This window comes from Aythya fuligula, chromosome 25 (assembly GCF_009819795.1).
Source record: "Aythya fuligula isolate bAytFul2 chromosome 25, bAytFul2.pri, whole genome shotgun sequence".
Lineage (NCBI taxonomy): Eukaryota > Metazoa > Chordata > Aves > Anseriformes > Anatidae > Aythya > Aythya fuligula.
Window position 1 is genome coordinate 6434003 of NC_045583.1, and position 63953 is coordinate 6497955.

The following is a 63953-nucleotide window of genomic DNA, read 5'->3' on the forward strand; positions in this document are numbered from 1 at the left end:
GAAGACACTGCAAAGCTCCTGTCAGGAAGTGATCCCGTGCATTTTCAGAGCAGAACAAGCTCAGCAGTGGCTAAATTCTCTCTGGTTCTTGTGTTAATCCCTACTTTCCATTTTCCTTAATAATCTCTGTATTGCTCCATTTATCCTACTCTGCTGACCTCCCGTTACACAGGCTCTCCTATACTTCCTGTCTAGGAAAACCAGGGATTAGGTTTGTGAATTTCTGATCCATGCAGTCAAAGACCAACTGATGTGCTAAAAATCCTGGCTTCACACTCACAATCTCATATGCTCCCTTTTATTTTTCCTTCTTTTCACAGATACCAAGAGTTTGGGGGATGTCCTCGGACACATCCCCACCTGCACCAGGACTCACTCCCAGCCCTGTCTGCAAGATGGGCACCCAGGGGTGGCAATGGGAATAAAGGTGGGACCATCCCCAGGGTGGTCTTCTTATCTCAGATGGACCCAACCACATATGTAGAGAAAATAGGAGGAAAAATGGCTATTTCTAGTAATCACTGCATGGATGGGAAGGTGCACTTTTAGAAGGAAAAAATAGCCAAACATAATGAGTCCATACAGAAAGCCTTCTGCCCTGGGTTATTAGCTCTGCTGGAATACAAATGTTGCAGGACACAGCTCTGCTGAGAGTCAGGCAGTCTGTTGCTGGGGGGGGGGGGGGGGGCTGTGAAGATACCCAGACACCCAGCTTGGTCTCACAGCTGTGCACTCAGACACCTCCTGGTGCACACACCAGCCCTGTCCCCTTCCCAAGGTGACATGCAGAGCCCATAATGACTCCAGTTTTCTGCTCATGTGCCTGTCTGTGACAAGCATGGAGATGTTTTGCAGAGGGCAGAAAAGATCACTGATTTCACCCAGTCTTCCCCCAGCCATCTCTAGCTCCCAAACAGGCTCTTCTAGAATCATACACATTAAAATCAGATGCAAATCTCCCTATCACAGAAATAACCAACTGATACAAGCTTTTGTTCCTTCCTAGGCACAAATGTAATTTGAGGAATGCTCTTCTCTGTGAGAAATGCCTGTTTAACCTCTGTGCTATCTAGAGGTAGTTGAACGCCACGTGTCCATCTGCAGAAGCTGATAGTGAAACACTGAAGGAAGCAGATATGATCTTTCATTTCTTGTCGGTAACCTCACAGCCAGCCTGCTGCCAGCCTGCTCATTTTCTATTGTGCAAGTTACCAGCTGCATCCTTCCAGGTCCTAACAGACCCCTTTAATATCCATTCAGAGCCTGTCAATTCTACCAACATCATTAATGAGAAGATTTGGGACAAAATGTTTTTTGCACCTTGGTTTTTGTTCATTTTTTGAGTCACAGCTGGGAGAAGGCAGCTTGTTTTTCACTTTGTAAAGAAAGCTGCTGGAGAATGGTGAGTCTTTGTTCTTCCTGGGATGCTCAGAGAATAGGCTCTTCCAGCATTCAAGTCCTTAGGAGGCCATTCAGACACAAGGCTGTTAGAAAATGGATTACAAAACCCATTCAGCAAGTCAAGATGAAGCAAAGCTGGCACTGTTGATAGCCAGCCCCACTGCTCTCCAGCTCCCCAAACCTGAGACACCTAGGCACTGGCTTGGAGAGAAAACCTTTCTGCAATGTTCAGCAACACAGCTGGAGAGCCCCAACATGGAGATCCCAGATCAAACCTTAGGTCTGTTCCCAGCATCTATGATATATCTTTTATTGGGTTTCCTGACTGTGGCAAAGCCTCCACCCAAGCCCATTTATCTCTTTCCAGATTAACAAACCATCTTGCCAACCCTCTGGCAAGAGATGGATGATGAAGGGCAGCAGACAAGCAAGCCCACCGCCATGTCCTCAGCAGCAAGTCTGTCACTGGGATGAAGATGGAGTATTGAATTACATAAAGTGGCTGCAGTGGCTGTCCCAAGCTCCTGACAAGGACATCCCAAGGAGAGGCTCTCCCTCCTCCCCATGTCTGGCCATGAGACATGCCCATAACTCCTGGAGAGCCTTCCACAGTGCAGCATGCTTGGCAAGCACCGCATCACCAGCAGTACTTAACATTGCCCCCATCACCATCACAGTAAGGAGGCATCTCTTTACCTTTCAGCAGTCCTGCATGCAATGGGATGATGTCTTCTCCTGTGGGCTGCTGCTGGTAACCCCCACCACAGTAAGAGTGGAGTGTATCTGTTCTTACTCCATACCTAAAAGTCCTCTACCAGACACTGCTGCCCACTGTGTGAGGCCTTGCCCACGGACCTACTGAAATACCATTTTCATTAAAAAAAGTTACAATTAAAAGTGTTAACCCTATTTAGAGATAGGAAATTGAGGCATAAGGTTTCCTCCATCAGCTTCATCTCAGAAATGAGCAGCAGATCTGACCTCAACATCCCTGCCACTGAACCACAGGCACCTCCCAGCCCAGAGAAGCACACACCTACAGCAGCAGCTGTTGGAGTTGAACAGCAGCTCACTTTGGTTGCCTTTGCCCAAGGATGACTGAATCCTCCCCATTTCCATCACTGGGGCTGCAGCAGGATCTATTTCCAATCCAAGAGCCTGGCCAGCATCATCTCCCCAGGTGAGATGTGATGGGGGATGTGTGACACACCAGCACGCCTCTATTTTAAGGTGCTGCTGTGCGACTGTTAGAGAGGTGTTTTTCTTTTTCCAAACCTTCAGCGCTGTAAACATAGCAGCAGGGAGAAGGTGGAGACAGCTGCCTCATCAGAGCACAGCCAGGCGTTCAGCTGCATCTTTGACCCCTTCTGTCCAAGGGAGAACCATCTTCAACTCCTTCCATCATGGAGACCAGCATCTTCAACCCCTCTTATCCTGAGGATCATCATCTTGAATCCCTTTTTATCCCAGAGACCACCATCTTAAGACCCTTCTATCCTGGGGACCACCAACGCAAACCTGCAGGAGCAGATCTCAGTGCCTGGCTCAAAGGTGCCCATGCCTATTCCATCACCTCTGTTTGTCTTTCTGCCACCCCAACTCACACCCAGCCCAGGGCTGAGCTCACTGTGTCCCACCAGCCCTGCCATGAGAAGGTACATTGTGCTGAGTTCCCTCCTGTCAGGCAGTTATTTGTCTGCAAGCATTTGGGAAGGTTATAAATGCAGAAGCAAAAATAGGCAGACAATAACACCACAGTGCTAGAGCTACAGTACATGTTGTTTCAGAAAACTTAAAAATCCTTCAAAACCATACTGGGACTACAGCCCAGTCATGGTTAAGCTGGCTCCGTTAAATATGGTTGTGTTTATTTTTAATATTAATTCTTCTATTAAACTTGCACTGACTGGTGTTTGGGAAGGCAGGAAAGTAAAAAAGGGAACATTGAGCCTTGGAGACAGGCAGGGAGCTCCACTGTTTTCCTTATCCTGATCAAAATAATCCTAAAAACAAGGAAAAGCTTGTCACCCCAGCATCCCACCCTTTCATTTGCAGTGGGATCCACAAACCCTCTGCCAGATCCAGTACAGCTAAGGAGAAAGCCCTATATTTTGTGTCTGATAATGAAGTAAAAGCACATTTATGGGATTAGCTGAGCTAATCTCTGGTAAATGCAGTTTTATTGAACCATGCTGGGAGTCAGAAAACAATCAACCATTAAAAAAAAAAAAAAAAGTGGAGGTGCAGGTATTCAGATCCAGACAGGGAGAGGCTAGGAGAACAGGCAATGATAAACACTAAAATCTAGCAATCAACCCAAAGCTGTGCCTGGAGGAGAGTTTGTGGTAGATGGAAGAAGCTGAGAGAAGACTTCAGGGTCTCTTAGGCCCTGGTTGTGCATTCAGTGCTCAACTATGTGATTCTCATAGAAAAAGAAAATTGGCTCAGAGGGATTCATTTTAGCTTGCACTGGACTTGCAGCCCACTGGAAATATGTTCAGGTGGGGCTGCATTACAGGTGCAAACAATGAGATGCTTCCCCAGATCTTCATGGCACACTTCAATGGGGACCACCAGCAGTGCTCAGTACCCCTGTGGCAGAACTACAGCTAGTGAGCAGGAAGGCAGGTACCTGGCCCACAGACCAGGCACCAAGGATGGCCCTGGCTCCTTACAACACCCTGATCTCTGCTGCACCCCAACCTGTGCTCGTCCCTAAGGAAAGCTGCAGCAAGAGATGCTCCTTCCCCTGCAGCAAGGGATGCTCCTTCCCCTGAAGTGAAGCAAGGGTAACACTGTCCAGTGCAACCATGGCTAGACCATGAACGCAAATCTCCGCTGCAAGCACTGCTGGATGCATTTCAAACCCCAGACAGTGCTTTTGTTTCAAGCCTTCAGGAACCTATTCTCTTGCTTTAACATGACTTGACATTATCTTTCCCAGGTACATCGTCTGTCTGCTCCTCTCTCTTTCTGGTTCCTTGAGCACTGCTAAGCTGTCCACCTAAATCCTCCGCTGCAGCAGGGGCTGCCCAGCTGTTTGGAGAGGGCAGCGATGTACAGGGGCACATGGGGCCTATAGGAAGAAGACCTATGAGATGATGCTTTCTTCCCTTTAATTGCAAGTAGTGGGTCAGACCATGCTCCCATCCTTCCCTTTGTGTGTTTATACAGCACCTTGCAGAGGGATGCTGTGATTCACAGCTAGCTCCCCCCAAAATCTAGTCCCTACTTCAATGCAAAATAGAGTGATGAACAGCTGGATGAGATCCTACAATACTCTGATTTTGGTAAAGGGCTGCAGCATGCATGGTGCAGGGCTGCACTGAACAATTCAAAGTGCATGGAGAGCTTGAGACATATGTTGAAGCCAAATGCCTCTCAGTTCCCAGCTCCCACGCCCTTTGCCATGTCCCCTCTCAGCAGCAACAGCCCAGCAAGCCCAGGCTCAGTGTGCCAGATGGAGAACCTCCAGGCAAGCAAGATGTAATGCACTAAGCAATCCCGCAGAAATCCCAGGCCCAGATCCTCCATCTGCTCTCGTAGCCCCCCGGCGCCTGTGGCCAGCCTCCATGGGGTTTCCTGCATGTCGGAATCCCAGCATGACACCAATACTCCAGGTGGCAAGGGTAAATAGGGCTTAGGTGGGGAAATACAGCTGTTCCCAGAAGAATACCTTGGGGAAATATTATGGTAGCCTTGCAGCTGATTTCAGTGAGGTCACCAGCCAGTGCCAAGGCCATAACACAGGGCAAGGCTCTTCTCCCCTGGCAGTGGCTGTGTGTCGGCTGGGACACAGGTGACACAGCTGGATAGGGATGTCATAGCACCATGCTCTACATGTCACAGCACCATGCAAGCTACAGACCCCAAACCACACCTGCATGAGATGCCATTGAAGCCTGCACGTTCATGCTCCATGTATACGTTTTCTAGTCCACTGCAGCAGGGCAGAGAAATCCCAGGCAAGCCAGGTCTGGCATCCTTCCAGCTCGCTATGAGCCATCACAGAGGGAGGGCAATGGAGTTGTTGTGGATGCAGAGTGTGGCAGGATCCTTGATGCAAGCCCCAGTATGCTATCTTTAGAAGGAACACATGCTATGCTCAATTTCTTCTGCTCTATTTCCTCTGTGAAACCCTTCCCCATGCACGCTCACAGGGACACAGACAGAGGAGGGGGCTCTCTGTGTCCCACAGCCAGTGCTAACAAAACCAGTCAATGACCACCAAGCAGGCTGATGCGTGAGCTACGATACCACAATGCATCTACTCCCACTGAGGACTTCCTCATTGCTGTATACAAGCCATGGGGACACACCACTCTGTTGGGGCATGGAGCAGAGCCACCCTCTGCACAGCTACTCTGTGGCCAGCAGCAGGTTGGTGTAAACTCTGGTGCAAAGATTACATACGATCCATCCCCAAACTCGCATCCAGCATACGGACACATCTATAGTCCAGGAGCTGGTGGCTTCCATCCCTTTATACACTCACAGATGTCAACCTTTTAGTAACAACCATACAAGCATGCTCAGTGGAAGTCTATAGTGCCAGTAGGTCTTTGAATGAAAGAACCATCCAGGAAATCACATCATCTCATTTGCCTGGGTGTCATTACATAGGGTAAGCTTCTCCATCCTTGGAAGAGATGGATTTCAATGCCCTTGGCTGGGGAAAAGTCCTGGAGTCCTACCATAGGGTTTTCACTGCCAGACTGCTATAAATGGGACCAAAGTGTATTGCCTGTCTTGCAGGCTCTGCCAGAAAACTGCTGATGGTTTCTGTGGGATATGAGTGTGATCTCAGCCTTCCAGCTCACGGTCTTCCTGAGATTTAGTCATACAGTGACGCAGTTTGCAAACCCCAAAGAGGTCAATGCACTGGAGAAGCTCTGAGCTCAGAACAGCTTCTCCACATTCCCTGAATTTTAGAGAACACCAGGCTTTATGGAAATCTGCCCCCAAAACCAATGTCAGAAGTAAATGGCAAGTATTTTCGCCACTCAGAAAGGGGTCAGAAGGAAATTAAACCCAAGTGTGAACACAAAGGAATGAAGAGACACACAGACCATCCCTGCACACTCCCACCTCTTAAAGAGTTCTCGGTCTGCCCTCACCTTTGGGGGTTATGACCCAGCTAAACCATGTGAAGTAGAAAGATGTTTGGAAAGGAGCTGGAGGCTGTTCTTCTGTGGCGGCAAACCCCATCAGAGGTGCCAATGGCCAAAGCAGGGCTCTGCTGGCCTGGTGCAGGTCGTACATGGCCACCCACTGGCCATAGACCCAAAACAAGACCATTTTCTCTATTGGGGAAAATAAATAAATAAATAAACTAAATAGAGAAATAGCTCATTTATTGCCTTCAGTGAATTTAAAGCACGATCAATACCACACTGGTGCATGATTTATTAGGGGGTGACAAGGCTCTGACCCATACTAACCTTGCTTGCTGTGTGTGACAGTGACCCAAAGCAAGCATGCAGCCCCATGTTGTCTGGTGAGAGTTCTGGCAACTTCTGAGCTGTTGCATCAGCAGAGGGATGTGATCACAGGAGCTCTAAGCAGAGTTTAAATTCCTCTTTTGCAAGATGTTGCTTGCTGCAAGGTGTCAGCTCCTGTTTATTTGCAGAAGTTAAGAGAGGGGGAAAGTGGGAATCCTGCAAAGGGATCCAAACTGCCCCAGATCCGGGGAGGGAGAAGAATCCATCCTCAGCCCTGGCAAAGGGGAAGTTTGCCTCCTGTCCTCCCTGAAGCAGTGCATATAGAAGGGGTGCAAATGGCTCAGCAGTTTGTATTACAGCATCCAGAGCACAAGTCTGACAGACACTGTATTTCACTGACCCCAGGAGGGATGGGGAAGAACACAAGGCACCTTGCAGATATTTATTCCTCCTTTTTAAGTGGAACAGGAACAAAAAAGCCCCTGCAGTCTTCTACAGAAAGCTGCACAGCAGACCCGCCAGCCAGGCAAGCAATTAACACATTGTCAAGGAAGCAGGAGAACAGCCCTAATGACAGCCTCTAGTTTCTTCCTTTTTGTTTTGGAGCCAAAGGGAAACAGAAGAAGAAGATGCTCACCCTGTAGGCCACAGGTCCAACTCGAGGTGGTGGCATTAACACAAAGCAGCCTGGTGTGCCCCAAATCCCAAGCAGAAATGGTGCAGGTGTCTGTGGCCAGGCAGTTAGAACCACTGTGACAAGTTTCCTCTGCCCCTGGTAGGGCCAGGACATTAGAAAGGCCACTTCGTTATTCCAAGATGTACAGCTATGCCTCCAGCCAACTGGGGCTGCCCTGGCTTTTCTAGCAGCTTCCTCCAGAAGCTCCAGAAGCACTGCCAGAACTCCAAAGGGATAAAAGCAAAGTCTGGAGGTAGGAGGAGAGGAGTCATTTCTCTAGGCTTTTCTGCTGAAAGTGTCTGAGGGAATTCTGGTTTCAGATCTCCTCCAGCACCAAGGAGGCAGCCAGCAGACCTGTTCTGGGGGACACACAATGACAGCTGAAACTTCTTGCAGAAAGCCACCTGGACCCACTCTGTTACTGGCTTTAGTGTCAAGATCCTGCTCCATCTGCTACACAGGCTGTGAACAGGATTTCAAACTTGTAATAAATGACTGAGTCCCAAACAGGATTGCAATTAAAGTTTACAATTTATTAAATGAATAGAGGCAAGCAAACAGCGCTGGGTGCGGTGGGACTCTCCGCTCCACTAAGACACACACAAGTTACATCAGGCGGCTGTTCTTTATGCTCCTAGGCTAATACATATTCATCACCACTTTTGGAAAAGGCAGGGTTATTATAATTAGTTTCCCAGGACTCGAACCATCCCATGGATGCATGCGTATCAGCCTCTGGTGGCCCCTCTGGGGTTGCTCGTACTGAAGGCTCGTAGTCTTCCTCCCAGGCTTGTCCTTCGGTCGTTCTTCAGCTTTTCCCCCTCTCCTTATTTAGTAGTCTCTGGGCTGGATGTCAGAAAGTTGTGTCTTGTGTAATAGTCAGCAGTTATCTCAAAAAACTCCCCCCTATTCTCTTATCTCCCAGACCCAAGTCTCAAGGTTTACCCTTCAAACCCTCTATCAACACAAACTGCTAGACCATTCTTTTGCAAGATACAAGAACTATATATGCTAACCACTGTTTCTCTTGGACTTGTGGTTATACAAGGGTATGTAAGAGAGAAGGTCACATTTCGTCATGAGGCCCTAGCACTGTTCCATATTGACATGAATCAGATGAACATATTTCACAAAACTCATTTTCCATCTCTACAGTGGTAAAGAAACTCGGACAGCCTCACGGGGCATGAGCAGTGTTTGCAGACAGCGCAGCTGCTCCTTGGGAGCAGGATGGGCAGTGCTCACTCCAGGATACTCTGATCCTTTGTGCACCTGCAATAAAAACCAGAAGAATGATGGAGCCACAGAGGAAAATGTTAAACTCCTGAGAGAGGGAAGATCACAACCCAGGTCTGGGTTTTGGGATGACACAGCAATACCTTTGGCTCCTTCTGCCCAGGAATGCTCTTGAACATGGCTGAAATGAGGAGAAATTGAACTGGGGGAAGGGGGCTCTTTCATTAAACATTCATACAAAAAAAGCACTACTCTCCTTAATAAATTACAGAAATGTATTCCTCCTCAATTAATATGCATCACTACTTACTTCTCTAAGGAAACCAAGCTCTATCCCAGGGACTGAACATTAATGCTTTCTGTCAGCAGCCCATAGCAGCACTTTGAGATTATTTTTCAGTCTTTTTTTCCACTTCTCCTCACAAGGTGGTAGTTTTTAGCTTGCATTTTTTCTGAACAGCACAAGCTAAAGACTCATAGGTACAATATTTAAGAAAGAGCATCATGCTAGGAATACAGAAGCAATTTTGCTGCACCAGGTAGTGCTACCCATCCCCGGTGGGATGGTTTTTGTTTTTGTTTTTTTCCTTATCTGGAAGTATAAGCAATACCTCTTGCTGATCTATATTTGGACTGAGATGTTTAAAACCTCGAAAGGAAGGAGACAGAGAAACCCTCCTGTAGAATGAGGTAGGTATCACAAAAGATGAAAACTGGGGGGAAGCAACACAATAGGTACCCTGTATTGCCAGTTTGACAGTTCCCAGGGGATGCTGAATAGGTGATGATGCTGAGGTCCAAGCCCAGGAGCACTGTAACCTACCCCAAGGCAGAGCCCGCACCCAGCTCTTCAGACCCTCACAGATGGGGTCTCAGGGTGTTCCTGGGGAAGCCACATCTGTACCTGAATACGGATTGATGATGTGGGTTATGGTTTAGCTGAGTCTCTGTTGCACATCTCTCCACAGGTCCTTCAGAAAAGATCTTTGACCGGTTCTTGCTTGAGCCTTTTACTTTGTGTCTCCTAGACAAGCTACATTGGCTCTCTCCAAATCCTCTCTGATTGCCTGGATCTGCCCTTTCAGAAAAGGCCAGCATGCTGCTGCCTGCAGCAGCTCTCTGCCCTGACACACATTTGGCAGCTCCGTCTCTCACCTCCCCAGATGCCGTATGGCACTGCCCAACTTCAGTCACTGCTGTTCACAGCTTATGCTAATGGGGCAGGCTGTGAACTTAAGCAGGGGGTGCAGACATACGAGCAGTAAGCTGGCTCTACTGTGTGGACAGTCACCCTCAGGTAGCCAGCGAGGTATCTCCTTCCACAGCACCAGTAAGGCTCAGTCTTCATGCCCCGGAAATCAGAGCCGCTTCACATTCATTGATTTCTCCTTAAACCACCCCAAAATCTCTATGAGTGCAACTTGTAGTGCAGCATGGTTCCTGCTGGTCACAAATCCCCATCACTTGGTCACAGGGAGTTGACTCTGACAAACATCAAGCTGGTAAGCCATGTCCAGCAGCACAGTACCATCACAACACTGTCATTTGCTTGGAACATTAGGAACAAGGCAACATTACAAATAAACAAAACCAAAATGACTTAAAACCTACTTGAACGGGTCCTGCTCAGGAGTACCTGGAATTGATGGATCCCAAATTTTCACTTCACTGAGCTGCTCAGAGAAGCTCGTACAGAAAGTCGCTGGAAATAGGCACACAGGAGCTGGAAAGAAGCTCAAACTGAGAGAAGCGGACCTGCGCACACAACTGCCCCTCCCTGGTAAGCAGTTACACATTATGTGGAATCATAGATCCTTAGAAACGACGACTGTCCTGGTAACCTTACAGCTTATTCTCCTTATTAACAATCGGACAGTTTATGAGCCTGAAATATGGGACCAAATTGATGTCAATTTGTGGGACTCTGCAACTAAAAACGACAAGGTTGCAGTGGGATTGCTCGGCACCTGGCGAGCTGTCTCTGAGGCCTTAAAGAGCCCTGTGGGACCACAGTCAGAAACGTGTGGTTTGCCAGATAGTGAGGGAGCTGCGGGCTCCTTTACTGATCAGACTGCTATGCCATCGGCCCCTCCACCGCTACAGCCATCGCAGGCCTTTGCTGTTACGCCCCCTGCTGACCTGGACGTGCCTTTTGACCCAGGCCCTATTGGCCTTGAAAATGTTATATACGGAGTGGTAATTCGTGTCGAGAAAATGGTTGGTATAAATAAAGAAGGGAGAGATTTGGGAGTGTGGCCATGGGGGTCGGAAAGCCCCATCAGACTCTTAACGACGAGGCCATCAGGAATATAAAAGAGTTTAGAGGGAACAAAGAAGGGTGATTCAGGAGACTCCATGCAGTCTCCGGTTTCTTGTTCTCCAGCTGGTCTCTTGTTCTCCAGCCAGTAAGGCATGGAAGTTGCTGGGTGTTTGCTGTTGCTGTTATATGCAAAGTTGTTTGACCAATGGAAAGTTGTTTTTGAAAAAGACTGCTGTGGGGAGAAGGGTGTAAGAGAGGAGCCTGTCCTTAAAAAAAAGTCAACACAATGAAGTTAGAAGGGATTAAAAGGAACAGGCTAGCAGAACGGAGACCAGGACAGGAACAGGCACAGTGATTGCCTCATGAAGATGGGTTCGGCCAAACTCAGCAAACTGCTCAGAGAAGCACGTACAGAAAGTCGCTGGAAACAGGCACACAGGAGCTGGGAAGAAGCTCAAGCTGAGAGACGTGGACCCGTGCACACAACTGCCTCTCACTGGTAAGCAGTTGCTCATTATGGGGAATCATAGATCCTTAGAAACGACGACTGTCCTGGTAACCTTACAGCTTATTCTCCTTATTAACAATCGGACAGTTTATGAGCCTGAAATATGGGACCAAATTGATGTCAATTTGTGGGACTCTGCAACTAAAAACGACAAGGTTGCAGTGGGATTGCTCGGCACCTGGCGAGCTGTCTCTGAGGCCTTAAAGAGCCCTGTGGGACCACAGTCAGAAACGTGTGGTTTGCCAGACAGTGAGTGAGGTGCGGGCTCCTTTACTGATCTGACTGCTATGCCATCGGCCCCTCCGCCGCTACAGGCCTTTGCTGTTACGCCCCCTGCTGACCTGGACGTGCCTTTTGACCCAGACACTGTTGGCCTTGAAAAGGAGATGGATATGCTTTTCTTTGATTCGGGAAGAGCGGGATACATAAGGCCCAAAGGCCGAGTTGCTTGACAATTTAAAGCAAGACATATTGTTCAAAAGGAATGGAAAATGGAGACTTGTTTGTAATTAAGAAAAGGAATGGAAAATGGAGACTGTTAAGCCATGGAACTTAAAGGATTGTTTGTTACCTTTTCTGATTGTACATATGTATAGGTGTACTTGGGTATAGTACGTAAAAGCAATGATCTGTATATGTAGAATGTTTGATGTTCGTGTGTGCGTGTTGGTAGAGGATAGACTCCCCGCACACCCAGTGCTGTTTACTTGTCTTTTATAAATATTACTAAATTCAGATTGAGTTGAGACTTCATTTATAATACAGGGATGAGGGCAGCTGTTCTTCTGCTCACACAAAATGCACTTTTCATACCGGGGTGCTTACAGCAGGGCTGCTTCAGTTGCTTTTGCTTTCTGCTACATTTTTATGCCAACTCTTCTGGTGAATCCACAATGCACTTCTGCCTCAGAGCAGACCAGAACGTCTCCAAGAATTTTCCATCAAAATCGCTGTCACGCTTTCAGAGCCACATGCGTTCCTCAGCCATTTTCTGCCCTCTTGTGAAGGTCTGCAGAAATCCAGGGCTATAGCAGCACTTGCAGCTCTTGCAAACCCATGCTCCCATGCTAGCTTGTTTCCAGGGCAGAGAGCTGAAGAGGCTGTGTCAGTTGCTGACTCACATCACTAGAGATTTCCTGAGCATGAATGAAGGGTTTCAAGGACCACTACCTCTCCTAAACAAAGAGTCTGGATACCAGTTCTACAACAGCCTGCACTGTGCTCAACTCTATTTTATTCCATAATTGATCACTTTTTAAAGCCCTGAGCCAGGAGATTCATTCCCCCTTGCACAGCTGGCCTTGTCTGGCACAAAGTTCTCACTCCCTCCATCCAGCCTAGCCATGGGCTTCCCTGATACCCTGTGGGAGGAAAGGCTGATCCATCTATTGGCTATAAAGAGCCCAAATGTAGCCATGTGCTCTTCCTACCAACAGCTCCCTGGGCTCACTGGCCAGCACATTTCAGGGTTCATCCCTCCCACCTCTTCTCATGACCTTATTTTGTGTACTGCCTCCACAGGACTCTGGGATTTGGTGGTTTAACCCCAGGTTTAACCTGAAGAAGTGGTCAGGAAAGAACAGGGGTGTAGTAAGCAACCTGGTCTCTGCATGTTCTGCTTACTGAAGACAAAACACTTTGTCCAGAAGGAGCAGGAAACTTTGGCTCTAATACACATTTTGTGCTAGGGTGGACCACACCAGCATGGCCCAAATTTCCATTTCAATCCCATATCTCTCACCTTGGCTTAGTGTAGGAACAAAAGGGATGTGACTCATCCAGGAACCAGACAGACCATGGAGAGAAAGGGAGGTCTATTGCCTTGCTGCACACACCCCCTTCCATCCACTGGAAACTTCGCTGCCTCATCTGATCTACAAGTGATTTTATTGTTCAGAGAAAATGCTTTCTTGTACCAACCCTCTGTAAATCTGTATCTGCAACTCCTCCTGCACCGCCTCTGCTTTACAACAGAGGAAACTGAGGCACAGAAAGGGCTGTGACTAGAAAAAAAAAGACAATCCCCATTAGAGACTACTGCATTCATCCACATACACCAACTACAAAAGCCACCCTGAAGCAAACTCCACACAGCAATTGGTATTCTCCTTCCCAAATGTGTCAGTGACAGATGCCAACAGCTCCCCAGGGCCCCCTTCATCTTCCCTGATACATTTAATGCTCTCATAGCTTGTTACCAGTCCCATCAATTACTCAGCTTTGGCATGATGATGCAATATGAGACACAACCCAACCCATGGCTTTTAAATGCCACAGACATAAGGAGAACAAACTATTTGGTCTTCTCCAGTTATTTGTCACAGCCATAGCAATACTGTTGCTTCAAATGGTTGCTTTCAAAAGGTTTTATTCTAGACTGCATGATCATTTGCAATGACAATGACAATACCATGCAAAAGACTTTTTCCTTCCAAGAGCCAATTTTATCACTTTTTTTTTTTTTTTTTTTTTTTTTTTTTTTTTTTTTTTATCAGAGCCTTAGGCTCTGAACCACAGGTGCTGCCAAAGAGCTGCTTGTATTGACACCGGCACCATCCCAAAAGATGACAATCAGCATGATTCAGTGTGACCAGAGCCATGAGCCAGATGGCATGGCCACCCCACTCCACTCCCCGATGAACACTCATCACCTCACTGCCCAGGCAGCTCTGACAAGCAAGGCAATAGGAAGGTCAAACCATCTGCTTGTTCAGAGCTCAGTGCCATATTTTAGTGTGAAACATTTAGAGACTGGAAAGCAGATCTTAGACTTCCTCATTATGTAATTGCTTTAGTCTTGCTTCTACCCAAATTTCCATGAGTTTCCAATCATTTTGAGTGATAAAGCTGAACAGCCAAAACAGGAAGAGGAAAGCACCCAACACTCATGAGAAGCATCAGGGCAGTTGTCCTTCCTGGGCTGACACTTCCTCAGTAGAACATTATGCTACATGACAAAGCCAGAACTGACTGTACGCCTGGCACAAGAAAAGTACCTGTTTCTCATTATTTAAGTTTCTGAAACCTCTATTGCTAAAATATTTTGAATTCTTCCTACTGTTGCCATCCCCTCCCAATGCAAAGCAGCTGGCATCTTTTCTTACAAGCAGCTGTATTTTATAAGAGTGCAATTACTGCCAAATGTTTGGAGAACCCTGAGACACATGGGCCCATCTACTCATGTTTATTAATTCCTCCTGCAAAGCAGGCTTCTTTTTGAAGCCTAGCTCTCCCACAGACCTAAGGCTCAATTTGAGCACTTGACCTGATCCCATGGCTGACACTGCTTAGAGGAGCACAACTAGACATGACCTTCCAAGCTCTCCCTCATTCTGAGCTTTTCTGCTACCTAGGAAGATTGTCATGGCTGAACAGGGAACATCTACTGAGTCTCTGGGAGGAAAAAAAGTTTATGTCTGGGGAAGAAGGGACAGGCAACTTGAGGAAAGAACAAGGAATTTGGTAGCATATGCAGGGAAAAATTCCGAAAGGCTAAAGCCTAGCAGGAGCTCAACCTGGCCACTTTGGTAAAAGACAAAAAAAAAAATGTTTTTGTAAATCTATTAACAGTAAGAGGAGGACTAATCCTTTCCTGGTTGTGGTGGTGAACATGACTACTGAGGATAAGGAAAAGGCTGAGATTCTCTATGCCTTCTTTACATCTGTCTTTAATAGTCAGACCAGTTATCCTTGGGGTACTCAGCCTCCTGACCTGAAAGTCTGGGATGGGGAGCAGAATAAACCTACCACAAATCAGGTGGATACAGTTAGAGACCTGCTGCTCCACCTAGCCTGTCACAAGTCTGTGGAGCCAGAGGGGGTCCACCCAAGGGTGCTGAGGGAGCTGGCAGGTATGATTGCTGAGATGCTTTCCATCATCTATCAGCAGTCATGGTAAATTGGAGAGATCCCAGAGGACTGGAGGCTTACTATTGTGATGCCCATCTATAAGAAGGGTCATAATGAGAAGCTGGGGAACAACAGGCCTGTCAGCCTGACTTTGGTGCGAGGAAAGGTGATGGAACAAGTCAGTTTGAATGCAATCATACAGCATATGTGGGACAACCAGGGGATCAGGCCTAGTCAGTATCAGTTCATGAAAGGCAAGTTTTGCCTGACCAACCACATCTGCTATGATGAAGTAACCTGCCTGGTGGATGAGGCTGTTGACATAGTCTACCTAGGCTTCAGCAAGGCCTTTGACACAGTTTCCCACAGCATTCTCCTAGAGAAGCTGGCAGCCCATGGCTTGGACAGGTACACTCTGCTGGGTTAAAAATTGGCTGGATGGCTGGTCCCAGAGAGTGGTGGTGAATGGAGTGAAATCCAGCTGGCAGCTGGTCACAAGTAGTGCTCCCCAGGGGCCTGTGTTGGGGCCCATCCTCTTTAATATTTTTATTGATGATTTGGATAAGGGAATTGAGTGTGCCTTAATTAAGTTTGCAAATGACACAAAGCTGGGGGGAAGTGTCAATCTGCTGCAGGGTAGAAAGGCCCTGACTCAGCCAGACCCTTTATCAGGAATAGTGCAGCCAGCAGGACCAGGGTGGTAATAGTCCCCCAGTACTCAGTTCTGGTGAGGCTGTACCTCAAGTGCTGTGTTCAGGTTTGGGCCCCTCACTACAAGAAGCACGTCAAGGCCCTGGAGTGTGTCCAGAGAATAGCTACGAGGCTGGTGAAGGGTCTGGGACACAAGTCCTGTGAGGAGCGGCTGAGGAAACTGGGGTTGCTTAGTCTGGAGAAAAGGAGGCTCAGGGCAGACCTCATTGCTCTCTGCAGCTCTCTGAAAGGAAGGTGTAGGGAGCTGGGGGTCGGCGTCTTCTTGCAGATAGCCAGTGATAGGACCAGAGGGAATGGCCTCAAGTTGTGCCAGGGGAGGTTCAGGTGGGAAATGAGTAGCCATTTCTGCTCAGAGTAGTCAGGTGTTGGGATGGGTTGCCCAGGGAAGTGGTGGTGTCACCATCCCTGGGGGTGCTCAAGGAAAAGCTGGACATGGTGCTTAGGGACGTGGTTTAGTGGGTGACATTAGTGGGGGAGTGGCTGGACCAGGTGCTCTTGGAGGTTTTTTTCCAACCTTAACGATTCTGTGATTAGGTAGGTTTAACCCTCAGAATCGATCTCAGGCCTGCAAATCTGCTTATTCCTTTGCCTTCAAGGAAAGCCACCACAAAATGCAGAAAGCAACTACGTAAGAAAGCGGCTTTATTCGCTGCCCAGGCCCTGCAAGCCCCTCGGTGCAGCGGGGAGCCCCAGAGCCCTGTTAACGGCCCGAGCCTGCAGCAGGTCCCGTCACTGCCCTCGTTTCCACGGAGACCCGGCGCAGAGCACTGAACGTGTACAAGAAGCCCCGCCCCGCCGGTGGCCCCGCAAGTCGCGTCGCTCCCCGACGTTCTTTAGGACGTGCCCGAGGGGGTGGGGCCTTCAGCGCGTACTTTTGCCCCTTTCCAACATGGCAGGCACGGGCAAAGTACTCCGTACGCATGCGCAGCACTGGCCTTTTAAAACATGCGAGGGGGCTCTATCGCGTGACGGCAGCGCCAGACCCCCCTCCGGGTGTTCCTCCGCCGGCGGGGCCAAGCCGCGGCCTTCCCCTGCCGCTGTGGCGGCCGCGGCCCTGCGGTGCCCCTCTGCTTTGTTACACTGCGTTGTGTGACGGCGTTCAGATCCTCCCCCAGGGCCTGCAGGTTTCTGCACCTTTGCACTGGCAGTGCTCTGGATGTTTTAATTGGCGAAATCCAACCTCTCGCTGGGCTTTTTCCAAAATACGTCGTGTGGCTGCTTGCTTACTGTCCTGGTGGCATGGAGCGGGCATATGCGCCAGAGAGGTTGGCTGCCTCCTTGGTGTGATGGGGGGGATGATGTAACTTGACCCTGACATCATGCCATATCAATTTCTAAGGTAGCTTGGTATTGTAGCAGGATGGCCTGATAGTTCTGGTAAAGTTAAAGAGTCCCTGGTAGCCTGAAGTGGAGTAGTGTTTGTCCTAATTTCCTTAGACTGCAGGTAGCGATCTGCTACAAATACCATACCTGTGCACTGTCCTGGAAGTTTTTGGTGAACAGCTGTGAACAGGAAAGCGTCTACAGCAAAGAAGCCCCTGGCAGTGGGCTGTTTTGGCTACGTGCATCATGGCCTTTGCCTGTAGCTGTAGAACATCTGTGAAGTCACTGGTTTTCATCACAACCAGCACAGTTCATCTGTGCCAGCACCCCTGGCTGCTGTAGACAGTGACATCATATGTGCCTGGATGAGGTGCTTGTCACATGAGCAGGGGAAGGTATCTGTAGCTGATACTAAATATAGTAGAGGCTGCAGTTTTGTATATGACGTTCCTGTAATAAGAAAAAAAAAAAAAAAAAAAAAAAGTATGATATGGCACCTTCTGGGAGCTGCCAAAGTCACAGATAACTAAACTAAAATAACTGTGGCTTGTAGTGAATGATTGATCTCCTTTTTTCCTTATAATAAAGATTGTCAGTGAACTCTGGCAAAAATGTTGATCACGTCAACTCAAGTAAAATTATGTTTTTGGAAAGAAGATGAGCGTAGTCTCTGGGGCCGGTGTTGGCCTTTTCTGGTGAGTGGGTGGTGTTTCCAGGTCACCACTGCATGCTGATACAACACCTGAGCTGACTGAGAGGTAGGCAAGGTGTATGGGGTGAGCACAGCACACACCAGTGAACTGTGAGAAATAGTATTTCCCCTCCATTGGCTGGTCCAGACCATTGTGAGAGCCATGTCATTCTATCAAGTTCCAGTCGAGTATGCTTAGCCAGGGAGGTGCCAAGGAAACTCCTTGATTAATCATATTTACAGACTGTTTAGAAAAAAAAAAAAAAAAAAAAAAAAGCCATCCAGAATCCAGAAAGACTGTCATAAATTGACTTTTGTCAAGATTTATTTGGCTTTTACATGAGAAGATTTCAACCCAAAATAAAGATATTACCTTGAATTTCTACAATGATTTCATCCCTACCCCCTTTGCTTTTATCTCCCTTGTATCTGTTGGGAATGTCCAGTTTTCCTGTTCTGGATCCAGCAGCACCACAAATTGCTTCTGATTATTCACAGAAACAGCAGGGCAATGAGGTTAGGCTTGTTGCATGTGGGAAAGCAGGGCATAGACCACAGGCAAGACTAATGAATCCTTTGGTGTTGGGACAGTCTCGCTAATGTAAATGGGAATCCAAAGCAAGAATTTGTACCCTTTTGTTCCAGGAACCCTGACCAGAGGATACAGCCTAAACCAATCCCTGCTGACCCTGAGAGAGGAAACATGCTCCAAACAGCAAGGATCAGTCTGTCTCTGCTCTGGAGATCTCACAGTAGCTTTGCTTTTCTGGAAAGCCATGTGCCCTCTACAGCTCAACATCTTGCAGTCTAAGTTCTTTTTTTCAATTGCCTTTTGCATCAGCAGCTTCAGTATTCAAAATGCTCCCAGATACTCCACAGTGTTTTTCCCTTCCAGGGGTCTTCCAACTGTCATGGGGGTTTTTAGATCAGTGATGGCCACTGCTGCAAGTATAGCTTGGTTAGGAAATTTTGGGAGGCGATTTGGCACCGCTTGTCTGAGCTCAGCCCTTCCTAACCTTTGCCTTTTGTCCTGAACATCCTGACCAGCGAAAAGCTTTGTTGTCCAGGATGATGAATTTAAAGTAGTTGGACAATGCTGTATAAGGAGAGTGAGTATGTGTCATATATTGCCTACAGAAAAAACATTCAGGATATGGCTTTTCTGTTTTTTCTTAATGGCAGTCAATGTTTCGGGACATCCAATGCTCTCTGTGGGAAGCAATGCACCTACAGCTCACAGCTAGTTAAATCCTGCAAGGTACAGCAGTACAGGCTCATCTGCTGTACATTTAACGTATTTGACAAATCATGTGCTAATGCTTAAAGTCTGACAAACCATACATCCGATTCAAGTGCTTCGCTGGCCCTCAGAAATTTACAGAAATTACTTCCTCAAAATCTTCTTCCTGAAATGACTTGCACATCAGAAACCATGTATGGGTTAGGAACACCACTGGATTCCCAGAACAGCGCAGCCACAAAGTCACGTTTTCATTACAGAAGATCTGTGAAAGAAACATTTTGCTCTGGCTTAAGTTCTGAAATATGCCACATTGGGGAGCCAAGATAACATCTTGGCACCCGTCAGCCTGTTCCCTGCTGTGTCCTGCCTATAGGTAGGCTGCTGGGTGGGCTTCTAATTAGTTTTAACACCATAGGAAAAAATCTACTTTGTGTATTGCCACTGTCATTCATGTCATGAATGCACATTTATTTCTTCTCCATTTGTCTACCTGAAGAGGAGCTTCAAACTGGCACACCCTGGATGGCTGCTTTGCTCAATGCCAGGCTTGGCTTTGTCCCCAAAGCTGGGATGAAGAGGCAAAGGAACAAGGTTCCTCTTCTAGGAGCTGTTTCTCACCCCATGCTGAAGACATGGCATGTGCCATGCAGCATGAGGGCATTTGGCCTGGTAAAATACAATGGGCCTAAAACTCAGGAAATCACACAGAGATGTACACAGTCTGCATCCTGTCCTGTTGCCAGGCAAAGAGTGGCCATGAAGTACCTTCTGCACTTCCACAGCAGGACTTCTCAATCACTATCTGTCATGTAACAGTAATTCTATCTGGGTTGCTGCTATTTATAGGTTACCTGGATTTTGCCTATGTTGACAGCCTCACTGATGAGGTCTAGGTACCTTGCACTCTGACACCCAGGGCTGCGTAAACAGTCTTGAATTTATTTATTATTTTTTTTTTACTAATTCTTGCTCTTTTCGGAAGCCACCAATGACAGTCTTAGGTTATGAAAGACAAAGAGAGGTGGCAGTACCTGCTATTAAAAGTAAAAAAGGTAAAGTAAAAAAGTAAAAAGGTAAAGACGTGCCTTTCCTCTACTTTTCCATTGTAAATGCTGTTTACTTTGTTCTACAAGACTGGATAAGAAGTTAAAACAAATGGATCTACAAGATTTCTCAATAATGCAGAAATGTGATTGAGTAAAATGTGGTCTGTGTGGCCTGATTTGTGCATTTGGCTTGTGATTTGAGCAATATACTTGTCTAGCTGTGTTTGTAAAGTAGTGTGGTAATATGTCATATTTCTAGCTCTTTATCCATGCTGCTGACTTAGGGGAGAATGGCTTGAACCCAGGTCTGGAAGCAATGGCAATGTTAGTGCTTTTGCAAGGCTGGAGCTATTCCCCCCCCCCCCCACCCTGTCCTAAAGTTGCATGTCACTTTTCTTAATCTCAAAAGCTTTCTGCACATGGCTCACCAGTGGATTTCAAACTCCAAATCCCTCTTGTATCTGATAAACAGCACCATCTGAAACTGACTCTTCTCATAGAGGTTACACTAAAGGGTAGACAGATAACTATTTCCCATACTTTTTTTCTCTTTGGCTAGACATAGAGTATATTTATTCCTGTCATCCTGAAAATTCCAATTTTCCTTCGCTCTTTTCCCTTTGCAGTTCAACACTGGGATTTGCAATGCTCATAAAGGTGTGTACAAGGAGCTTAGTGGCTTGGCTGCTGGGTGGAGCTGGGTGGTGACACACACGGCTCCCATGTGGAACTGGGGCTGGATTAACACTGTGCCAATGGTGCTCAGACAGAAGTTTAGGGTTTAGTGCAGACAATAGCCCTGTCAGCTGCTATGCTGACACGAGGGTTGCTTTGTGGTCTCCTTACATAGATCAGGTCTGCACCCAGACACAAAACTAAAAGTGCTACATTAACACACAGCAAAAAGAAAACAAACCTCTCCTAGGTGGTTTTGGAAGCTTTTTTTACAAAGACATTGGATAGATCGTCATGCGTCTTGGGGAGAAACATGTCCAAATTTTGTTATTTGTTGGACAGCTGCCTCTGCTCTTGCCCAGCTTTCAGTGCTGCTTTTCCACACAGTAGTTTTGCAACATGTCACCAAGCTGCAAGACTAAGAAGGCCTTGGTGGATTATTCCTGGGTGGATAATCAATAGAGCACCGTGTTTGTCAGACCTTTTCACCCTTTTTACTTTTTTATTGACTTATTGCTCTACCGAAACCTCAGCCATTTAGGAGGCAGATTAAGCCAGGACTTGTTACATGTACTCTGAATTTTTAGCATTTGTGAGTAAACTAAAACCCTAAAATTGTGGAACTAGGAAAACAACTTGAATTGTGATTTATTTCATAATCCAATCACCTTCTGCAAGTTCTCTACTCCCTATGACAGGGTTTGGTAACCAGTGACAAAAGGGATGAGACAGTTTTGAGTAGCATCTTGCAAGACACTTGTATACCAGGGAATATTTGTTGCTTCCTACCTACCAATAGTCTGGAAACTTGGGCCAGGACCCCATGGTACCACTCACGCCATTCACTATTTTAGAGAATCAGCTTTTCTCTCTGGAGGGCTCAGAAATGAGCCTTTGTTGACCTCCAGGCTGCTTCCCTGGAGACATGCGGCCCTCCACACTGCCTGGGGCTTTTACCCAGCAGCTCAATGCACACCTTTCTTAGAAACATATCGCAACACAGTTCATTTATTTTAATGAGTGGCCTTAGGTATTAAAAAACATCATCACGTCACACTGTTCTGCCCACTTTTGTTGTTTCAATAGACACTTCTCTTTGAGATCTCTGTCAAATAGATAAAAAGACACCAAGAGTGTGGCCAGAAACAGCCAGAAACAGGAGCAGGCTGGGAACAGCCAAGCATTGTCTGGCTTTAGGAGCGACTTGTGAATCTATCCAGTGCAGCTGCTCTCTTGTGACTTGAGCATTTTGTGTCAGAAGAGGTAATGAAGATAAAGAGAAACGAGAGGAGGTCTTTCTCTTTACTGCTGAGAGGCTGCAGTTTCATGCAAGTGTATGAAGCTGGAGTGTTAAAGGCTTTGCAGGAATTGTCACCTGAGATACTGAAATCTGCATCCAAGATCTATGGGGCATCTTCAGGATCGATTTTAGCTGCATCGGTATTGTGCGAGTGCGATATGGGTAAGGGCTATGCACTTTCATTTATTCTCTGTGTAGAGAGATCAAATGTCTAGATATGCTGGAGCTGCAAAAGATCTTTTTTAATTGTTATCCTTAATCAGCAGTTAGTTCCTCAGACTTTTACGGTAGTTAATTCCTCAGAATTTTACTTTGTTTACTTCTTTAAGATTGAAAGACATGGAAAAATTAACCAGCACAGAGAAAATAGGCAAGGTATAGTTATAAAATAAGTCGTTGAGTCTTATTAATTTGAATTAATGATAAGTCTACCTAATATAAGAAATAAAAGTGCCCTGCATAATGTTTGGGGTTTTTGATAGATTCATAAAACAGAGGGGAAAGAAAATACTGAATATGGAGAGAATCAGTATTATTGTCCCATGAATTAAAAAGAAATTTATAGTCACAGAACTCAGAAATACACTAAGACATAGAGCAAACAAGGTTTTCTTCCATATCTCCAAATTTTATTTTAAGATGGAGGAAATAGAGAGATGGGATTAGAAAACAAAACACTTCTGCTTTTTGCAATGTTGAAGTTATTGGAAAATCTGGGTCCACACATGAGAGCTTCAGCCCTACTGAAGACAGTGTCTGTTTATCAGTATTTAACAGCATGGTGAAATGCCCTTTTTCCAGGTGGAAATATATCTGAGAAAATAAATAGCTAATAATTGCTTTGTTTTGGCTTTAGATGAGTTGCAGAAGCAGTTCATCAGCGGTGATATATACTGTTTCAAAGGGCTTTTATCCTCTCGAGGGAAAATCCCTCATGTCCTAAAGGATGTCTTAAATAAATTTCTGCCTGTGAATGCCCACCAGCTGGTATCTGGGAAATTACATGTTATCCTCACCCGCGTACATGACTGGAGAAGCGTGACAGTTTCGGAATTTGCCACAAAGGAGGACCTCATTCAGGTGAGAGCCTCCCAGGTCCCCTAGGGGAGAGGGGAGGCTGAGTGTGATTTATCTTGGCCCTACGGGCATCCACAAGGGAAGCCTGACTCTTTGCTGTGATTTGTCCTCACTGCCTTCTGAAGCTGTGGTGATTTTGCTGACTGAGCAGCAGAGCTCCACCACAACCGCTATCTCATTTCCCCTCCTCAAAGAGAAAATGTGAGAAAATACAATGAAAAGGGCTTAAAGACTGAGATAAGGACAGGGAGATGACTCAACAATTATCATTACGGGCAAAACAGACTTGTCATAGGCAGATTAATGTAATTTATTACCTATTGCTAACAAGTTAGAGCAGTGAGAAACTAAAAACAAACTAAAAACACCTTCCCCCCATCCAGTCTCTTTTACATGCTTCCTTTGAGCAGCACAGGGGAACAGGGAATGGGAGCTGTAGTCAGTCCCTAGCACTTCGTCTCTGCTGCTTCTTCTTGGTCCCCCTGCTCCACGTGGGGTCCCTCCCAAGGGATGCCATCCTTCCTGAACTGAGCCTGTGGGGGCTGCCTTCAGACAGCAGCTTTTCAAGAACTTCTCCCATATGGGTCCATATAATGGGGTCCATCCCTCAGGAGCAAACTGCTCCAGCACGGGTCTGCCATAGGTGGCTGCTCCCTCCAGATCACCTGCTCCTGCTTGGGCTCCTCTTCACAGGCTGCAGCGTGGAGATCTGCTCCATGTGGGACCCATGGGTGCAGGGGGACAGCCTGCTCCACCAGGGGCCTCTCCACAGGCCACAGGGGAGCTGCTGCTGCGTGCCTGGAGCACCTCCTGGCCTCCTGCTGCACTCACCTTGGGGGCTGCAGGGCTGCTTCTCACTTCTTGCTCTCCCAGCTTCTGTGGTGCAGCAGTTTTGTTTTGTTTATTTTATTTTATTTTTATTTTTTTTCCCCTTCCTTAAATCTGCTCTCACAGAGGTGCAAACAATATCACTTACTGGCTTGGCTCTGGCCCGTGGCAGGTCTCTTTGAGCTGGCTGGAGCAGGCCCTTACCTAACATGAGGCAACTTCTGGATTCTTCTCACAGAGGCCACCCCTGCAGCCCCCCAGTACCAAAACCTTGCCACATAAACCCAATACAGAAACCAGACAGGGTGGCAAGCTGAAAACAATCAAAAATGATCCTTTTTGATTCCTGGCTGAATTATCTAAAGGCCTGCATACATGGGGAGCATAATAAGGTGTTTCGCAGGTTACCTTCCTCCTTCTCTGCCCCTGGCTGTGGATATCCTCTGTGGTCTGGTTTGCAACAGTCAGTGGTACCCAGTGACCAAGCAATGGGTCTCATTTCAGTATCCACAGATGAGCCACTGTCTCCAAAGGCAAGACATTTTCATGACTCTTTGCCCACCAATGTACTTCTTTTCTCTCCCGTAGGCCCTGTTATGCAGCTGCTTCGTCCCTTTGTGTTTTGGCTTTCTCCCTCCTCTGTACCATGGGGTGGTGAGTACTCCTGTGGTCCTGAGATCATGTCCTGGGTCAGGCCAAGGGCCCATCTCACCTGTGTCCTTCTTCCATTGGTGGCATTAGGTGCATTTGTACCCCAGTGTTTGCCACCAAAGTTGCTTAGTGCTGTGCACACAGCATCTGCAGAGGGAAGAGCTGAACCTTGGTGCCCCACTACCTGACTACGCTGCAGACCCAAATGACCTCCTCACAAAAGCAGCTACCCTTGGGTAGCTTGTGGTGTCCTTGGGGTTTGTGGTGTCTTTCTGCTACATTTTCCCAATAATCTGTTAAAGAATAAATGTTCTACAGGGAGACAGGATGTGGTAGTTGTAGACCTGAAGCACGTGAAAAGGACAGTGCTCCCTGGGAGACCTCCACAGCCCCCATCCCTCAAGCCTATTTGTGACTGGGTGGGGAAGAAGTGCCATATGCATGTATGTGACACAGCTCTCCCTTCTCGGAGAAGGTGGCTCAGGGTTTCTTCTTTTCTCTCCTAGCGTTACGTTGATGGGGAACTTGGCATGTGGAAGGCCAACTTCACATCCCAGACCATGATCACCGTGTCTGCTTTTGCTGGCGAATATGACATCTGTCCCAAAGATTGCCCAGCTGCCTTCTTCAATTTCCAAATCTCTGATTGTATTTTTCAGATATCAAAAAAAAATATCTACCGTTTCCTGTGTATTTTGCAGTGCCCTACAAAGCAAGTGAGCTACTTCTACAGGTACCCAGAGCCATGAGGCCCCTATAGCTAGCTCATCTGTCCTGACTGCTACCTCCCCCCTGCAGGTTTGTGACCAGTTTTATGCCGATGGCTACCAGGACACAGTCACCTTCTTAAAAAACCTGAGTAAGTGGTTGGGAATGAGGAGCAGGTAGGTCAGGTGATTCTCTTAAAGGGATGGTTTTCCGACAGAGGGTAAGGGATATGCTGCTGGCACATATAAAGCGACTGGAGGAGAGACTCCAGCATCTCTACATTGACAGGATTACTTGAGTCCCAGCCTTCTTGTGTCCAGTGCTGAAGCTCCCTCTTTACTCCTTCCCCTCTGAAGGTGTTAGGTCACCTCTCTTCTTATGCCATGCTGGGAATGGTAGAGTTTTCCAGGGAACAGAGGTCCTGATGACCTAGACATGAGGAACATGGGCTCTGGTGCTTTGTGTGAGACTTATCATCCACTGATGCACAAAGCAAACAAAATTGTTTGGTGGTCCCTGACCCAGAAACCCAACTCAGATTAACTATGCACTGTGGTCATCAGTCCTCTTGTTTTCCAGTTGCCTGTGGTCATGCCTCGCATTGCTGGAGTTGACCCATAACCTGTGAGAACTGTCTTCTCTTCTTCCAGGTTTATTTGGTATAAATTATCTTGCTGAGGACTTTAAACAATTGGACAAGGAATTGTGTCAGAAAGGTGAAGGGACCCTGCACAGGAAGCCAGAAGCAAGAATACTTCACTCCAGGGCCACAGACCCTGAGGACATCTCCAAAGAGAACATACTAAGCATTCAGACAGCACAAGAAATAGATGGAGAAGACCCAAACCACCTTTTGCAACCATCAGAAAGGTAGAGGACCAACCCCTTTTTTATCCCATCAATTTTCATTATGTGACACTTGCCCCAGTCTAGAAGGTTATTTGGGTTTTTACAGGCTCAACGAGGTGAAAACATCTGGAAAGGGAGAGATTCCCCTCAGTGGATATTAGTGAAGCCTTGTGCTGAGCTTGTTTTGGATGAAGTTTGAGAGCAGGTACATGTTTCCTCTGCTTCTCCCTAGCAGACTTCTGATAAATAGCACCTGAACTCCCAGCTGCCCACATTATCATTTCCCCCAAAGATGAAGTACAGATCTTAGTCCGTGGCTATCTCAGAAAGGCCCTTTGGAGGAGTAGCTCTTTCTTATAAGAAAGTGACTTACACTGTGAGGTAATAACTGGTTCTGCCCACACATCATTTCATTAAGGGTAAGGGAAGGAGCAGTATGTCTCAATAGTTAGGGCTGGCTTTGCTATGGCAGTCAAACCAAAATTTCTACTTAATTATTCCAGCATGCAACTATGTGCAAGAAAAGATTTTTAGAGCTGCAGATAAGCCTCTGCCTGAGTTGGTTTTAAGCAAAATAAGCCAAGTTTAAACCCAGAACTAGTTTTCTGAAATCCTGTGCAAAAATAATGCTCAATCACATTTCAGTTTTGACATGGAAAACTGTTGAACTCTAAACATTTCAAATTCCAGTTTGTCTTTTTGTTACTAGCAGAATACAATGAAGTAATGTACTGGGGTGCATCATTGCTCTTTCCTTTTATTATTTCTTTTGTTTTTTTCTGAGTCTTCCAGCATTTCCAAGTTTGCCAGTTTAGGGGAAATTACACAGCTTTTCCAACATGGAAAGATGTTACCACATACATTGAAGAAAAAAAATGAAAAAAGATACAAATATAGTGCTTCTACACCTAGGAGGACCACACCAGATGAGAAATACAGAGGCAGGGAAACAGGGCCCTCACCATTCCATATCTAAAATTAAAACCTTGGAAAACGAATGCAAAACCTTAAATGAAAGCAAAAAAGACATTTCATTTGAAAACCAGTGTAAAGTACTGACAACTCAACCAATGGAAAGAGTCCTACTGTGAAAATGCATAATAGTTTGCATGCTTGCTTGTTTATCTCAATCAGTCTGATCTACATGTAGCTTTTGAAAGTAGCAGAATAGCAAACAGGTTTATTTGGAGGTTGGACAGGGTCTGGACAATCAGGGATTCCTTTGTCTCTAGTTTTGAGGGTAGGAATTAAAATGAGCTTTCCCCAAGCCAGCAGCTGGGCTGTAACAGTTTTCACTAACCTAAGATCACCTGTGGTAGGAATCAAGACTTACTTGTTAGGCCACATAACAACCAAGACATTAGTAAGGGCTCTCAGTCTCCTGGAGAGAAGTGCCTCAGATTTCTCATGTCTGGGAAGGAAAAGCCCTGATTAGGTCAGAAAAAGACTTTTTTATTGTCTATGTGTACAACACTGTAAGGTCATTAGTATAACTAAATAAGCAAGGGTATAAACCTGCACACAACTCTCAACTGTGTTCCTGAATAAGCCAGAAGAGCTCCAAAAGGACTATTGTTCTTGTAAGGCTTGCACAGGAGCAAAGCTCAGGGTAGATTAGTGAGTTAATCACAAACATTTGCCTCTTTATCCATCTGCCCAGCAGGACATTTTTGAAGCCCTTAGTATCTAACATAGAAACAGTCAGTTCACGATAAAATATCTGCAGCAAAAACCCTGAGACACAGGATAGGACACGTTTGTTTTGTTTTCGTTCAGTTGCATGGATCAGGCCCCAAGATTCCCCTCTCTCTGGATCTAGGGTGGGATCTAGCTTCAGAGAAAGTACCTAATTGCTTGGATTGTGTCCAAACCTTCATCAGAGCTACCTTGGGCTTCATATCTCTATGGGATTCAATGTAGACTAATCCAAGCAGCAGAACAGCAATATGGGGACATTGTTTTAAGCATTTCAAAACATGCTTATCCAATTACATTGGAGATAACAGGAGGGAAGGAAGCAGCCCTATCAGGTATTTGAATCCAGTTTGTCACAGAAGAGTCAGTCAGATTGATCAATGTGGTTTTACTCCCTTTAGGGTCTTGCCAGCTACAGAAGATCGTTCCTAATGCATCTGCTGCCTTTTACCCCAGTTTATGTTTCAAAGAGAAGAGAGCAACTTGCAACCCAGCCTGCTGACACACACCAAGATGCATTGAAGAACACACTGGCAATAATGTCACCAGCACAGGCTGGGCCACAGCACTCCTCCTATCCCCGCAGGCCTCATTACCCTACCTGAACAGGGCTGTTTCAGGAGAAATACAGAAGCTGCTGCATGGTTTGAAGGGAGTGCATCTGGCTTTCCCAGCTTGAAACAAGCTCCTGCATGAGATGATTCAAAAAAATGTCAAACTTTGCTTCTGCCCCTTGCAAAGACTCCTTTCTGCCATTAGCCCCAAGCTTGTGGAGAGCAGACAGCACCAGATGTGCTTACTTGAAAAGATGAAGGCTTAATAAAGCATAAAGCAGCTGATATGTATGATGAGTCACTACTTAGGTCCTAACACACATCTGCAGGCTTGTGGTATGGGAGTTCTGTTTAAGATGTTCCCTGTAGGCTGTTGTTTTTTTTTTTTGTTAACAGAAAATTCCTGAAGTTTTGCTAGCTCTATTTGATCAAGCACCATACCACATAACTTGGGCAGGTTTGCCCCTTCAAGCTATGCTCCTGTTTGGTGGCTAAGATTTGCAGACAAACTTGGTGGATTTGGATATCCAATTCTTATATGACAGTTTTCTTTGGGGGATTTTAATTCCCATTTGAGTGAGAAATACAGTAACTGTCTGAGGCTGACTGAAATGACCCTATCCTGCTAAAGGGTGGTGGTACTTGCTAGAGAGACCAGGAGAAAGGCTGTTGCACAGTGGGGCTGTCTGCCTGGAAGGGAATGCAGAAGTGTAGTATAAGCTAAAGCAGATGACAGGCTGACCAGCCCTGCTCCTGCCTGGGAGTGGTGGGTGTCTCTGTCCCACCTCTGCTTTGACCTGTGGTGGGGTAGATGGTCATAGTTCATGAGCTGGTTTCAAGCATCCCAGCTTTAGCTGAGGGGCTTGAGTTATATAAATCTGTCCAGTACAGAAGGGAGATAGGAACAGGTTTTGATGGATCCAATGAAAACAAGCACCCAGGTTTCTTTTAGCAAGCTCAGAGGTGCACATTGCATATATAGTATTTCCAGGTTTGATTTCAAGCAGAGATAGCAGAATGTAATTATATTAATCTTTCACTGTGCAGTCATAGTTAGCTTAGAATCTGTTTATATCGATGCAGCCTATAGCTATCCCACACTCAAGCCTGCAGTCCCCAGAGCTATTTGGATGAAACTTCCATCTGTACTATTTCCCTTTGTGCAATTAAACAAGCTGTTTATTCAAATAAACAGCTTGTGCTATTGTGCTGTTCACTGCCCATCAGGAACCAACAAATGCAGGAGACTTGGTTGGGGATACAGCCAATCCATCAGCATCTGATGTGCAAAAGGTGTTTGAAATGAGTGCTGCCAATTCTTTCTACATACAGATCAGCAACAAGAGGTGTGTTTGCCTAGATTGTACACTGCTTGTATCAGCAAATGACAGAACGATGGAAAGAACTAATGTATTTGTGAAATGTCAGCTCTCCCTGTGTAATAGATACAGTCTCCAGGACTGCAATGCTTTGAAGAAGAAGAGTTAATTGTTAGGCTTCTCCATCCTTCCTTCTTAATTGATGCAAATTTAATGTGGTCCAAAGGTTCCCCTACATCCACTGGCAGGAAAAGCAGGCCTCCAAGTGCATTTGGAGCTCAAGAATAGGTAGTTGGTAAAATAATTTCAGGAAACTAGAAAGTTTGAAAGTTTTTGATGCATTTAAAATGTAACATTTCCTGGCAAATGCCTGTCCTGCGATCTGGATTAAAAAAGGGAGAGGGGTGCTTCTTGTGGTCAGTGGTTAGGTAAAACGGTGGCTGGCCTATACATACATGCAAGTCAAGATGCTGGATCCCTCCTGTGCAGCCTGTGGTTTGGCTGCAGATGCAACACTGCAGTGCTTTTCCTTGGCCATCATGTTAAAGCTGGTCAGGCCTGGATAGGGAGACTGCAGCAATAACTCTAGAAACAAAATCAGCCCAATTCCCCAAGTGAAAAAGCCACCCCTGCAAAACTCCACAAAGACAGCAGCCATGCAGCCATGTGAAACAATCTCTGGTGTCACCCACTGCTTCCTGTGATGGAAAACTACTTGGCATTGGAGAACCCCAGGGTCCATCCAGGATGGTTACCTAAGGGAACAAGTGGGTGATTAATTGAGCCAGGGTCAGTTAACCATCATGGACAAAAATAAAAATAAAAAAAATAAAAAACAGGGATGTCTGACATTGAAGGACTGTTTCTTGGATGAGGAATCGCACAGCAATAGCTGCCTGTAGGATAAAATCTTTCTGTGCCAGTCCCTTTCCAGCTGCCTGCAAAGTAACTTGGAAGTAGGCTTTGGGTAGGCACACCTAAAAAGTCTCTGGCAAGCTAACTGCCTTGAATACTGGAGAGTTCAGTGCCAAAATGCTAGTCGGGTTTTTTGTGGACACACTTCATGTGTCCTCCTAGGACAGAGCCCAGCATATAAATGTTCTGGAATACATTGCCATAGGGAAGCAATGCTGTGCTGTTTTGTAGCTTTTTTCAGATGTTACTGAATAAATAGTACAGCATCCCAGGGTAAACAATACTTTAAAGATGAAGTACCCCAGATTGGAATTTTTAGCCAAACTCATCTTCAGTGACCCATGGGTGAGCTCCCCTGGGGTTTCCCTGCCCTGCACCCTGCCCTGCTTCTGCCCAGGCATCTCACCCCCTGGCCATGGCTCTCTTAGGCAAGCTGGGCACCACAGTTTGGAGGAGCTTCTGGAACTGTTTTGCCAGGGAGACGATGTCTTCCAGCAGCTTCCACAGCTGCATCAGCCTGCAAAAGCAAAATAAGCAGGTGGAGTTTAAGGTCTGGTAAGTACAGCGAAAGGGGGAGAGTTAACAGCAAATGCACATGGTGATTCTCTTTTCCATACCCAATTAATCCTATGCTTGCTGCACCCACTCTCTCAGGGCTTGGCATCAGAGAATACCAAATTTCTTGAAGAGGAAGGAGCTGCTGCTAAGTTTATCTTGCAAAAGCAGTGGGTGTGCATCAGCTTGCCCTGGTTTATAGTTAAACATGGACTTGCTGCCAGCCTGCACTGCCCTGGAGGCTGCTCTTGGTGTTTCCTGTAGAGCTGCCACCTGAAGGATACTGCAGCCTGTCATACACCCCAGCAGTGGACTTGCAGGGGTGCCTTTCTGCCCAGAGCTAACCTGGCACTATATCCCTTCAGCCTTTCTTGCCACTGCTGAAGGCACAACCAGTTGTTTCTCTATCAGTCTCAGCTTTGATGCCTTTATTAAGATGGTCTTACCCCTTCTTAACAAACGCCGGCAGCTTGTATGGCTGCAACAGGACCTTTGACAGTGGATCCTGCAGTCTGAACATCTCCTGCTTCTTCCACCGAGCCAGGCCTGCTCCCATAGGTGACAACACCAAAGTAAATAAAGACCAGTCATTAGAAATAACCCAATAAAGGCGACAATTCCTCCTGTTGAGCCACTCTTGCTGCAGCTCAGCCCATATGTACCGAGCCCATGCCAGGATCAAGCTTGAGCCACTCTTACAAAGCCTCTTTGCAATGGCTACTGCAGCTATAGGTATATTTACCCTAATAAAAATCTCATTAATGCTTTAAATATAATATTGATCCCCTTAAAGTGTTTAGTTGCCTCAGCCACCCCCAAAACCCAAGGTCAGCACCCTGAATCCTCTACCTGGAAGGAAGTGTGGCACCAGGTACTGTGGCACCCTTTTGCTCAGGCTGTTCAACATCCCGTTAGGTTGCGGAAAGTCGCTCTTCCCACACATGCTGGCAAAGCGGAAATTGCCGTCAAAGTAGTTAAAGCCAAAGGCATCTGTGAGCCATGAAAAGAAAGGCCTGATGTTTGGCCAACTGCATTGGCTATGCTCTGCTGAGCAGGTCGTGCTTCTAGGCTGCTCTTCGGGTCCTGGGGTAATACTTACTGTTCCTGCAGAGGAAAAGCGCAGTGTCCTGGTACCCTTGGGAAAAAATGTCGTTCAAGATCTGCAAAGAGAAACACTAGAGGTCACTAAAGAGCTCTCCTTTCAGGATGGAGGGGCAGGATGTATGCAAAGCTGTTTTGCTGTGGAGGGTTGGGAGTGACAATCTGGGAGGGAATTTGGGTGGTTTCCAGCCACCAACACACTGGTCCTTTGCAGGCTGTCAAACAAGGTGGGACCCTGTCCCAGGCTGGTCACCCATCAGCAGTGTCCACTAAAAATACACTGCAAAAGGAGTGGGGACTGCCCCAAGGTAGTCAGGGTCTGACTCCTTCCCATGAAATCCAATTAATTAATGATGGAGACTGATGTGAACCATAAAGCTTGGGAAAGCAGATCCAGCACTAATTTGTTTTAACCAAATGAAAGGTAGGAGGAGGGCCTGGTGGACTTACCATGGTGCTAGGTGGAAAGAGGGCATAGCTGATCCTGCACAGGTTTTCTACTGAGATCTGAATGCTGCCATTAAAGATCTGGAAACAGTAGAAGATGGCAGGACAGTCCCGTGGACAGATATCAAGCTCTCCCGTGAATGGGGACACAGTGATCACGGCTTCCTCCAAGCTGGAGACAGGCTGCAGACCTGTGAATCCTCCGTCAACGTATCGCTGAAGGGGAAGAGCAGAGGCAGGATTTGCTCCAAGGATTGCTACAAAACATGTGTGAGGGTAGCATCACCTCACCTAGATGCGAGCATCTGCCAGATCCTTCTGCTGGGTGCCCTGCTCACAGCACCCAGCTGGCTCCCCAGCCAGGTGCTGTATAATCTACAGCACTTCTTAAAACGGAAAAATTATTAATTTAGTTCATAAAGATTTATAAAGTTGTTAAGAAATCATACAGTGTCATATAAATTTAAAGTCTTGAATCTCAGGTTTGGTCTTTTTCTGTTGTTACTGTGAGCCCAATCTGTAGGGTGCTCACATTTAATAACTGCCTGCAAATCCCTGGAGAATTACTCACTGGGCAAGGAAAATGTTATTCATTGTATTCCAAAAGGAACTTGAATTGAATGCTCATCTTGGTGGGATGTGAGGTTACAAGGACTGCAGAATATCAAATTATAGGCTCATGAAATACCAGTTCAAAGATGTCTCATGAAATCATAGAAACACAAGGTTGGAAAGGACCTACAAGATCATCTAGTCCAACCGTCATGCAGCAACATCACCAGGCTCTGGGTCCTGCACACATTGTATGCTTTGTGTAAAAGCTCTGTAGCCTGGGTCAGCTCTGGAGGCCTGGCCACAGGCAGCCATGGACACCCGAGGACTGAGCAGGACCAGTAAGTGCAGATCAACAAGAGCTGAAGAAAGACCCTGGCTTAAAACCAACTGCAAACCGAGTATCATGACTTCGTGGGCTTTGACACGCAAATGTGTCGTGATGCATTAACTGCTCTGTGGTCCGCTGCCATGCTGCACAGAGAACACAAGGTGTGGTGCTCCTCCTTCACTGAGGCTTAGCAGGAAGACAGACCAAATCTGTTGACTTCACTGCAGTGTTTCATAGCAGATAAATGCGCACATGGTTGAGGGAGGATCCTCCCACAAACTTTTGATATTTCATCTATGCAAGTCTGCACTTGAGTGAATGGAGACATGTGTGCTGCAGACAGATCCTGCCCGGGGTGACCGGATTGCATGTCAAAGTCCAAAGTGTGGGCGTCCTCTCATCTCTCTCTGGAGACCTGTGAGGCAAGATGTTATCCAGGCTCTGTCCATAGGCAAAGCATCAGGGGGCTCTCCAGATTGCCATTCACCCTAGCTAATCATGGGATGGTATGAAAAGCATGCTAAAAGGCTTTATCATCCTCTATTAACAGAAGAAGATGCCTAGACATGTACATCCATCCCTGCTGGAGGGCACATACAGTTTAAACCCAGGAACATACTGCTTCAAGCATATGTTTTCTTGAAAATATCACTCACCACACCTCGGTAGGATGGAGGGATGAACCCACAGTAGATAGGAAGAAAGCAGCTGCAGAGGAGAGCCTGGAGGAGGAGATGAATTGCAGAAGTAAATGTTCTTATCAAAGTTGCCCTGAACAAAGGCTGCTCAACTGGGTGCCTGCAAATTCAGGGTTGACAAATCAACTGGAGCCAGGCTGTCAGCACCACCTGAGCTTTGCATGTGACTGTGCCCAAAAGAAATGTTTCAAGAAGGCCAAAACATCTAATTTCAACAAAGCTTCTCTGGATAAGGGCATGCCACTTCATTTCTTATTTTGTAGCTGCCAGAAATATTAAAGTTGTATATCCATATATCACTGTCCAAATGCTTCTACTAGCAGTGGCAAGGTGAAACTTTGGGGTCATTTTTCAGACTTGAGGTTTTTGGACAAAACCAAGACACCCTCACAATGCATTTTCATTCTGCTGCGTGTATAACTGTTACTTACCAATCTCAACAGCTGGGAATGAGTATCTCAGGGCCCTGGGTTCCTTTAGGACAGGCACCACAGGGTGAACACCAGCAGTTCTGCTGTCCTCTACTGGGGCAAGCAAGCCCATAATCTCATGGTCAGCTTCGTTAAGGAACCCTGGGATTATTTTCCTGACAGCCAATTTGCTGGCTAATTAGCTATTTGTGGTTCAGCAACAGAGGCACTTTGTCCAGATATTTCCTCCCAGGAAAGTGCTGAGGAAATGAGAAAAATTACTGCCAACAGGACTTGGCTAAGAAGAGACCTGTTCAGGAAGCCAAGAGGTCTCGTTAGCATTGACAGCACTCTTTGCAAAAGGTCATTAGCACTTAAATCTGGCCAACATGCCAGCATCATTTTTTTTTTTTTTTGAGAAATAAACCTTCTTCTCTATAAGAGCATGATTTATTCCTGGCTGGCTCTGGACCTAACAGCATCCTTCTCCCTCTTCTCCCTCCCTCCAAGCCTGTTGGAGCTGACGGTGATGGGACTGTGATGACTTTGGCAGAGCTTCCTGACACTCTTCCTATCTTGGGTAGAAAATAGTGCAGTTAACATCACAGATGTTTAGGTACCTCCACCCTAAGAGATGGGTAGAAGTCTTCCTATGGGCATCAGAGGAGGGTCCCGTTACCTGAATGAGCTCCTCCTTCGAGCTGAACTCAGAGACCATGACGTTTTGGCCGTCCACTACCCGCGTGAGTGAGATGTGCAGCCGCCCTGAAGCCACCTGGTAGGAGTCCTCTGGCAGCCTCCGCTGCAAAACAGCCCTGATATTTGCCAGCAAGCTGCACTTGGGAGAGAGAGGGCCCAGGATGGTTTTCCTGGCTTCCTTGGCAGTTGCAAAGAAAAATTCCTTTAGGTCATCTGATATGGGGGGAGAGGGGAGGGAAGACAGAGAAACAGTCAATATTGCCACTGCCCCTAGAGTTTTATTTTCAATCCTATTTTTAACACTGCACACCGTTCAAGATTTTCATGGATCTGAGCACTATACCCTGGGATGACACTGCTGCTCTAACTGGGGACACGGTGATGAGATGGAAAGAGGAACTTCTCCCCCATGGTGTCCTCAAAGGACAACATGCTACTGAGCACAACCCCATTGGTGACATCCTCATCCTCACTGAAGAGTGCCTGTCAAGGGTTAGGGACAGACTCCAAAGTGTCCCATAAAGGGGGAGGCAGCACAGATGTGGGGTTGTCAGTGTCACTGTGATTTGCACAACATATCCCTGCTCTGTGCAGGGCTTTTCTGCAAGCTGGGCATCCGGTCTGCAGTGTGCTGGGGCTCCCCACCCAACTGAGCCCCGGTGACCTCCCAGCCAGTGTTAAAAATCATTGCAGACATTTGCACATCCCAGAAGCTGGATTAAAGGAGGAGAACTGCAGAGCCCCAAATGAGGGGGCAGCAGCCAGAAGTTTTGGAAGTAATGGGAGGAAGAGAGTTTCAGTAAACCCCATGGTCAGCACTGGTCTGTTTGATGAAATGGAGAGGTTACCTGTGGGAATACCCCACCTCAGGCAGATAAACTGTGGCCTTGTAAAGCTTCTCCAGCTCCCCAGTCCTGCAAAGAATGATTCTTATGCCTGGGCAAGCTCACCAGGACTCTGCGCAAGCTTTTGTAGGAGCAGAGGTGCTGTCTTGTGAGATTGCTTTAAAAGCACAGACAGACAGACGGTGTCCTGAAGGCAACTGGAGCAACACAGGTATTAAGAGGTGTTATAACTGTTTGAGCGGATGTTTAGGCCATGTGGTGCGATGATTAACTCTCAGTGGGTTCATGTAGGGTCCTCAGGGACAATGGAAGAGCTGAAGATACCCCAGGCACTGCCTGGCTGCTCTGCTCCCTGGCAATGGGGGAGAACCTGAACAACCAACCTGTGCGCTGCTGGGCAGGAAGCGATAGCTGGCTGCAGCTCTGGGGACTCTGGCCAAGGGCATGAGGTTGGTTGGGCTGACCCCCACATGCAGTGCCATCACTGTCCTGCTGCATCAGCTTGCTGGTGACAACCACGTGTCCAAGAGGTGACCGGTGGGATGGCAGGGGACAGCCTGGCTTGGGGAGTGCTGAGCTCGTCACCCAGCCCAGGCATGCAACTGCATCCACCGCACAAGACACCCCTCCAGGGGCTGAGCACGCCCTTAACCCTCATTCTGCCCCTCTTCTTGGCTAGAAACTTGGCTAGGTTTGGGCCTCATTGCATTTCCCTTATTAGAAACCCAAACAGATACATAACTACTCAAAAGATCTTCTCTTCTCCTGGAGAAAGTGCTTCAGATACAAGATCATCTGAGCATCTCCACTAAGGGGCCAGTGCCCTGCCAGCCCAGTGTAGCAGCCCCCTGTTCCAATGCTGATGCCACTGGTGAGAGCAGCTGGACTTGCACTTGTGGGAGCCCCAGCTCCATCCCATTGCACCAGAGAGGAGAGCACTAGGGCCCTTACTGATTTGTAGGGAAGTTCATCCCCACATGGGCAGAAAGCTTTCCAGCAGCACATAGCCTGTTGTCTTGTCTAAATTTATTTGCCAAGTTCTGAATTATTTTTAGCTCCAGCTGAGTGACTCTAGTGCCCATCAGAGGTTATAAGTGTTTTACATTTCCTCCTTGCTTTCTCTTTATTTTGACCCCAAGAAGAGTGCCTGGACCCTGATCCTCCTGAACATCCATATTTCTTGATGCAGAGGCTGGATCAGCATTCAAAGGCACATCTTGCATACACTAGTTTACATATAGGCTGCAATTAGAAATATGTTAGGATGTGATTATTAAAGTGGATTAACTGCTCTGAATTAATTCTACATGTAGATTTATTGCTAAGGGGGCCTACTTCCACATTGTCTAAAGTGGTTCAGAGTAAAAACCTCTTCTGCAGCAATAAGAGCTCCAGCCAGGAGTGGGGATTGCCGTTCCCCTGGCACATCCCGTCCCACTTATGAGCTCTGGTGCTTTTTCCAACATGAAAGCTTCTCTTCTATCCAGAAACAGGTATTGAGCCATGTCTTCCCTCGTGCTGGATCAGTTGGTTGGGCTGACCCAAGCAGCATGGAAGGGGAGTTGTTAACTCTACAGACACCCATGTGGCTGCCACTCACATCCCTAAAGATGCTAAGGGGTCTGACCCCATAAGCACATAATATGTTTATATTATACATATGGCATAAGCTTAGTTGAACTTGCTTTGGGACACATCTCGGCACTCCCTGGAGCTGGCAACAGAAGGGAAGGAGATCTGCTCCTTCAGCAGGAACAGGTGGATGAACTAATGCAATATACAGGTATGTCCAGATTTGCCCATGCAGTATCTACCCAACCATCTGAGACAACATTCAGACCGCAATAACTGGCTTTTTCAGCAGACACCACCCAAAATTGCTTTAGGGTGACTGCCAAAAGTGACATCACCTGAAGATTTCTTTTATGCCTTATAAGTGATATGAGTTGCACTAGTAATACATCCCACCTCCCAACAGTGCTTAAGATATTACCACCTCCCGTTCCATTCTGAAATAAAAATTCTGTAGCAAAGAAACCCGGGTGGTTATTTCCTTACCGAGGTTGATGCCACACACCACAGCAGCAGCAATGAGTGAGCCAGCAGATGAGCCATAGACCTTGCAGGCAGATTTGAGCAGCTCGGGAGCCAGCTCCAGGAGGGACTGCACCACCCCAACCTGGTACAGGGCAAGAAAGCCACTGCCTGAAAAAGATAGTGAGAAAGGGGTGCCTGAAGCCTGCAGATCCTCCACAGTCATCTTGAGGTCAAATTTCTAGTTTAATGTCACAAGCCGTCCTTCACCATGTAAACATCAAGCTTTTATCTCCTCTGCTTTCCTCAGGCTCATCTCTGGCTGCAGCTGAGTTCAGAAGATGGATTTTTTGCCTCTTTTAATGACAGATCCCAAGGTGTTTACATTCACAAGTTACTTCAGTTGCCTCCTGTTCTAAAGCCAGATTTTCCCTGGTCTAAACAGCTCCTGTAATCCTCAAGGATGGCCAGCTCCACTGCTCAGGGCTGAGTCAAGACTTCCCTTTTATAACGAGTGATCCTAAGTCCCGTCAGCTGCCACCTGGAGATGGTCCCCACACTGCTGTGCCACCGTGCATCAGAACAGCCACGCAAATTTTCCTCTTTGCATCATGCTTTGTTCATCAAGGGTGTTTTTCTAAATTGGATTCACCTTCAATCCTGGCTTAGGCACAGCTCAGTACTGAGTGAGTAAAGGCTTGTATAAGACACTTAAAGCCAGAGGATGTTACACAAGGAGTGGATGTGGGCTGTTACACAGAGTACTGTGATAGGTTTGGAAATATCTCTTGTAATTGCTCCCTGTTGGAAACTTTTTGTCTTTGCCTGACTTCTGGATATGCTTTGGCCAGAAACCCAAGGAGCTGGATTTGCTGTTCTCTTCCCCCGGCTCTGTGCTTTGTAAGGCCCCAGAAGGACCCCCTGCAGTAGCGCTGTGCTCCCCAGATCCTGGGATACCGGCCCAAAGCGCAACTGCCTTCAGGCTGCCTCCATTAAAAATTAAAAACAGGGAAAAATTGAATAGATTTCTAGTGCCTTTTTTTTTTTTTTTTTTGCCTTAATAACCTAATGCTGCTGCCAAAATGCAGAATAAAAATTGTTGTTTTAAATAGATTTATTAAATATTACTAAATAATGTGTCACTTATGTTGTTGAAACACATATGCTTAGTGTTTAATGAATAGTACATATGTTACCTTCAAGGTTGTGTGTCTATTATACCCATATGAATAATAAGGACACATGTACATAACAACAGGCATGCTTAAGGAGAGACCTCTCATTCCCTGGGCTGGTGTGAAAGCCTGGCCAAGACACTGCAAGGAAACAAGACTGTCCCAGCATCCAGAGGAAACCTCTGCAATGCCATTCCCCCCTGAATCTCAAGAACTTTCCTTGTCCTCTCCAGCCACGGCTGAGTCCCCTCTGCCCCACTGGGGGCTATATGCTGTGTGGTGGGAGCAGAAACTCTGACCTCAATGTGTAAAACGCTTCTGGATTGGAGTTTTGTTGGTGGCTGCCATCAGCAGATAAGCATCAATTGCAAGTACTCCCAGATTGGTATCACCTGCATGACCAGGGATGCCCTGGGCCACAGGACAAGAAGCAGCAAGCCACCAGCTCATAAACCTATTGCAACATGACCTGGCCTGTCCCAGCAGTGAAAAACTGCTTTGCAAGAGGGTGTTTGCATGTGACCACTTCCTACTGCAGATATACAGTCTTACTGGATTCACTCTTCTACATCCATTCATTGTCTTTTCTGTGCTTGATTTTTAGCCCCTTGTCAGGTGAGTGTCCCACCTTCATGCCCCATCCTATCCTTCCTGTCAGCTCATTCAGCTGAACCATGGCTTTGATCTGTGTGATTCATGCCTCCAGATTTTGGGAAAGCCAATTTGTTCACTAAAAGGCACTGGCAAACATCTGCCAATAGAAGAAAGGTAAAAAGCATCAGCTTTCACTGCAACTGACCTGAGCACACAAGTGCATCAGAAGTACATAAGTGCACTTCATAAGTACTTACGAGCATCAGGCCCCCAGGGAATTAAGCAGGCATCAAACAGGAGAAGCATGGGATGTTCCTGCTTTGCTCAGTGCTTGCAGCTCTTCAGCTGCCAAGATGTGGAAAGCTGCAAATGATCCCATGGGACATGCAGGAATGTCCAGCACATGGCACAAGGCCAGCTTTCCTGTAGGACCTGGACTTGATACAAAATCTCCTGGAGCTCCTCAGGAGTTCAAACGCAGATCCAGCTGACCAGATGTCATTCTCCCAGGCTCTTCTTTGGGCACTTTGTAGTGTTTTTTTTCCCTTGTAGCTGCAATGAAGCAACATATTAAATGTCTACTTTTTTTTTTTTTTTTTTTTTTTTTTTTTTCTGTTCTGGATGATGAAGGATCTTGAGCTGGATGATGAAGGACCTTGCAGTAGTCACAAAAAAAGTATCTATCTTTTCAAGAAGACATTTCTCCCATATATCTCTCCATGGGGAGATATACTGTGAGTGTGAGAAGGTCCCCATCAAAGGAAAGGAGTACAGCCCCACACTGAGCCAGGGCCAGTCCAGGAGAGGGGCAGGGGTCACGAGGCAGGATGGACAAGAGGATGAGGGTCCACGCACAGGAAGGACAGGAGACACCAAGACTGGCAGGGCAAAGGCAGCCCCCTAAAAGCTGATGACTCAGACCTGCAAGGACTTCATGCCCAAAAGCCCTGGGCTCCCTTTGGCTCAGGAGGAGCCAGGCTTTGGGGGCGCACCTTGGGCTTTGCAGCCAAGGGGTGCACAGCCACATCCCAGCATTTCCCCCCCCCCCCCCCCAAGCTTGCCATTAATTATAAGGAGTATCCTCAGGGGGGAGGCAGGGAGGCATGCAAAATCAGCCCTTACCCATTGCAAATGCTGAGGCCCCGGAAAGCGTCCCAGTGGACAGAAGACTACTTGGCTGACTGCCACGCTCCCGTGAGATGAAGCCTTGTCATCATCCTCTTAGTGACAGCAAATTTTGTATTAATTGCCTCCTTAAGTGCTAGGCTGATTTTCTAAGCCACCCTCCCCCTCCCGGCACCTGGCAAAGCAGGATTAGCAGGGCCTAACTACTTGGGACAGCGGGGTCCTGGGCATGATTTCAGGAGAAGCCCTGTGTGTGTGGAGCACCAAAGCCAGCGTTTGCCTGGGCAGGATCAGTGCCCAGATGGCCAATGCCCGTGATCCCAGGGATTTTCAGGAGAAGCAAATGCCTTAGCTTTTTGAGACCATAGCAGGGAGTTAAGGGTAGGATGAACATAATACCCAGAGCTGGAAACTGTTCAAAACTCTGGGGATAATAACTTGTCCTGCTCTAATGCCTTCTTTAATATCTTCAGTGGCCACAGGCAAGCAGTGTCTGTAATTTTTAACCAAGAAATTAAGCAAAGATGCTGGAGTCACTTGGGAGAAGAGACCTGGGCTACACAAGCCACGCCTGTCTTCACTCTGCCTTGTCCTTGGTTGGGATTTGGTTATTTGGGACCACAAGCCTGTTGTGCTTGGGGCTGAGAAGGTTTCACTTCTTGTTTCCCTGGCACCACAGCACCAGCAACCCCAGGAGGAGGTGATTTGGTTCATCTGACATCAGGAAAAGCACAGGAAAAGTGAACGGGAGAGGGAATTCATTTTTCTTGTTGGCATTTTGCCTGGTGGGCACATCCCACATGCTGAGGTGATGTCCTCTGGGAAGTCGGAGTGGATACGAAACCTACTCCTTCTTCACGCAAATACAAACCACGCCCAGCCGCGGGTGCAAAGCAAACAGGAGCACTGCGGCTCCTCCCGCTGGCCCCGCTGCTCCCTGATACCAGCTCACCCCAGGCACAGCCTCGGCACCGCCCCAGGCACTGGGTGCCAGGCAGGTGACAGTGTGCAAACAGGCGAGAGCAGTTTCGGTTTCTCCAGCAGTAAATGTCACCTCAGGCTGGTTCCTGGACAAAAGGAAACACTGTGCTGGCAACACTGGGCAGTGGGATTTGGCTGCTCTTTGAAATGTTTCCTTCAAGGCTTTGCAAGCAGGGGAATGGAACATGCAAGGCGGAGGTCTGCTTCCCTCTTGCAAGGACTCTGCTTCCCCAGATAGTTCTAGCTGGGGTTTTGCAAGGACGGAAAAGAGCAGCTACCCCAGGAGTGGAGGGTAAGTGGGGGGTGCTGCTGGGAGCCCATGCAGGACCGTCCCCCAGCGTGGCACTGACCCCAATCACAGCTATCACCTTCAACCCACTGGAGTGTCCCACCACTTGCACACTGCCAGCTCCCAAATTTTGTCCCCTTCACCCCATGATGGGTCTGACCCTAGCATAGAGATGCTGCTGCCATTCCCACCACCCAGAGCACCAGCACTCTCGGCTCCAAGCCAAGTGCAGTGCCTTAATCCAGGTCCCTTCTTAGGGGTCTGGGCAAAGATTAACTGGGAACATTCCCCCTGATTAGTGTGTAATCTCTTAGACATTTCACATCTTCTTAGACATCATAGGTGAGACCCCAGCAGCTGTAGCTCCCTTGAGGACTAAGGGATTTACAACGAGTGCAGTTTCTGGGCCACTTGGAACAAGCTTTACCCAGGTCCTGGTGTCAGATCAATCTGCTTTTGTAATTAAATCTCCTTTTTCTGGAAAGGGAATGGCCATAAATAGACAAAACGGGAGGAGCGCACCACATAACTGCTGTAAAACTCAAATTATGTCACTCTGGGTTTGGCTTGAAAGAAGCAGATCACAACAGCTATAGCAAAGCAAACTTTATTCCATGTATAGCACATCTCCCACAGCCTTTAGACAAGACTGGTTGTCACATAGGGATCAATTTATTTGCATTTTATGTTTTTGCTTTCTGAATAGGACCCATGGCAGAAGCTATAGAAATTATATTGTACATTCACAGACATGTATAGAACAGTAGGTAAATAAATACACATACACACACATGAACAAACCATGGGGTTCAACACGTGCATTTATGAGGGCCAAAAAGGAAATATAGAGCAATCTCAGACATTTGGGCTCAACAGACTAGGTTGCCCTCAGATCGGCTGGTTTAATCACTTCATGCTACAGTGGCTATTGTTGTGGTTTTCCTTCGCAGATTTAAAATTCACATCTCATGAAATCACACCACATCGAGGCCACCCACAGGGACTGTCCCCCATCATTAACGCGAACCCTTGGGTTCACAGGCACAGCTGATGTCAGTCCGGGCTCTCACAATTGTCTGTGCTGAACTCTGTTCTGTCCTGCTGAGACAAAAGGAAACTTCTGTGAGGTCCCATCCTAAACCAAGTCCATGCTACTGTTCTCCCCTATGGGTCAAGGAGGAATTTTACCCACACAGTCAAGGAGAAAAGTTGTGGTTATACCAGATCACAGCAATGTTGTGCACTATAGGCACCTCCTGGCTGCAGAGATGCAGCAGGCAGAGAGCAAACTGTAGCCCAGGTTGGAAGGGACCTCAGAAGATCACTGGATTCAACCTTCCATGGGGAAAGGAAGCCTCGATGAGATTATCCCACTCCCTGTCCAACAGCATCTTGAAACCCACCAATGACGGGGCCTCCACTATGTCCCTGTGGAGGCTGTGCCACTGACTGTTGTTCTCACGGAAAAATTACTTTCTTATAAAAATACAAAACTTCTCCTAGTGCAATTTATACTCATTTCCCCTGTCTGTTCCATGTCACTCCTTGTCAAAAGAGAGCCATCCTACAAAGGTAGCAACATTTCATGTATTGGCATACAGTGATGAGCCCCCCTCACAAGCCTTCTCTGGGGTGAAAAGACCCAACTCCTTCATGCTTTCCTCTCAGGGCAGGTTCTCCAGCCCTTTGATCCTCTCCATGGGCCATACTGAAGAAAGACTGTCCTGCAGGACTTCCAGCCTCCAGGAGCCTGTCCCAAAGCCCCTCCACTCCTTCATGGGGCACACACTGTCCCCACACTAGCAGCATATGGAGAAAACCAGCACCCTGTCACCCCCAACATAATCCATTTTGCCTGCCACGCACTTTCTTTGTTCATCACATTCAAATCCTAGCCCTTGCCCTAACTTGTTGCTGGCAGTTCAACCCCAGCCTCACTTCTCCTTACCTGGAGGATCTTGCTATAGGACAGCGGTGCAAATGAGTCTTCCAGATAGCGGGTGCCAAAGCCCATGATCCTGTTCACTGCCTGGTTACAGATGCCGGCCACCTTGGCGGTGAGGTGTACTGCAAAGGCAAACTGGATTTCTTGGGGGTTGACGTTGGGCCTTCTGGCTGTCATCTCCTTGCGGACATAGGCATCAGCCAGGTTTTTGAAGGAGCTGTAGGACATGTCTCTGAAGAACATCTGCAGCCATGCATCTTCCTTCACCTGTTTAAGAAACAAACAAATGCACACATTAAGAACAAAAAACCTGGTGTGTCGTTAGGCTGATGCCTTCACATCTCACTAAGACTGCAGATGAGAGAGGACAGACGGGCAGACATGACCACACCCAGTCGGGGAATTAGGACGTGCCATTTCCTTGATTTTACTGAGCATTTCCCTGCACCAGGGAAGTGTTGCACCGTTTTAGAGCAGTGATCAGCCCAAATTCCCCCAGCTCCATCCAGCTGACTGCAGTTCCCCTCTCACCTTCCTGTCCAGCTCATCTCCGGCACTCTGGAGCAGGGCCACGATTTTCCTGATGGCTTCATCTGTAGAGAGAACACAGTCACTCCCTTGTTACCTCCAGCCCTGTGGCTGATCACCATGCGTGGATGTTCTCAGGGCAGTGCAGCTTTTTAGCCCCTCTGACGAAACTTCCCAAGCAAAGCGTGTCATCCTCCAGCCCTGGAAAACCCATTTCAGCCTATAGCTGAACACCTTGTTTTCATCAGTCAGGAAAAACAGCCCCCTGCCTTTGAATTTGTCCCTCCCCAGATCAAGCCCTGCTGCTGAAAATCCCCGCAGTGGGTTCATATGACTCTTTGAGTTGTATTAAATGCCAAGGCAAGACTGAAGCAGGGCTTGGCATTCAGCAGGGCTTGGCATTCAGCAGGGCTTGGCATGAAGCAGGGCATTCAGGCTCCTCATGGGGATAAATCCCATGTTACTGTTTTCTGTATATGCAAAGGGCAGCACTCACCAACCCCATCGGCACCACCCAACCTCAGCAGCTGCTCGCTCCCATGCTCCCGGTTGCTTCGGCTCTCACTGCCTTGCACAATCAGCCCAATCTCCTCTGAGACCCGCGTGTAGTAACCATCCGGCTGCTCTGCCTCTGCTGGAAGAAGAACACATGTTCAGAATCAGGGATTTTTCTTGGCCAAATCACTAACTGATAGAAAGGGGAACACAGACACTGCTGGCATGGTGCCTGTGTCCACGCAAGGTCAGCACATGCCACTGTGAACCATGCGCTGTGTTCCCTGAACTGTAGCTGAGCTTCTGCAATGGCCCCAAACCAACCAGGCTTTCACAAAGATCCCCTGGCAAGCTTTTTGGGAAGTGCTCAGCATGGAGATGAGGGTGTCACTGCCATGGCAGCTCCCACCCTTCCCTGCAGCAAAGCAAAAGCAACAAGTGATGGCCCTTAGGTGGTTTCAGATTCAATCTCTGGTTTCAAATGCGGATTTAAACTAAATCATGATATCCCTCATTTGCTACAGGGGGAAAACCTGTGCACAGATAAAAACTGTGTATGGATAAAACCTGCATACAGATAATCACTATGGAGCAGGTTGCATTAACTGGCTGCACTCATGAGTCCCAGCAATGATGCAAGCTGGTGCACCTCACCCAGGGTCATCTTCAACATGGGCAAATTTGAACTATTCGTGGTGCAGCAAGTCAAGTGTGAAGCCCTGCAAATCCAATCCCAATGCCCCATAAAGCAACATGTGGGCAATGCTTAGTAAGGATTAGAAACTAGCGCTCCACACTTGCTGTTGCTTTCCCCCCCGAAAAAAAACAGCTGAGGTCCCATTGGTGAGGGCAAGGGTGGGGGTCCCACCTGGGGGGGCTGGTCCCTGGACATGCCGCAGGGGCAGGCAGCTGGGGCGCTTGGCCCTCACCCCTGCCTCACCCCGCTCCTCCTCTGCATGCTTCTTAAAGGAGAAAACCCTCTTGAGGCTGGGTCTCCTCCTGGGAACTTTGCCCAGTGGTGGGGACATGCTTGAGTCGGTTCTGGGTTTCCTGGCTCCTTCTGTTTTACTGCTGTAAGGAGTTTTGGCATCTTTTTCCTTTGCTTTCTGTCTTGCATTTTCCTTCTGGTCCTCAGGGCTCTTCTTAAAGAGGAAATTTAAGAAGCTTTTGAACCAGGTGCGCTGGGTTTTGCCCTGGGAGGAGATTTTTGTGCTTTTCTTTTTGGTCTCCTGTTCCTCCTTTGAAGCCTCCCCAGGAGCTGATGCTTTGCTCTCCTCGAACAGAGCCTGTTCCAGCTCCAGCACCTTGGGTGCCTCTTCCTGGTCCTTCTTCAGGCTGAGCTTGGCACATGAATACTTGCAGAAGTCGCTCTCTGACCTTTGCAGCCCCAAAGCCTTCCTCCCTCGCCCTCTGGCTCCCTCTTGAAGCCTTTCCTTTGGTGCCTGTGGGTTCTCGCAGCAACTCAACGAGCGCCTGACATAGATCTCCAGCACCTTTTTGGCCCCTTGCCTGTCCAGTGAGAGGATGGTCCTCGACAGCTGTCGCCCTGTGTCCCATGGCTGCTGCTCTGCAGCCAGAGCCTGCACCTTGCTGTGAAGGAAAACAACATTTTCAGCCTGGTTTTGCAGTCAGATTGAACATGATGGAAATCATCACTGTTTTGGCTAGGACTGCAATCCAAGAGTGCTTTGGGTGTCCAAGGGTTCTTCTGTTCCAGGTAAATGATCAACCCCTTTTATAGTTGTTATTTAAGTGCTGTTTATGTAGACAGCACACTTGAGGTTTTATGATGGGCTATAGACACTGCTAATCAAGGAAGTGAAACTGTATGGAGGGAAGGATAAGCTGAGCAGGTCCCAGAGGGGCTGCCAGGTTTGCACAGGTGTAACCCAGACACCATGCTGCTGCATCTTCCCATTGCAACATATTGCCATACTACAAAAAAAAAATAAAAATTAAACAACCTCTAAGCCCAGATCTTTGAGCATCTCCTTTTGAAACAAGGGTTGCTAAAAAATTAAAACAGGACCAGCCACTCCTGTGCTTTGTGCTGGTTCTGCACCCTTCAGAGAACCAGACCCAAACCACTTTCCCCTGCTGAGTGGCACATGGAAATCCCACATGCTCAGCCGTACAGACCACCCAGAGCTGCTCAGTGCAGATGAGCAAACATAATTCACAAGCACACCTGCCCACCACAGGTCGGCCATTTTTTTGGATCAAGAAGACAACTTTCATTAAACCAAGGCAACACCAGAGCCAACCAACCACCCAAGCTAGCACTAGTAATAAATCATTCAAATAGATTTAATCACAGCAGAGCAACAACCCTGTTCTGCTTTGACTGATTCCAGCCCCTTGGCCACATCATTCTTTATCTGCTCTTTTAGTATTTACCTTTCCATCAGTATTTCTGTCCTTCTAGACATATGTCAAGACAAGCTCCACAGTAGTAAGCACTAAGGGTGTTCAGGCTCCCCCGGGAGCTGCCTATTTTATAGCCAGGTTGATGACCAGCTGACTCAACCCTATTTTTAGCAGCCACTCAGGAGTGCGGCCGGCACTTCCAGGTGCGTGAGTTTCACCGGAGAGGAAAACAATTTCCTTCTGATAGCCAGCAGCAAAATAGCATAAAACATTCATGTCACCTGGCATAAGCACTGGCCTTTGAAACCAGCTATCTGAGCCAGCTGTTTGGTGGATTTTACTTGTTTATTGTTTTTATTTTTCTTTTGTGTTATGGCCTAAAAGGGCTTTTCCAGGTTGTTTCTGTAAGGAGAAGCCACAACTTTTTCAGGGAAATGGAAGCTTAATACAGCAACCAGATCTCCCCACTCACACCCCAGGGAAGTGGATGTCATGGGCTGATGTATGAGTGCAGACACACTGGGGCACAATGCTAACAAGATTTCTCCAAATGCCAACCATGAGCAGGCTGCAGTGTCCTTGAAACCCACCCTAAGGTTCTTCAGACTGCCTGCTCACCTACCCTAAAAAATGAAACAGGACCCGCTTTGTGATCCAAATGCTTTGCACCCACCTTGCTCCCTGTCAGCCTTGTCCAGGGACAGAGCATCTCCTGGGGTGAAGCTGCAGGGCACAGCTCTGCACCTCCAGCATCCACCAGCCCCCAGGACAAAAAAATCTTCAGTCTTGGTTACACCAGATTCACCTGTACCAGTTGCTCCCTCCGGCAGGCTGCTGCTTGCCATCTTCATTGCTATTTTGCCATCTGATGGCAATATTTCGCACTGCAGCTTACAGCAATGGTGCCACACATGGATGCACTTGCTGGGAGGTGGCAGTGACCTGCGTGACTGCTAGCACTTTGACTTTGGAAAATCCCACAGTGAGATTTCCTTGTGAGCAATGCTTTGTTTTCTCCAACTTTCAGCTAGGATAATATGCTGTCCTGGTCTGACAGTCTCAATGGTCTTTTTGATAACTGATCTAGCTTGCAATTCAATGGGTCCAGGATTATTTTCCTTAGTTTTCTTTCTACAAACTTTCTGGGCCATAATTTCTCACTGTTTGAAGAAACGCAGACCACTTCCCTCCTTTTCTCCTTAGCCTACACTTATGATTCAGCCTGGCATTCATTAGGAAATACCCAGCTCTGTTTTCCAGTATCAACATCACCTGCTGATAAATAATTAATCTGCCCATTAGGAACCCCATGGCATATGACCACTATGGCTGAGAAGGACTTTCACAACCAATTTAGTTTGCTTTTTCCCTGCAACATCCCCATAACAAACAGCCACATCTACTCTGGCAATGGAGCACAGTTTGGCCATCTTTTTTTTGGAGCTGCTGGAGATATCCAAGGCTGAATCTACATGCTGGCCCCATTCATGGAGGACTTCTCATGACTAAATGGGGAATCATCACTGACTTATGACCTCTTACAAGCTTTTCCTCTTTGTACCTGTATTCCTGGACACATCCTGGAGATGGGCCACCCAAAGCAACTTTAGGGAAAATCTGGACCTGAAATGTGATTCAGGAACCAGACCTTTACGCAAGTTCAGGCCCCTTCTGAGATTTAGGACATGCTCAAAACAAATGGGACAGATGCATATGAAAGAGATATTCGCAGGAAATGTGAGACAAATCAAAAGCCCATTCCCAGAATTGAGAGGAAAGATCTTAATGTCTGGATCCAAGTTTGTCCACTTTTCTCAACAAAACCAGGAGAGAATTATGAAAGGTCACATCATGGAGGGAGTGTGCAATGCTGGGGTTGGTATGGAGATACAGCAGGAAGGAAACTGGATTATTTAATAGAATAGAATAGAATAGAATAGAATAGAATAGAATAGAATAGAATAGAATAGAATAGAATAGAATAGAATAGAATAGAATAGAATAGAATAGAATAGAATAGTTCAGCTGGAAGGGACCTACGAAGATCATCTGGTCCAACTGCTTGACCTCTTCAGGGCTAACCAAAAGTTAAAGTATGTTATTTAAGGGCACTACCAAGATGCCTCTCAAACACTGTCTGGCATGGGGCATCAACTGCCTTGCCAAGAAGCCTGCTCCAGTGTTTGACTGCCCTCACAGTAAACAAATTTCTCCCAGTGTCCAGTTTGAACCTCTGCTGGCACAGCTCTGTGCTGTTCCGATGCATCCCACAAGTGCCAACCAGGGAGCAGAGACTGGTGCCTCCCTCTGCGCCTCCCCTCCTCAAGGAGAGGCAGAGAGCACTAAGATTGGCTCTTGGCCTCCTTTTCTCCAGTCCAGACAACCCGAATGCCCTCAGCCTCTCCTCACAGCACATGCCTTCCAGCCCTTGTACCAGCCTCACTGCTCTCCCCTGGACACTTTCAAGGACCTTAACATCTTTTTCATACTGTGCGCCCCAAAACTATGCCCAATATTCAAGATGAAGCTGAACCAACATTAAAATGAGGGAACAAATTCCTGAGGTGAAACTGCAAGGTGCTGAGGGTTACAATGTGCTCTGGAATGAAACCCCCCAAATTTCTTGGCAACAAGGCAAACAGAGGCCACAGCTGGGGAGGCTGAGGCTGGACATCAGAAAGAGCTTCCTCTGCGAGAGTTGTCCCACCTTCACATGGGTACCCCTGAGGGGTGGGGGATCACCAGCCTTGGAGGTCTTCAAGATTTGGATAGCCAAAAGCATGGCTCACCCAACCAGGTGTTGGTGGCAGTTGCGTTTTAAGTGAGAGGATGGCCCACGGACCACAAAGGTCCCTTTGAGCCACAGCTAACCACCTGGGCACAGAGACGTCTGCAGCTTTGGACCTGAACCAAGAAGTGAGTGTTGAAGGCAGCCACTTCTCCCCACACAGGGCATAGTTAGCAAAAGGACACAGCCAGCGTGTGGCATTCTCATGGCCTCAATGGAAGCCTCTCAGCCCAGTTGTGCAGTGCCTCTATCCAAGAGGTTGGTGGGCACCAAAGCTGGTGGGGGACACCCACCTGTGTGTCACCACCCCTGAACTACAGCCACGAGTCTCCGACTCGTGTGCACTCTCCCTCCTCACACGCCCACATCAAACAGCCCCAGCACAAGCAGCAGTTACAGGGCCGTTAACCAAAAAGGATGGATCCTGTTCCAGGAAAGCAGTGTGCTTACAGTCATCCCACCTCTGCTTATTGCAGGAAGAAGAGCAGTGGCCACATGCTCTAGGATGGACAGACACAAATACTTCCTGGAAGCTGAGAAGCAGCTTGTCATTGCAAAAGTGCACTTTGCTTTTTGCTTTCCAAGATCACTCCAGCGTGTTGTTTGCATTTGGCAGCTTCCCAGGTTTTAGAGGAAATCCCCATCCAAGTCCAACAGAATCCTTAGTCATCACTGGAGGAACAGGTGAAAAGCAGCAACATGTGTGCTCCCTGTGAGCACAGCACAAGCACTGGGGTCACCACCAGTTCCAACAAAGCCACCCACACAAACTTGAGAAGCAGTGGGCTGCTTGGGAGTCATCAGGTCTGTTTTCATAGCAAGAAAGTGGGTGGGATGTCATGCTAGGAGAAAAATCAGGAAAAATGCGCCCAGGAGTGACACATGGCTAGGATGGGACAGTTTCCAGGGAACGAAGTCTGCTCTCCTACAAAAGCTGTCCCTCATAGGTGGGCAGGCCTTACACTGACTCTCTGCTGGATTTCACCCCAAGACCTGGTTTTAGCCTTCACTGAGACAAAACACAGCCTCTGTGCAAGGATGTGTGAGCTTGGGGTGCTTCACTACACCTCCCTGGGGTGGTGCATCCCCAGGCAGCAGCCTGGTTGGTGCCATATGACCTCCAGTCCTTGCTCCTAGCAGAGGTTTTGGCATCCCTTCCTAGCTAGCATCTCACAAATGCAGTGAGGCTAACACTCCTTTACCCCAACAGAGCTTCTCATTTCCTTCTCTGCCATTGTTTCACTTGTGTTTTGCTGACAAGCTGCTGAATTTTCTGGAAGTGAAACTTTGCAGGCAGTGTATCTGGAGATGTGTTGTGCTGGAGCAGGGATGTTTTGCCAACCAGCCGCTGCATGTCCCACCACTATCTCCTGCTGGATGCAGCCCACCAGCATCTTCAGGTTTCAGTTAATGGAGATACTTAAGAGAAGTACCACCAATTTACAGCAAAAAGGGCTGTGGTTTCAGGATGGCAACAAATACCTTTGGTGGAAAACTCAGTCACAAAGCTGTTAGTTCCCAGACCCACTGACAAGCACTCCTGCCCCCAAAATGGTACCAATGCAGCCCTGAGACAGCAGCCTAGACTTCGCAGCCAGAGGAATGATGCAAGACAGCAGGATTATTTCTGCACTGGTGCAAGACAGGTGTTGGAAGGAACTCCTAGCATTTTCCTAGCATTGTGTTCTGTGGCTGATACTTCACAATGTGTCTCTGTGCTTGTCCACACAGCTATAAAACACCATGTGTTGGTGCAGTGTTCACCCAAGAGCTGCTGCACCCCATGTTGGGGGCTGCCAGGCTCAGGGACAAACCCAGGTGTCCACAGGAGTCAGTTACTTGCAGTCTGTTCATAGAGCTGGTTTTCTGGGTAAATGAGGAAGGCCTGCATTTCTCAGTTTCAAAACTTCAACCAGAAAGATGTAGTATTTTCAGCCATGCAGAGTCACAGGATTGTATCTCCTCAACTGAAAGCAATCTGAAACTATCACTGGATAATTTCAGATTTAAAAATGCATGCACATTGCTCCTTCCAGCACTCAGCAACAATACCTGGGGTTGCAGGTATTCCTGTTTCGTTCTCAAAGTAAATATCATGTCTGACAATAAATGTGATTGTGTACATTACTGGCCTGTTTCTTGTCACATTATTTAGTTAGCTACTTACAAAAAGCATTATTAAATGGAGTGAAAGAGTTAAAGGGAGTCAAAACAAGACAAAGTGCATAGCCTGAAGTTCCAACCAGGCCTGATCCAGGCAGATACTTCAGCTCATTCCCATCCTTACCCACAGGAGTAGCTCTACAGGAGGCAGATTACAATCTACAGCATATCTGCAAGGTAAGTCTGATCTCAAATCAAGGGAATATCTCAAATTCAGAGCAGCACGTCCACACTCAGGGTCACCACTTGCTTTGGCAGATGTTCAACCCAGAGCACATGCTCCAGTGCTCTTTGCTCGACACATCTTGCTGCAACAACCAAGAAGTTTTTAGCAGCACATTTGGACCTTAAAGACAAGCATCAAGATTTACAGAACAAAAATATCATTGTCTCTGCCAGAGGAGGAAGAAGCAGTGAGCAGAAGACCAGCACACACTTTCAACTGTGCTTTCTGGGCTTGGGGATAGTTTTTGGGTGTGTTTTGCTGGTGAAGCTCCAGAGATGTCACAGCTATGGCTCAAGGCAGGTTTTGAAATTCAGGACCACCTCTGTGGCCTTCTGTCCAGGAGAGCAGGAGATGCTGGTTCTCCCCAGCAGAGAACAAGTCCCTCTGCAAAGCACTGCAAATGCAACCTTCAAAGACTTCCTATGATGAAACCTCCAGTGGGTCTTCTTTGAGATCCTCATGGTCCTCATTCTCCAGCTGCTCCAGTTTGCTGGATTTCTCATGGACAATCTCCCCAGGAGTCTTCAGAAATCTGAAATCCATTTTAATTGTTTTAAGTGCATGTCCAAACCAGGCTGCAAATACTGGAGTCCTTGCCCTCACCAGCTGAGCTCTGCAGTTTACTGGAGGGTGTCTGACATCCCCAAGACAGCTCTTGCTTTGCCCTCAGGATGCATGGAGCCCACAGAGGCAAAGCACAGCAGACATCAATCCAGCACTGGCATTTTAAGCTCAGGATAGTCCCAGAGAAGCAGCCAGCACTGAAAATGGGAGACTCCTGACTTATTTCCACCTCTTCTATTCAGAGGTGAACTTCAGACCTGATGTCAATGGAGAATGGGAGGGACATGTGCAGCTCAGATGGGCTCAGGGACATTTCCACCAGCACCAACCGGACCCCACCAAGGACAGCAGATGGAGCTCATCCCTGGGCAGATCGCTAGCCCACAGGGAGCAGATCAGATGGGATCTGGATCACAAGCATCCCAGCTCCCCACTTGTACAGGACACAGCCTGGATGCAAACCTGCCAGCGTGTTGCATTTGCAGGAGAGGATATAAAGAAAGAAATCAAAAAGCAACCACTGAGGTTTTACAAAATCAAAACCAGCCCAAGCTTTTTATCTCAACATGAAGGCCTGTTCCAGCTCTCAGATAGATGCACACAGCTGCTGTTGGATGCCTGTATGCACAGCAGCATGAGACCAGCTGGGAATAGCCCCGATTTCCCCTCCAGCACCATAAACCCAGAGGACAGCCCACATTCCCATGCTTTTCCCCAGACATACAGCAAAGATGCTTCAACTTCAGCTCAGCTCAGCTCTGGACCATCAAGAATCCATAGAGATGAAGCAGCTGGCAACATCTGGAGCACTGCACCTTCCTATGCCCCATCTACACTATTTCTCTGATCTGTTTTCTCACCTGAACAGCAGCTTCTGCCCCGGCTCCTTTTTGATGATGTTAAGTTTGTAGTAATGTCTGAGTGCCCGTGACATCTTTTCATACGTCATGTTCATCCGGTTCTGGAAGGAGAAAGAATTGCAGAGGTTGAGTAAAAGCAAGCACCAACATCTGCCTTGAGTCTGTCTGCAGGAGGAACAAGTGTAGGATATTCAAGGTGGTTTCTTGGGCATTGCAAGCATTAGCATGGGTCTCTAACCCAAGTTTGCTTCTAGCTCGGCAGCTACCATGGTTTGCTTTTCAGGGGATGATATCGTCTCCCCCTTTAATGACCAGGAGGTTGGTGTCCCTCTGTAGCCCTGTGCCTGCTTTCTGTCTCGTCCTCCCCAGTCCCTATGCCATTGTCTGTGAAGACCAGGTCAGGAACGTGACAAGAAATCCCAGAAATGACAAGTTTCTTCTCAACTGCATTTACCTTGTGGTTCCCCCAGAGCTGGGCAAGTCCATTTGGGTTAACGATGCGGAAGACCTTGGCTTCCTTGTCTTCCCACTTGATATAGGGCATATAGCGGCTGTCAGAGAGGAGCTGGTATACGTAATCCCACAGTAACCTGCAATCTGAGAGGTGGCACACAAGAAACAGTCACAAAGCTCACACTAAGGCACTTGTGCTCCAGTGGAGGTCGGTCAGCAACAGGATGTTAGCAATAATAGTAAATTATGTATACAGTAAATGTGTTAGCAATGATAGTAAATACAAGAAGAGCCCAGAGCTCATGTACAGCACTTTTATTGCTTTTCAGGTACTGAGGTACTGAGAGATGCACACTGTACTCAGCTTTGGTGAGGCCGCACCTCGAGTACTGTGCTCAGTTTTGGACCCCGCACTACAGGAAGGATATCAAGGTGCTCGAGTGTGTCCAGAGAAGGGCAACAAAGCTGGTGAGGGGTCTGGAGAACAAGTCTTACGAGGAGCAGCTGAGGGAGCTGGGGTTATTTAGTCTGGAGAAGAGGAGGCCCAGGGGAGACCTCATTCCACTCTACAACTTCCTGAAGGGAGGTTGTGATGAAGAGGGGGTTGGCCTCTTCTCTCAGATAACTAATGATAGGACTCAAGGAAATGGACACAAGTTGCGCCTGGGGAGATTTAGATTAGCTATAAGGAAAAACTTTTTCTCTCAGAGTGGTCAGGCTCTGGCATGGCCTACCTAGGGAGTTGGTGGATTCACCATCCCTCGTGGTGTTCAAGAAGCACCTGGACAAGGTGCTATGAGATATGATTTAATAGCCTAGTGGGCAGTATTGGTGATAGGACAGTTGGACTAGATGACCTTGTAGGTCCTTTCCAACCTCATGTTTGTATGATTCTATGATTCACACACTGACACACGGAATAAATAGAAGGAAGACAGATGGGCAGATGGGATGAAGCACAGTCTCATTTTCCCAAGGAATGAGGCAAAAAAATCATATTCACCTGCAATTTTCCCATCCACTGGCGCTGACAGGGCTGTAGGAAATGAGCAGATGGAATCTGCCCTGCAGCTGCCCTCCGAGTTGTGATGGGAGAGGTTCAGGGGCTCCTCACGGCTGCGGGATGAGGACAGCTCTGTGTGACCCAGGCAGGATGAAAGAGCAACCGGGGCAGCCTCCACACCACAGTCCACCCCTTCAAGAGAAAAACCCATGCTACGTTATGGTGGGTCTCAGAAAATCTTTCAAAGCCCTGAAACAGGCAGAGAGGGCAAGCCTGGGGATGACCTGGGTCAGTTGTCAGCCCAGGCACCAGCCCAGCTGGATAAGGCAGGCGCTAATAAAAGTCCAATGCTCTTCCAAGGCAGAAGCAATAGCAGAATGAGCTCCAGAGAGATTAGAGGAGGTCCAGAGGTCCAGAGAGATTAGAGGAGGTGCCAGGTGCAATGAAGGCAGGATGTACATTCCTTAAAGGAAAAGAAAAGCTAAAATAAAGGAATATGCTGGAACACAAGCATATGGCTCTCTTTGAAACTGACCCTACCCAGCTACTGACCCCACCAAACCAGACCCTAACCTGCTGATAGACTCCCTACCCTGGCCATGGCCTTATGTGGTCACCACAGACTCACCTAGTGACCACCAAAAATAATTCTTACCTGTAAATTGATCTCAGACCTGCTTGTTCACTGTGAATTTTCTCAATGACCTGGATTTTGTTGGAGCTAGCTGCTATCATCATGTATGTCCTACTTGCCTTGCTTAGGTACTGTGAGATGGGTTCAGCTGGCTGAGCTTCAAACCCCAGGTGTGTGCTGACGTGACACCCAAAACGTTCCTGGTAGCTGAGGGAAGGCATTGCTTCATAGACAGCCACCATTCTCCATCATACCTTCCTCTGTGGTCCTGGCCTCTTGGAAAGGTGAGTTCAGCAAAGGGCTGCACACCAGAGCTCTTCTTTGAGTCTTAATGTACTGGAGTAATTCATATAACACATCACCTGCAGGGAAGGAATGTGAGCTCAGATGATGATCTTGTTTTATAGTAGGGACTCTCTCATGTAATATTGTTGCTTATATTTCCTCAGTACTTGCAGAGTAAGATGTTATTCCCCATCCCAAAGAATTTGTAGTCTATCTAGTTAAAGCAAAGAGTTTTTTCTCTGTCTCCAGCACCCAACTGGCCACACAGAGCTAACACCAGCTCTGCCAGCAACCATTCAGCCCACCTCAGCCTGTGCTGTTCTCAGTCCTCATTCACACCCTTCTTCTTCATCTAACCTGAGCTAGGAGCTCGGTATCTGAAGTCGTCTTTGGTAAGGATACACAGTGCTTTGCCATTCATTTCAAACTTGCTTTCTTCGGTTTGTCGAAGGGAATACTCTTTCTCTGCCCATCTGAGCCAGTGGATGACATCGTCCTTGCTCCACAGTGAGGGCTGGATTCCTGAAACAAGGGGCAGTCCCATCCTCAAAACTGGTGAAGGGCAGTGTGGAACACAAATCTTTTCCATCACCAAACTACCCCTCTAACATGGACCAAAATATCCCCAAGGAAATGAACCTGGAGGATTGGCCCATTTTATATCCCAGCCTAGACAGCAGGGATATAGACAGTGGGATGCCACAGCTGTGCCCACCATGTCCCACCCTGTGGGAGCTCCCTTTTAAGCAGGGTTGACGTGCCCAACAGCTACTCACTCAGCCTGCCTGGTAGCCTGAAGATTTCCCCTTCACTGATTGCTGTGTGTCTGGGGTGGTACTGGGGTGGTAATGAAGCTGTAACAACCGAGCTGGAAGAACCAACTGTAACCTTACCCTGGGGAAAAGAGATTAAACACATCAGTGGGTGGAAATTCCCAGCTGTCCTGCTTTTGCTTTGGAAAGACCTCCACCATGGCAAACACTGCTCAGACTGTTTCTATCTGTTTTCCCATAGCACTGTGATGCACTATCTGCAGCTCCTCTACCAGCCCCAGAATGAATCTCTCGTTGCCCAAGACAGTGTTAGAAGCCAGAGACCCCCTTCCTCTTTCTCCCCTTCCTTTCTTTTTTTTAGCAGAGAGACCTGTCCTCATCCAGGCTGCAAGTGTGGGCTCCCAGCCACCTCTGTCCTATGGCTGCAGGGAAGCAGAAGATGAAGCCAAGACTGGCAGACCTTCCTCTGATGCTCACCAGATGCCTGCAGTTTTAGGACAGTACTTCAGTTCTTTAGAGTTGTGAAAATTAAGCTTAGGTTTTTGTCTTGAAAATGCCTTATGAACAGATCTCTTATTTTTTTCCCTAGTTGTCATGTGGACATTAGTGGAAATAGCCACCTCACTGGGAGACAACCATTCATCTTGCTCTCCTGCTGTCAAGTTCCAGCCCTCTCAGCTGTTCATTAGGGAGCCCCCCAGCCTCTCCGAGAGCTGAGATGCTCCCGGAGCCCTCAGAAATAGTCAGCACTGGAGGGAAAGGCAGCCTCAGAACCTCTGCGGGGCTGGGGAGGTGGCATTGCCCCCATACTGCCCTCACACTTCCATCCGGGAAACTCCAGTCCTGCTTTCAGCCCTATCTGCATCTTGAAATATTACTGGCAGCCACGCAGATAACGTTTCCCCTCAAAAGTCTATTAACATGAATCCCAGAAATTGCTCAGCATCATTCTCTGGAAAATTAAAAATTTTGCATGCAAATGTTATTTTCTGAAACAGTTGCCTACTCTGGGTGCTTCAGTACACCCTCAGGCAGATTTTCAGAGGTGCATAAAGCAACCGCTTTGTAAAGGAGCTGAGCCCTGGACTCCCAGGGGTGGAGAAAATCCCAGTGCATACTGAAAGTAGGCAGTGGTGCTTGGGCACATCTTAACTGCGAAGCTGGTGATCCCAAAACAGGAGCATGGGGGACAGGAACCGAGCATGCTGTCACCCCCAGGGCGACAGTGCTTGGGTCACATCAAGGTGCCTGGAACAGCTGGAGATTCCCCAGGTTCTTTCTACTGACAGAGTGCTTTGTATTTTGGCATTGTCAACAGATGACTATGAGGAACTATGTTAACTGCTCAGTCTTTTTATGAGAAACATGAAGAAGAGCCGAATCACTCCAAAACTTGATCTCAGAGGGTGATGGTGTTTTCCTCACCAGGACAAGCATCAACAATTTTTCTGATAGTGGTGAAATAAATCGCTGCTAGCTGTTGTGTCTGAGCTGTTGATCTTAGCAAAGCAAGAAGTTGTATGATATTGTATGAGGACACCAGAGAAAAACCAGTGAAGATTCTGAAGACGCTTTATAGCAATGCAAACAGTTTCGGATTCATTATAAGCTTTAAGCTACAAGAAAAATAAAAGTGAAAGAAATTAGCCGTGCATTTTGTCCAGAGCTGCCTGAAAGAGGTATTTTAGTTTTCTCCCATTGGCATCATTCCATTACAACGAAATTTACTGGAAAAAAATCAGGTGCTTGATACTTATCTTGCTTCTAAAGATTTCTAGGGCAAAAGAGACACGTTCTTGTATTTTATTACTTTGCACCGATTCTTTAATATTGTTGGTTTGATGGTATTTGTTTCCTGCTTAGCTGTTTTCAAGCATATTTCTGAGATGGTATTTGTGTGCTTCGAGAGGAAATATCGTTCTCAGAGGTTACAGAGCAGGAGCCCAGGAGAAGAGCGGTGCAAAGCAGGCACAGGTGTGCAGGAGCAGCACCCGGATCGGTGCCGGCCGGCAGTGACCGAGTGGCCCCGCTGCTCCTGTCTCTGCCCGGTGCGGGAAAGGGCGGGGGAGGGGGGGGGGGGGTGGTGTCTCCGCCGGGCCTTCAGGTGCCCCTCAGCCCCAGCGGCGAGCCCGGGGGGAGTGAGGGCTGCGGGCTCTTACCTGCATCCCCGCTGCCGCCGGCTCGCCGCTCCCCGCGGCGGTGCTGGGCGCTGCCCCGGTGCCCCCGCGGCTCGGCGCTGCCCCGGCCCCGACACCCCCCCGGAGCTCGGCGCCGCCCAGGTGCCCGGCGCGCGCGGGTCGCGCTCCTGCGGCCGCTGCGGCTTCGGCGCGATCTTTCCGGGAAACGAAATCGAAACGAGCCGGGGCGCCGGGAGGCAGGAGAGCGGCGGGGGCAGCGCCCAGGGCCGTGTTCCCCTCCCGCCCCCCCGGACCATGTCCCCGCCACACCCGGGGGCTCCCGCTCCGCCCCGGGAGAAAGTTCGGCTCCCGCCGCTGCCCCTTGGCCGTGCCGGGCCGTTACCGGCACCGAACAGCGCCGTCGGCAGCAACAGAGTCCCCCGGCTCCCCGCGACCCTGTGGGCTCCCCCGCGTCCCCTCTCCCGACCCGCAACACGGTTCCGGGGAGGCCGGCCGGGAGGAGGTCGGAGGAGGCTTCCGTGTCCCCGGGCCGGGGACCGCTCCCATGCCCGCTTTTCCCCTCCTCCCCTCGGCGACCGCCTCCGACCTCGGCCGGGCCGGGCCGGGCTGGGGAGGGGCGGGGGAAGGGGCGCGCCCCGCCCCGCGTGCACCGGCGGCGGGCACCCGCAGGCGGCCGAGCCCCGCCCTGCAGGCGGCGGAGGGGAGGGAGCGGCCGCGGCGGGGACGCGGTGAGCGGGGCTCGGGGGCGGCGGCCTCCGCCGTGCGTTGCGGGGGGCTGCGGAGGGGTCTGCTCGGCGCCCTGCGGGTTCCCAGGCGCCCCTCACGCGCCTCTCGGGGCTTTCGGGGCCGGCTCGCGGGCCCGGGGGAGCCCGGCGCGTGGTGGCGGCCTGCGCGTCCCCGGCGGAGCGCCGCTCGCTGGGGGCGCGCCTGGGGCCTGCGGCGGGGGCGGCCGCTGGGGGGCTGAGGGTGCCGGCCGGGCCCTGCCGAGCCGGAGGCCCGCGAGGCCTCCCCCGCGCAGCGCCTCAGCGGGCCGGGACCGATCCCCGGCGGTAGCGCTGCGTGCCGACCTCCGCCGCGCGTTATCCCGTTGCCCAGCGCTCTGTGGAGGCCTCGGGCCGTGCCCGGTGCCCGCTGGTGAAGCCGCTGCCCGTGCTCCTCCCCCCCCCCCCCCACGTAGCAGGGAGCGGCCTCCCCAGCCCTGCGCTCCGGTGCCGGCTGGGCACGGTGCTGTCCCACGCGGGTCCTGGGGCTGTGGGCTGGTGCGTTATTGTTCTTGAGGCGTGCTTTTAAGCTTGAGTCTGCCTTCCCTTTCCTCTCTCCTTTTTGGCCCTACAGTGCTCTGAAAGGGAACAGGAGTTTCTGAGGAATGTGGGATTTTCTCCTTGAAGAGGAGCAGTGGGTGAGATGTTGGCTCTGCTTGCGGGCACCTTTTTGTTGTTGTGAACCACCCTCCCCCCTTTTAATCCCATTCACTCTCTTTATGCTGCCTTCTCAGTGACCTTAAGCTGTTCAGGAAAGGAGTAGCAATAATAATACTGAAATACTGGACTGGGGGTCTGAGAACATGCATCACTTTGAAAGATCACTTTGAATTGCTTTACTAGGGTTGCTGCAAACCCAAGTCCCATTCCAGCTGTAGGTTATGCCTTTAAAGAAGAAAATCCCCCTGTGTTCCACATGTCTTCTTATCCTCACCGCAAAGTCACAATCCTTCCTGATGGCATTGCCAGCAATCACAAACCATTAGTAGAAAGGAGGTTGTACATGGGGAATTAACTGAAAGATACTGTTCTTGCTTTCAAAGTGTGTCCTTGTTTAACCCTGTCCCTGAACTGAGAGTCACTGAGACTTTGTTGGTTATAAATACTTCTATTCTCAGTTCATAAAAATGTTTTTATTCACGTGAGCTTCAAGATAGTGAGTTATTGGGCAAAAAGCTGCAGGTTAGTATGTAAGCAAAGCTCCTTGTAGGTGTTGTTAGTTATTCTTCAGACTGGATTTATTCCTGTTTAGGAAAGCAATCATAGTTCAGTGAAATAAATGGAGTGATGCTGTTTACAACTTGTGTGTATTTATATCACTTTTACAAAGCAACCTGTGTATCAATTACTTATACTGGTGCAAATATTTTCTGTAATAATATCCACACGAGAGGGTCTTCTATGGTTCTTAGGGTTCAGATGGAGCAGTTTATGTAGACTAATCATAAGTGAAACCTGTATATAAGACTATGTCCAGAATTATTTGAGCTTATCTTCATGAAGTTAAAAGCAGGTTGAAGTAAGTTATGCTTTAATGGAAATAAACGTGTGCTGAGTTAACTAAATTGGTGTTTGTTTCAGGGTAGACTTACCTTATTTGCAGCATGTGAAATGTTTCACAATCTTCTTTAGTGCCATTTTTTGTGCTGCTTGTGTTGAAGGAGATGAGTTTTATGTTTTGGTCTTAAAAAGAATGTTCTTTCAGATAGGAGTCTATGGAGGAACCCTATTACATTAGCTCATTTAATCCTAAATCTGATCCTATCTTGGTCTTTTTGTGGTGCCTTCGTGTCTTTGCATGTTCACTCTTGCCTCCTCAGAATCCAGAGGTGCTGTAACCATCTGCTTTGAGTTTTTTGTTAAGTATGTTGTAAACGTTTTTCATGTGGCTACGCAGTCTGTCTTCACAGGTCATGAGAAGTAACAGTAATGCCTGGTTTTATTACTTGATGCTTTCAGCATGAAGTTTGGGGCATGTTAGGATGTCCTTGTTGCTTGAACTCATTTTGAACTCATACCATGTGCCCATGATGACCAGCCAAGTGTTTGGTTCACAGTATAAGAGCATAATCAAAGGAAGCAGGCTATAATGTTGCTTAAAAGTAAAGATATTAACTCCATTTCAAAAACCTGAGAAACTCCAAGTAGAAAATTTGGATGTTGAGAAAAGTAAATAATATTTCAACCATTGTGATGAATTTGTTATAAGACTGCAGTGCTGTATAGCAGTTAACACATTAGTCCCCTTTTGCCAAAAGATGTTATCACATAGAAATATCAGCCAAGAAAGAGGTAGCCATAGTACAGTATTAATAATTACATCGAAGTTGCAGTCCAGTTATGAAGATCCCTGCATGATGATAGGCCAAGTCAGCAGCCAAATAGCTTGTGAAAGGAGACTTGCAGAGCTACCTGAAATAGCATCTTCCCATGCGGTCTACTGTAGCTATGTATCATTGCTAAAAACAGTTTCAGAAACTCTTCCTTTTAGTAGAAAATAAACTACTGCTTAATGAATGCAGAGTGGACCTCCCTAAAACATTAGCTTGGGAACAGACTCAGGGACTGCTGTGTTCTTAGAGATCCCAGAAGAACATGCAGAGGGCAGACAGGTAATGAACTCTTTCCAGGAAAAGTGCTGAATTGGTGCCTGCTGATAAAGGCCATTTCAGCTGTCTAAAGGATCTCAGGATTTTTAAATGAATTGTACAATAGAAAATAGTGCCAGGTATAATAGCAATAGTGCCAGGTCCTGCACCTGGGACTGGGCAACCCCGGCTACTCATACAGTCTGGGCAATGAGACACTGGAGAGCAGCCCTGCAGAGAGGGATCTGGGGGTTGTGGTTTACAGCAAGTTGAATATGAGCCAGCAGTGTGCCCTGGCAGCCAGGAGGGCCAACTGTATCCTGGGGTGCATCAAGCACAGCATCACTAGTCCATGCTAGGGATTGTCCTGCTCTACTCTGTGCTGGTGTGGCCTCACCTCGAGTACTGTGTGCAGTTCTGGGCACCCCAGTACAAAAAGGACGTTAAACTGTTGGAGAGTGTCCAGAGGAGGGCGACGAAGGTGGTGAAGGGCCTAGAGGGGAAGACGGATGAGGAGCAGCTGAGGCCACTGGGCCTGTTCAGCCTGGAGAAGAGGAGGCTGAGGGGGAACCTCATCACGGTCTACAACT

General features: G+C 47.9%; 3 protein-coding genes across 6 annotated transcripts; all 3 read right to left on the minus strand.

The window, feature by feature from the left end:
* Nucleotides 1-31358: 31358 nt before the first annotated feature.
* Nucleotides 31359-39288, minus strand: PNPLA1 (patatin like phospholipase domain containing 1). Its single transcript, XM_032203042.1, has 8 exons — nt 38653-39288; nt 35730-35962; nt 34599-34664; nt 33063-33275; nt 32611-32671; nt 32361-32501; nt 31958-32057; nt 31359-31473 (listed from the first exon to the last, which is right to left on the minus strand). Exons 1-8 carry the CDS (start codon nt 38852-38854, stop codon nt 31359-31361), a joined length of 1131 nt encoding a protein of 376 aa, XP_032058933.1. The 5' UTR covers nt 38855-39288.
* Nucleotides 39289-43383: 4095 nt separating this feature from the next.
* LOC116498909 (apoptosis facilitator Bcl-2-like protein 14) lies at nt 43384-45557 on the minus strand. Its single transcript, XM_032203391.1, has 3 exons — nt 45269-45557; nt 44741-45004; nt 43384-43890 (listed from the first exon to the last, which is right to left on the minus strand). The coding sequence occupies exons 2-3, from the start codon at nt 44978-44980 to the stop codon at nt 43846-43848; spliced, it is 285 nt and encodes a 94-aa protein (XP_032059282.1). The 5' UTR covers nt 44981-45004; nt 45269-45557; the 3' UTR covers nt 43384-43845.
* A 216-nt stretch (nt 45558-45773) lies between these two features.
* On the minus strand, nt 45774-60583 carry ETV7 (ETS variant transcription factor 7). 4 transcript variants are annotated; one of them, XM_032203390.1, is made up of 8 exons: nt 60481-60583; nt 57880-57997; nt 57461-57625; nt 57073-57180; nt 56185-56376; nt 55183-55325; nt 54729-54829; nt 52954-53836 (listed from the first exon to the last, which is right to left on the minus strand). In XM_032203390.1, the coding sequence occupies exons 3-8, from the start codon at nt 57522-57524 to the stop codon at nt 53725-53727; spliced, it is 720 nt and encodes a 239-aa protein (XP_032059281.1). In that variant the 5' UTR covers nt 57525-57625; nt 57880-57997; nt 60481-60583; the 3' UTR covers nt 52954-53724. The 4 variants fall into 4 exon arrangements, with proteins under 4 accessions (XP_032059280.1, XP_032059281.1, XP_032059279.1 ...); XM_032203388.1 differs by lacking the exon at nt 60481-60583 and adding an exon at nt 60036-60074; XM_032203389.1 differs by lacking the exons at nt 52954-53836; nt 60481-60583 and adding an exon at nt 45774-45899 and having other exon boundaries at nt 57880-59869.
* Between the last annotated feature and the right edge of the window lie 3370 nt (nt 60584-63953).

What these genes read in the sequence shown, in the direction of transcription:
- ETV7 (XM_032203387.1), bottom strand. Translation starts at nt 58,021, where the DNA reads ATGTGTTTAATCTCTTTTCCCCAGGGTAAGGTTACAGTTGGTTCTTCC. An exon ending in AGTGGATGGGAAAATTGCAG is followed by an intron (nt 55,326 to 56,184) that starts GTGAATATGATT and finishes GCCACCTCTCAG; the next exon opens with ATTGCAGGTTACTGTGGGAT. An exon ending in AGCTCTGGGGGAACCACAAG is followed by an intron (nt 54,830 to 55,182) that starts GTAAATGCAGTT and finishes TTCTCCTTCCAG; the next exon opens with AACCGGATGAACATGACGTA.
- LOC116498909 (XM_032203391.1), bottom strand. Translation starts at nt 44,980, where the DNA reads ATGTTCTTCAGAGACATGTCCTACAGCTCCTTCAAAAACCTGGCTGAT. An exon ending in CCTATAGCAAGATCCTCCAG is followed by an intron (nt 43,891 to 44,740) that starts GTAAGGAGAAGT and finishes TTGTCTCAGCAG; the next exon opens with GACAGAACAGAGTTCAGCAC.
- PNPLA1 (XM_032203042.1), bottom strand. Translation starts at nt 38,854, where the DNA reads ATGACTGTGGAGGATCTGCAGGCTTCAGGCACCCCTTTCTCACTATCT. An exon ending in GGTGTGTGGCATCAACCTCG is followed by an intron (nt 35,963 to 38,652) that starts GTAAGGAAATAA and finishes CCCCCATATCAG; the next exon opens with ATGACCTAAAGGAATTTTTC. An exon ending in CTCCATCCTACCGAGGTGTG is followed by an intron (nt 33,276 to 34,598) that starts GTGAGTGATATT and finishes CTTCCCCTTCAG; the next exon opens with CGATACGTTGACGGAGGATT.